The sequence below is a fragment of the Pteronotus mesoamericanus genome, unplaced genomic scaffold, assembly GCF_021234165.1.
Source record: "Pteronotus mesoamericanus isolate MK-2021 breed Mesoamerican mustached bat unplaced genomic scaffold, CSHL_Meso_final scaffold_21, whole genome shotgun sequence".
NCBI classification, from domain to species: domain Eukaryota; kingdom Metazoa; phylum Chordata; class Mammalia; order Chiroptera; family Mormoopidae; genus Pteronotus; species Pteronotus mesoamericanus.
The window spans coordinates 3,717,296-3,769,512 of NW_026555310.1; the positions used below are offsets into that span (position 1 = coordinate 3,717,296).

Genomic DNA, 52,217 nt, shown 5'->3' on the forward strand with positions numbered 1-52,217 from the left:
CTGTAGAAGGAGGAGACTTGATAAAGGCCAAAGGTGATATCATAGCCTCACGGAGCCAATCCTGTCTCACTTGCTTCCACCGAGCTGCTCCCCACAGCATTTCCTGCTGTTAGGTGCGGGGAGCCCCTGAGGCAACGTGAAAAGCAAAACTCAACACCCAAAAACAACATCTAAAATGGCCCACAAATAAAAATAAGATTGTGAGACGGGAAAAAAATGAAATTCAGAGCAGGGAATTCAGGTATGTCCTGCAGAAATGTTTACTGATGGCAAGAGATTTCAGTCATAAATATGCATAGGTGCTTTCTGGAGAGAAGGACTGAAAGTCTAGGGAGGAAGGAAATGTATCTTTCATTGCATATCTTCTTTAATGCTTGATTTTTCTTAACCATATGCCTATAATTTTTTCAATTAAAGTAAACTTTTTAAAAGTGGCCAGCCACCAGCCGCAGGGTGAGGTCCCGGCCACTAGGCTGTCGTGGTTCATCTTCAGACCTTCCTGAAAAGAGGGCAGGGAGCCGGAACTGACCTTCCTCCTAGGAGCGAACAGCTCAGTGTATGACACATTAGGGGCGGGTCCCACATCCTGTAGACTACATGTGCCTCCAAATTAGGTGGCTAGTAACTCTGAGGAGTCAAAGTCACGATTAAAATCAGTCAGCTGAGGTAAAACTGAATGAGTAATTTGCTTCTGGAAAGTGGTGCACAGAATACAGAATATTGCTGTGCTTCCTTGGGGAACGGGGATGGGGTCAGTGGTCATGACTGTCCTGGGGAAGAACAGAGGCTGTGAATCCAGTCTAGCCTATCACCCTCAGGTCAGGTTGGGTCCTGACTAAGGCTCCAGGGCTGGGTGAGAACCGCATGACCCACGGGAGTCACGGAACAGAGTTTGAGGAAGGGTGGGCAAGAATCGTCGGGCCAGACCTGTAAAGGAGTGTCCAGCCCTCAGAAAGAGAGGAATATGGGGCAGCATCCCACAATCTTCAACAGAGAATGCCCTTATTCTGAGAAAGATAGCGGTTAAGTAAGGCAAGTGACAAGAATGGTGGCAACTGGAACCATGGGAGTCAAAATGAGCCGTAAGCGTCTGTAAAGGGGCTAAAATGGATGATCAAGTAACCACTGTGGAAAGTCTTTCTTTGGGAATTTAAACCCCAGAGCATTTCCAGTGTGAAAGAAAGGGAGCTGGGGGGTGGGCAGTTACTCAGCTACTTGGAGTAAGGGGAGATAGGCGGTCATGCCGAAAGCGGGTGGACACCTCCTTTTCTGCTCCTTTGACAGTGTCCATCTTCCACCATTCCTCTGATCCGGTGCAGCTGGGCAAGCGCTCCACGGTCCACTGGCCTTGTCTCTCCAGCCTCCATCACTGGAAAACCTCTGGCCTCCTGCTGAATAGCTCAATGCTACCGTGGGGTCCCAGATTAGAAAACAAGAGCACTTCTTCATCCAGCTCCTAGTCGGCAAGTGGCTTCCCAGGTCTTATAAACTTAGAAATACAAACTTGTTTAAATATCAAAACAAAAGAAAAACACAAGCAGTGGTTTAAGATCCTACCATAGAAAACTTTCAAATAACCGGGGCTATTTGGAGTTGACTATGACACTTCTCTTGTTACTGAGATAAGGACCCAAAGGCCACATCACAGAATCTTAGAGCTGGACAAGGCCAGTGCACAGTCCTGAAAGGATGATTCAGAGCATGAGTTTAGGAATTGAATTTACCTGGATTCTAATTCCAGCTCTGCCACTACATGTTCAACGGTTCCCCAAATTGAGTGTGCACCAGAATCACCTGGAGGGCTTTGAAAAACGCAAACCTCTGGGCCCCACCCCCAGAGATCTGGATTATTTAGGTCTGGGCTGGGACCCAAGAATCTACATTTCTAACAAATTACCAGATGCTGCCGATGCTGCTGGTCCTGGAAACCACTTTGAGTATCAGTGTAGCTGTGCGATCAGCCGTCTCCCGTGTACTTTCTGGACAATAACTGTAAATTGCCCTTGCTGTTGTATGGAGGGGAGGAGTCACTTGCCCGAGACTACCCCGCCCATGAGAGGCAAACGTGGGACGACGGAGCCCCGGGCTCCTCACCGCCGGGCTGCGTTCTAACCTTCCAGCGCCGCCTCGGGCTCTGAGCGCTCCAGCCGCGCCGCCACCGAGGGTGCGGGGCCCTGCACACGCCGGTCCGCCTCACCGGCCGAGCCGCTAATGCCCGTCGACTTTGGGGTGGGTAGGACTCTCCAATCTTTTTCGGCAGAGACTGCACACGGGGATGGGCTGAGATGTGGAGAAGCTGGGCTCCTAGCGGCGGCCAGCGGGCGGAGGGGAGAATTCGTGGGACTGGGGCCCCCGCCCGGGACCCAGCCTCCCGGAGGCGCTGGAAGCCGCCGGACGGGGCGCGGCCCGCAGCGGCGCACAGGGGCGTCCCGGGTGGCCGCCTGCACCTAGCCGGGGAGGGGCGGGTAGGACGCGCTCCAGTGGCCTTGCAGATCCTGCCCCGGCCCCGCCCTCCAGGACGTCCCGTCAGAAAACCCTTGAGCTGCTCGGCGGCGCGGCTGCGGCTCTGCCTCGGCGCAACAGGTAAGTAGCAGAAGCAGCCCGCGACCCTCACGGGCCCCTGCGACCCTCCCCCTGACTTGGAAGCCAGAGCTGTCCGCCTTCTCGGGACTTCCCTCCAGCCTCTCGCTTCTGCCAAGTCCTTGCTCTCTCCCACCTCCTCCTCCTCTTCCTCCTTACCACACCCCGCAGTAAAATGAAGAGGGTGGGCCAGACGGGTCTAATCTGTCGAGGTGGCCTCTAGTTCCTTCCGCGGTAGGATCCTCCTCCACCTTGGCCCCTTAAAGGAAGAATGCGAGCCACTATGTGGCTCGTAGGGGTGGGGCAGGACAGCGTCCCTCCGTAGCACTCCCTCCAAGGCTTTACACCTCTTCCCTTCAGCCACCCATGCTGCCGCCGCGTTTCTTGTGCGCCCGGTGTCTCCTGATTGGGCCGCCCTATGTGCCCTGCTGCAGAAAGCCTTTCAGAGAGGTTACCTCCCGCCAGTGCCATGTTGCTCCTGAACAAAAGGGGCGAGACAACAGACGCCTCCTGGGGGGCTGGGGGCCATCTCAGATGTCTTCCCTCTGAAGGCTTGCACCTTTTGCAAGTAGGAGCTGTGTGATACTGTGGGGGAGGGAGTCTGATGTATGTTCATGACTGTGACTGTCACCAACTTCCCAATTTCCCGGTCATTTGTTCCAAGCCCCATGCTAACCAAAAGGAGAAACAGTTTGTTACTTGTCCCCAGACGGTGATCTCTGCAGAAGGTAGGACAGAGTTCTGTGTGTGTGTGTGTGTGTGTGTGTGTGTGGATGTGTGGGGGGGAGGGGTCAGTTTGCCACCAAAGTTTAGAACAGACCCCCTCTATCAGCCAACAACCCATTGCAACAGCCCCAGGGAGGGTTTTGCTACTGTGCTCTCAGCACACCCCCAGACCCACAGAGGTTAACAGCTGGGCACACCGAAAAACCTGGGGCTTGTGTTCATTTTACTAGAGATGGGTGTACACCCAGGCCCCATTCTCCTTGTGGACTGATCAGCTGTGTCCCGGCCCATCACAGGAAGGGTAAAAAGGATGAGGCAGGCAAATTCACGTGATGGATAGTACACACTAAGTACTTTGCTTCAAATTGTCCAGCAGAAGTATTTTCGCTGGCACTTCCCTAGCACCTGTTCCTCAAGAATCTCATTCATTTTAGGCACCAAGAGGTAACACTTTAGGGGCACCAGGGCAGAGAACAGAACAGGACTGTCAAAGGGAAGAGGTAGTCTGAAGCTGGCACAACAATGAAGGATACTGGATTGACCAATATGACCTCATCCTCAGTAATCACTGCCCACAGCCGGCAGGACAGCTGACTCCCACCCACAGCAGCATAGAACTCAGGCATGAAAGGGGAGGCCCTCATATATGTCAGATGCCCTCTGAGATCAGAAACACCTTAGCCCAAGTTCAGGTGGGAGAAAACTGGACAGGAACTATGACCGTGGGCTTAGTCCGTGTAGCCACTGCCTAGAACAGAAGTCAAGAACAGGAGGGGCAGTAAACCATAGCGCCGAGGGCCTCTCAATTCAAGAAGCAGAGGGTATAATGGAGGCAGGCAGCTGACTCAGCCCTGTCGTTAATTTAGCTGTCTACCCTTGGCCAAATCACATAAACACTCCCTGGGTGGAGAGCAAATGAGAAGGTATATATGAAAGTGCTTTGGCAAAGCTCCAAGCCCCAGCCAAACACAAGGCAGGGAGGTGTCATGGTGCAGGCAGTGCATGGGCTTTGGAGAGACATGGGCCTGAGTGCAAATCCTGCCTCTGCTACTTCTAGATATGTGACTTTGGTCGAGTTACTTTACCTCGCTGTGCTGCAGTTTCCTGTGTAAAACGGAGAAGATAACTGTTACTTGACTTGAGAATGGTAAGTAGTAATTTTAAAAGTGGTGGCATTGTCCCAAACCTTCTCTGGCTCTCACAGACACGTTCCAGCATCTCCAGCCCTGGAAGTGAAGCTGGGGACCAGAGCAGGTGTCTGGGCACCAGAGGGACCCAGTGAGTCACTGTGCCAAAGATCTGGGTAGACTCAGCTCTTCATACAGCCCCCTCCTCCTCTCTGGAGAGCCCAAAATGTCCACCCTCATTTGATGGGAAAGAAAACGAGGGTTTGAATAAAGGAGAGGTCAAGTGCAGGGCAGTGACTGTCTCTGTGGAGCTCAATGCTGTAATTGTGCTGTGTTAAAGGCTTGCACAGTGAACAAGGATGGGTTCAGTCTGGAGAGAAAAGGGCTGTTAGAAGGCTCCTTTGTGGCACCTAAGAGCCCTGTGGGGTCAGGTTATTCTTCTGTACCCTGCGCAACCTGGTCCTGAGCCCTACGTAGAGATTTGAAGGAAGGAAGAAACCCAATCCTCACTGTCAGCTCTACATCTGACATATAACAGAGCACAAAGGACAGATGAGAGCAGTGGAATAGCATAACCAAATCCCTCAGGGCAGAGGGATGCCACAGGGACTAGAAGGCTAGGTGGGTTGCATTCCAGAGGCAGAAATTGGGGACCAGGATTTAAGGACTGGGAAAGAGAAAAAAAACAAACAAACAAACAGGATCTAGGTAGTTTAGTGTCTAGACCTGCTACTTCTCATAAAATCTAGTGGGGAGCTCTGGCTGGTGTGGCTCAGTGGATTGAGTGCCGACCTGCGAAACAAAGGGTCACGGGTTCAGTTCCCAGTGAGGCTGCATGCCTGGGTTGCCAGCCACGTCCCCAGAGCGGGGTACATGAGAGGCAACCACACATTGATGTTATTCTCCCTTTCTCCCACCCTTCCCCACTTCAGTTCCCCTCTCTCTAAAAATAAAGAAAATCATTTTTTTTTTAAAGTAATCTAGTGGGGAAGTCCCACGTGGGGAAACATGGGTAGTGAAACTTGGAAACAAATACACCTTGATATTGAGGGCAGTGAGATACTACACCATAGTCTAAGAAGGCGTCTTGGAGGAGGGGAGTTTGGAACCAGAATGTGAAAGAGAAAAGAAGCATGGCTTGCTTAGCAAGCACATAAGGGAAAGGCTTGGAAGAGGAAAGACAGCCAGAGAGGGTGCGTGGCAGGCGGGAAGCAGACTGCTCAGCCATGTGGAAACGTGCAATCCAATGATGCTAAAGGAATATGGATATGGCCGTTCTGGTTGTGAAAGGGAGAGGGAGGCCTGAGGCAAAGGACGCTGGCAGGCCAGGCGGCTTCTGCTTATCCTCCAGATGTTGGGTGATAAGGGCACATTCTCAGGTGACGGCTTTGAGAGGAAGAGGAGGATCCAGGAGGCAGGGAATGAATCAGCAGAATGTGGCACTGGGTGGGGCGAACCTGATACTGAGAAGGGACTCAAAACTACACACCCAGCAGTGGGGTAGGGGTGGAGGTTGTTTCTAGGATTTCGGTGCTACTGGCTGCAGTGGGGAAATTGGGAATACTGACTAGGTTAGGGGGTAGGACACAGACCCTGAGTCTAGGGGGTAGCATTATGAGTGTCTGGTGGCCCTGAGTAGAAGGCCTACAGCCAGCAGTAAACTGAGGGGTGAGGAGAGAAGGAAAACTTCAGTTCTGCCCCCATCCCAGCCCCACCCCAATCTGGAGAGCAGTCCAAGCCTTTAGGGATACCTTTCCCTTTAAGCCCCCTTTTATCTTCCCTCCCACCTCCCCCCCCCCCCCCCGCCCCACAGATAAGACTCAATTCAAGTTTTGTTGGTGGTTTTTTTTTTTTCTTTCTCTCAAACCCAGCCTGTCACCAGGGTTCAGGAAGTCCCACCTCCTGCCCACCTGAAGGCTCCTCCTTCACCCCAGATTCCTGGGAGCCAGCTATCTCAGCTTGAGCTCAGTTGCACATTCCTGCTCCGCCTGTCAGGGCCTGCAAGTAACTCCTGTGAGAACCTGTGATCTAGCTGTTGAACTTCCTTTTTGGTTACATATTATTTTGATTTTGAGGGACTTTTACAAAATTGTAATAAATCAACAAATATTTACTGAGTGCCTACTATGCATGTGCCAAGCACTGTTCTCGGTATACAGTATGAGCAGAGTTGGGCAGGTTATTTCAGTTGAAAATCTGTGTTTGGGTTACTTAAGCTTAAAATGTTACATGAACATAAAATGAACCTAGATGTGCTAGGGAAAGAGCTTAACAGACTAGCTACAGAAATAACTTACACTGTGTCTTTCTGGGCAAATAAGCCACAGTAGCTGAAGTGTCTTAAAGATGTAATTATGGAGAAAAGTGAAAACCTCTCAGCATTCTGTAATCAGAAGGGTCAGAGTTGGGAGGAGGGGTTTGAAGGAGATTGTTTGCTACTTTGTTCTCAGCATGGCCACAGAGGAAGTGAAATGAGTGCTGTGTGTTATGGCCAGAAAGGGATGATGTTTGGCCAAAGCAGCCTCTTGGCCTCCTCCCCCACCAGTAGCTTGAAATGGACTTGTTCCCTCCCCAATGTGATGTCCAGCTCCATACGCCTGCACCCTGGGTGAGAGTGGCGACAGTCACCTCTTTCCAAGAAACCTGTAATGGAGCCTTAGTGTGACTAACTTGAACAAACATCCCTGTGGTGGTGGCTTACTTCCTGGCTGCCACGTCTCCGGAGGTGAGGGACTCAGTTGATAAACAGAAAGAAACCTTATTACAAAGAGGCCACCTGGCCAGCAAGGGTGTGTTCTGTGTGGTTTACCCTGGCTTTCATAAAAGCTGAACCTTGGCTTGGGACTTCAGGTTTTGGCATCTTTCAAGCACTTGGAGTCTTGATTGGGCTTTGGGATGGGGGTGGGGTCTGAGAGTGAGGTTGGGACACTCAGGAAGAAGGCTCTGCCCCAGGCTCAGGAGACCCCAACCTAGTCCCCAAACCCCCAAGGGGACCTCCAAGGGGTACGTAAGATGTGGGGACAGAGCAGTGGCCTGGGAGTTTAGAGACCACCATCTGCTTCTAGGAGCCACAGCTGTGGGACAATATAGAAGTCACCTAACCACTCTAGCCTTACCTGTAAAACAAGGGTGCTGGACTGATAGGCAGACCTAGTCAAAGTAGCACCCTAATGCGTAACAACAGAACAGCATGTAACTCAGTGCTTGTTGGAATAAGTGCATTCAGAACATCACTTGGTGAAGCCAGTGCTTATCCTCGTAGCTTTAACCAGGCTGTCCTCACCCCATTTAACAAGAGTTTATAGAATACTTCCTACGTACTAACCTTGTGCTAGACTTTGCAAGTGATAAAGAGGTGAAAGCGCCCTGGCCTGTCCGGTGCAGGAGCTCACAGAGGTGTGAGAGGGAACAGCCTGCTCCCGCACCCGGAAGGCTGTGGTGGGGCAGGGAGGGGAGGTATCAGCCGTGGGCCAAGGGACACGTCGTCGGGAGAGGTGAATTCTGCTAGAGATCTAAGAAGGCTTCTTGGGGGATGGGCGCCAGGATGTAAAATGGAGGGACTGGACTGTGTCATTGATTAGTTTTCAAATCTCTATGACTGGACCAAAGTAAGAAAGATATTTTACAACAAAATTTCATACCCACTTAATGTGCAACAGGGTATCCCAGAAGACTAAGGGCTGTTTTACACTTTTATCACATCAGAGGTGTGAATTCTACAAACTAGCAAAAAACACAATTTGAAAATGTAATAATTTACATTTTTTACCTTTATGAATTTTGAATAACAAATTTTCTATTTAAGTTTGTATCAGGAAATGTTTATCATCAATAGATTGAGATACACATTAAAATAAAAATTTATTATTCAAAATTCATAAAACTCAATGAGGTAAAACATTTTAAAAAAACTTTCAAATGATGTTCTTTGAAAGTCTGTAGTGTTTCTGTTTCTGAAGTTATTAAAGCTTAAAACTTCACTAAGACTTTTGGAACACTGCGTATTTATGTATAATAACTGCAACGAAATTTTAACAAAACAATGCGTATTTTATATGTGACCTACTTTGATATTTTCTTTTTTGCTCTTTTCATGCTGATTTGCAACAGTTTAAATTTGTGTCACAATCCTATAGTGTGATGCAGTGGGTAGTTTGTTAAGACCCTGAGCTGGGTGAAGGCTCAGTTCCCTTAAACCAGTGAAAGAAGGTGAATTTGTGTTCTGGCATCATCTCGCAAGATGTTCTGCACCATAATCTGGCAAGATGGTCCAACGTGTTGGAATCCCAAGGTCGCTGGAGGAAAAGGAACTGGGAATGAACCCTCAGCAGCAGCAGGAGGGGGAGGGGTGGGTGAAGGCTGTGGGGCACTTGCCGGTGTACCTGGTGGCCATGCTGCGGGAACCCGAAGGTGAGGGAGCGACACAAGACACTGGAGGGGAGAGCTGGTGAAGCCCTGCACTTGACAAAGTACCACGTAGAAGAGGGGCGATTCCTTCACCAAGACCGGTGGAAGGGTGACCTCCCCAAGCCTATTAACCGCACTTCTGGGAATCACCCATACAGAGAGGGGGAATCCTTAATCCCAGTCTTCTGGTTTCTGTTGGATTATGTGTCTCTTCTAAGTGACTCTTTTCTTATGGTCTGTGTGCTAAGCAAACAAACTAGAGAACAAGTCCCTTACTGCCAAGACTAATCACAGGTGTCTCATTTCAGGATGTGGTTAGTACCTGGAAGAATCGTAGGCTCCAGAGAGAAAGTCTTGACCCCCAGGTTGGATTGAGAAAACATATGCCAAGGAAAGGCTCAATTTAATCCTGGGTCTCTTTCTTCAGGGGAAATAAAAGGAATAAAGGCCAACCCCACTTTGAGGGGCTATGACATAATGCCAGGAAGAGGGAGTTGAAGTGACCTGCGTGATTCTGAGTGAGCTGGTCAGGGAGGCCTTCCTGGAGGAGGTGAGTCTTGAACACTTGGCAGCAGCTGGTAAATAAGCTGTTAACACACTTTTGTTTCTTTTGGAGACGGTTAAATTCTTCATTTTATTTTCCTTTTTTCTTTTGCAATCTCTACCCACCGAGCCGACCCTCCCCCAGCTGTCAGCCTGCTCTCTATGAGCCTGTCTCCATTTCAGGGAAGTGTGGCCTGCAGGGCAGTTTGACACCTCCGTGGCAGACACTTCCCCATTCTTTGGGGATCCGTTTGTGCTCAGCTGGGCGGGTTCCAGGGCTTCTGAGGTGTCCAGCTCCCGCAGAACTCCTTGTGCTTGCCCGGTGGAGCTCAGCCCCTGGTGCAGAAAACTCCTTGTACACCGAATCCCCATTTCTTCCTGGAAGCCTTCCTCGAGCCCATGGGGAACTCTGCCTTTTTCAACTTGGCACTTACTGTCTGTGCTAATGTTTTAATTTGATTCTTTTCGAATAGGTACTATAGTCGGGTTCAAAGTACGGAAGAATAGTCAGTGAAAGATCTGCTCCATTCCCCTCCCTGGACAGGTGCTCCCTAGACCTACCAGTTTTCGTTCTCCCACTAGATTCTGAAATCCCATGGGGAAAGCAATTCCCTCACACCTCTGCACCCCCAGCTGAAGTGAACTGTCCCACCCGTCACCCAAGGGAGTTTTTCTAGCACCACATTCTCCCTCCCCCGTCAGCGCTGCTGCTGTCTTGGGTGACATCCCAAGCCCCTCTTAAGTGGCCACCCAGCTGCCAAGCAGGCCCGTCTCCTAGGTGCCCTCCACCAGCGATCATGTGGTTCTTCCTGGAGTGCTAAGTTCCCGCTAGTCCCGTATTGCTCCTCACACTTCAGGTCAGTGGCAACCCCTTGGCATGATGACTTGGTGGCAGCCACCTCTCCAAGCCCATCCTCTACTACTTCCGTCAGACTTCATACTCCCACAATCCCAATCTACTTGCTGTTCTCTGATTGGCTATGCTGTCTCCTGCCTCTAGGCCTCTGTGTGTGCTCACTTCGTCTGGCCAGCTCCTACTTGTGGGTCAGTGCTCAGCCCAGCCTCCCTCCGCTGCGGGACCTCTTCCCAGATGTCGCCCTCCCCATCTCTCTCAGTTTCTTGTACCCTCTCTCTGTCAGCCCCCGAGGGTGCCTCGCTTATGTCTTCTTCTCACTGAGTGATCTCTACTTAAAATCTGACTCCCCTAGTTGACTGTATGCTCCTTGAAGGCTGGGCTTGCTCATCTCTGTATCTCCGCCATCCGGCAGAGAACCTGGCCTATAGCAGGTGCCCCGTCAGGACTGGTAGAATGAGCAATCTCCTCGCCCATCTCCTAGACAATGTCTAATACAAAACAGATGCTCAAAGAGACTTCATTTTATTTGATGTTTGATGCTGCTGCTGAGTCTGTTATAAAGGAAAACCACCTGGCTCCCCCCCGCCCAGGGTGACCTGTGCTCCCCCTTGAGATCATATTGCCCAGGTCCGAGTGATTCCGGATAGCAGGCTGCTCCACGGACAGGAGCTTTCGTGTTTAAGTAACACAATTAAGTAGATCGAATGAAGTTACTTTTAAGCAAGACATGCCACAGGGTAATGAGTGTGGCTTTGGCCAAGGACCAGGTGCTTGAGGAAAATTGCTGGAAAGTTGAGCAGGGATTTAGTAATTATAATAATAGAAATGGATACCATCCACTGAGGGATTAGTATGTGCTAGGCACTCTGCTGAGGATTTTACGTACCTTAGCTCTGATTTAATCCTCACCGGGCCTTGTGAGTTAGGTGTTGGTTATCCCCACTTTGTGGATGAGGAAATTGAGGCTTAGAGAGATTAAGTAATTTGTCCAAGGGTTGCACAGCCACTAATGATGAAAACTAATCCTTTTTCACCCTGGCTGGTTTGGCTCAGTGGATTGAGTGCCAGCCTGCGAACCAAAGGGTCGCTGGTTTGATTCTGAGTCGGGGCACGTGCCTGGATTGCGGGCCAGGTCCTCAGTAAGGGACATGCGAGAGGCGCCCACACCTCTCTTTCTCCTTCCCTTCCGCTCTGTCCAAAAATAAAATAAATAAAATCTTTAAAAAGAAACTAATCCTTTTTCAGAATTTACTGTGTACAGAGACAACTAAGCTTTTTCCATGATTGTTTGTTTCATTGAATTTACTAACCCCAGAAGGTAGGTGCTGTTATTACTAGAAGGGGCAGAACTGGGACTTGTGCGCAGGTCTTTTGGCATTAACATCTGGTGCTTAACAAGCGAGACTTGTGTCTCCAGAGCTGTCCACAGAAAATTTTGCAAACGTTCATCCTCTGAGCCACGGGATCACGTATGTGCTTGGGGCGGAAGCTGATGAACACCAAAGCTCAGTCCTGCCTGGGAGGTGTTGTCATAGGATCTAGATATCTATTTCTTATTAAATATGAGTAGATACAGAAGAATAGTTATAAAATATGTTTAGGGTATAAGGAATAACAGTGGTACCAGTAGTGGCCACCATCCACTTTAAGAAAAAACACTTTACTTTGAAGTTCCGGTGTGCCTCTATTCCCATATCTTGCCTCCCTCTTCAGAAACTCTGGTTTCACTGTTCCTTTATAGCGTGACCACATATTTATTTTTGTATTCATGAACAATATTTTGTGTTCATTTTTGTTTTCATAAACAATATATTGTTTAGTTTTACATTTTATAATTTTCTGTAAATGGAACCATGCTATGTGTATCCTTCTGCAACTTGCTTTTTTCTCTCAACATTACATCCACAATGTTGCATGTAGAAGTGGTTCAATCTTTGTCACTGCCGTAGAGTACCCCATAATATGGATATATTTCACACTCTATTTATTCATTCTAATGCTGATGGACATTTGTGTGGTTGCTGTCTTTGCCATTTTAGTCAGCGCTGCTCGAAATGCTCTGGTGCCTGCCTCCTGGCTCACCCAGCACTGGAGTCTGTCTGGAATATAAAACTAGAAGTGAAATTGCCACATTGTTTCCTAGTATGGTTATGTCAGTTAAATCTCTGCATTAAGAGTTTCAGTGTTCTGGTTATTGTATATCCATTAATGTCAGAATCTTAGGGCAGGAAAGAAACACTGATTCCAGTCTCCTCATTGAGTGGATAGAAGAAATTTAGGTGCAGGAAAGTTAAGTCATTGGATAAGATGATGTTGCCATTCAGCAGCAGAGCCTGGCCTTGAACCCCAAACCCCCTAACTCCCTCTCCACCCCTGCCTTGGCTTATTTCGCTCCTTCATCCCCTCCCTTCTCAGGCTCAGGCTCCAAAGGAGTGGCTACCACGACATACCAAGTTATTTCCAGGGTTGGGCCCAGCACTAGCACTGACTCAGCCGGGGTCCCCACTGGTTCCCAAGGATGAGACTGCTCCGCAGACGCCACTTGTCCCTGCGCCTGGCCGTGGTGGGCAGTGCCTTTGTGCTCTTCCTCTTCATCCTGCAGAGGGATGTAAGCAGTAGGGAACAGGCCACAGAGAAACCATGGCTGAAGTCCTTGGTGAGCCAGAAGGACCACGTCCTGGACCTCATGCTGGGAGCCGTGAACAACCTTAAGGATTCGATGCCCAAGCTCCAGATCAGGGCTCCGGAGCCTCAGGAGGCACTGGTCTCCACAAACAAGTCCTGCCTCCCTGGGTTCTATACCCCAGCTGAACTGAAGCCCTTCTGGGAACGGCCACCACAGGACCCAAACAGCCCTGGGGCGGACGGGAAAGCATTTCAGAAGGACAAGTGGACCCCCCTGGAGACCCAGGAAAAGGAAGAAGGCTATAAGAAGCACTGCTTCAACGCCTTTGCCAGCGACCGGATCTCCCTGCAGAGGGCCCTGGGGCCAGACACTCGACCCCCCGAGTAAGTAGCACCTAGAGTCACGGGCTGAGGCCAGGGCTCCGCAGAAAGTGTGGCTTGTATGGCCATGGGCATGCGCCAAATGCCAAGTAAAGAGCCAGTAGGGATTTTAAAATATAGGCAAGGATTTCCTCTATATCCTCCCTCCTTTTCCTTACCAGTTGCCCTTACCCCAGGGATTGGGGTTCAGGAGCGCTCCAGTCAGGCCTGAGGGATAGGGAGACCTGTGAGAGTGAAACACAATTATGAAGGTGACAGGACACAGACAGAGAACTCAGAGCTAGGGACCAGGACCTGGCACAGGGGTGACTGAGAGGGACTGGTTCCAGGCCATGGATTCGGTGGCCCGCCCTCTGCTGGGGCTCTGCCGCCCAGCTGTTGGGGAAGGGACGTGTCCTAACAGCAGCCTTATGCACACAGCTCCTGATTTTTGCCCCCCAGTGGAGGTGCCCAGGACCATGCATTCATTCCAGCCTTGATTTGAAGCTGTTTATACTTCCAGTCCCGGCAACGAATCAGCACGAGATCTCTGAGCTGTGGGCCACCTCACTCTAACGTGGCCGTGGCTGTGGTCACACTGTCCTCAAGTCTTTCTCGTTTAGACTTGTGTTTCCCAAGTCAAGAATACCCTTGTTGGCATTTTGTTACATGACGGCCTCCATCCCCAAATTCATGATTCTTTAGGGATGTGAACCTAGGGTTCCTCAGAATTTGACCAAGGATTATAGTCCCAGAAGTTGGAGCCACTTGGAATTGTCACGAGCTCCTCAGCAGGGAAGGGGACTGGGCCATGAGGGCAGCCAGAGGCAGCTCCATGAGAAATCTTTCTGACTAGCAGAGGGGATAATAAGAAAGGGGGTTAGACCGCATGTTCCCTTGAGATGCAGATTCACACATTCACAGCCCCCTGCGAGGGAGTGTCAGGAGGGTAACAGCAAAGCCAAGTGCTACCGGATGGTTGAAGTGGGTGGGGCTAGAGAAAAGGTCACAGGAAATTGATTGTGATAGTGGCCTCAGGTCTCAGGGAGTGAAGGAGGAAATGCATTAGAGAACTGCAAAGCATGATGAGAATATGAAAATTGTAGTCACTTTTCTCAGATGTCAAATGTGCCTTTTATTACTTCCCCTCTGGGACCTCTGGATCAGATTACTATTTACTCAGTACACATCTCACTGAGGAAGGGTGACAGCCCCAGGAACTCCTCGAGCCGATCAGAGAGGCCAGGGCCGGTGGCCGGGGAGGCAGGCGGGGCGGGGGGGGGGGGCGGCGGGGGGGCGGGGGGGGGCGCGGGGAGCAGGGAGGAGCCTTCGGCAGCGGCGGGGGCACCGAGCCAGCTCTGGCGGAAATGGGTTTGGAGTAGGTTGGCTAGCACCTGTGCAGAGGCTCAGAGTAGGTGGCAAATACAGCGTGAGGTGGGAGCAGGGAGCGACCGTTCTCAACGCAACGAGGAGTGCAGGTCGGCTGTCCCGGGAGCAGACGGTGGTTACGAGTGTCTGTGCCCAGAGTGCTCCCGACCCCCGACTCTGAGGGACTTGGAGAGCTGTGTCTACCCTGTCCTCCTTCCAGGTGTGTCGACCAGAAGTTTCGGCGCTGCCCGCCACTGCCCACCACCAGTGTCATCATTGTGTTTCACAACGAGGCCTGGTCCACACTGCTGCGAACCGTGTACAGTGTCCTGCATGCCACCCCTGCCATCCTGCTGAAGGAGATCATACTGGTGGATGATGCTAGCACTGAGGGTGAGGCCGGGGTGGCCCCAAGAGGCGGCGGGGGTCCCCCTGGTTTTCTGGGACGGAGGGCAGGTTCTCTCAAGGGAGCGGGCGCTGTCACTGCCTGCTGCCAGGAATCACAGCTTATCTGCAGCTTCCGGGATAGGCCAGGGGCAAGGAGAAGGCGGGTGAGCAACAAGAAGGTGTGGGGAAGGAGGCAGGGCAACCTAGAGCCTCGCCCTCCGTCCCACTTCACCCGTAGAGCTCCAAGAGCTTCGGAGTTCTTGCTTTTAAGACTCGCTTAGAGCTGCCAAGCCCCAGCCCAAGTCCGAGATGCTGAGAGAGGTCAGGGCAGAGTGTGGGGATGGGCCTTCCCTCTGTTTCCTTCCTGCTACACCACTCTCCTGCTGCTGAAAGATCCCACCTCAAAAGCCCTCTTTGTTACAGTGGCTAATAGGCAGGTGACATGGCTCACCAAACTTCCTTTTAAATTACCTTTTAAAGCAATTCCACAAACATCTACAGAGTATTCTGTGGCTGACACTCACCTAGGCAAAGAGGATACCACGACAAATAACAAATGAGACAGATCTTGCCCTATAAAAGCTAACAACAGTCATAAATCAGATGGCCCCCCACAACATCAACCACACAGTATGGACCATAACACACCCCTAACAGACGTGAAAGGGCATGAACTTGGGAGGCCAACATCCAGGAATTCAAACCCCAGTTCTGCCTCTTCTTAACTCTGTGGCCTTGGACAAGATACTTAGCCTCTCTGAATCTCAGTTTCTTCTTCTAAAAATGAAGACAGTAGACTCTCTCACGTGATGGACAAGGGATCAGAAATAGGTGATAAATAATTCATGGGACACAGAGTACTTAGCATGGAGTAAGAGCTCCACAAGCACCAGTTTCAGTTTAGTCTTTGTATGGGAACAATGCGTAGCCGGGAGACGTTATTTCTACGTGGCCTGGCTGGGGCAGTCCACAGTGGAGACCAGGCTGGAGCTGGCCCTGAAAGCCTGAGTGTCTAGGGAGAGAAGAGGCATTGAAGGGTATTCCCAGAAGAGAGATTGGCACAGACATAGTCCTAGAGACAGGTGTATTTGTGAAAATTTGAGAGGTTTGATGTGGCTGAAGCTTAGGTTTGTTTTAGAAAATGATACTAAAAAGATGTTGAATTGAAATGTGTGCCATGCTGAAAGTATTTATTTAGGAAAAAAGCTCTGGCTGGTGTGGCTCAGTGGATTGAGTGCTGGCCTGCTAACCAAAGGGTCGCCGGTTCAATTCCCAGTCAGGACATGTGCCTGGGTTGTGGGCCAAGTCCCCAGTAGGGGGCGCGCAAGAGGCAACCACACACTGATGTTTCTCTCCCTCTCTTCCCTTCTGTCTAAAAATAAATAAATAAAATCTTTAAAAAAGAAAAAAAAAAATTAGGAGTCATTGATGGTATTTAAAGTGGAGAGTGACCTTGCCTTAGAAGGGTGGCAGTTTGAGGGCAGGGTAATTGTCAGGAAGACAGGCAGAGGGCCGCAAATCTGGAGAGGAAGTTCTTCCAATCCCCTGAGAGTTGGATGACAGGGCCAGAACTAGGAAAGGGGCTGAGGGACTGAGGTATCATTATTAGGCTGGGAGTCTCCAGGAGCTGAGCCCTCCCCTGAGTGGCTCACGGGGTCCCGGGCTCTCCGAGTTGGCCCCCTGTGCTCATGCTCCCATTGCCACCCAGAAGCTGACACCTCACGTCCCGGTGTGTGCCCCGGCCACTCAAGTAGAGCTGCTGCTTTTCCTGACCTTCCCCCAGTCTTCCTCCTGCCTTCTAGACTAGGGGCCATGCTAAAAAATGGAATCAGACTCAGGGAGGCAGTGGAAGGGGAAGCTGAGTTGTGAGTACTGGTGAGTCCATTTCTTTGGGGAGTTCGCGTTTCCCCAGCAGACACCTAGCGGCACTTACAAAGCAAAGGCAAACGTGCAGTAAGAGTCTGGTAGGCAAGGTGCATAAGATTAGTCTTCCGGAAAAGGAAGGGCAAAGAGTTTGGCAGAGATGGGAGGGGCTTTAGAGTGGCCCCTTAGTAGCAATTGAGTGGTTGTATGGAATGGGGAACAAGCATTTCAGCTGCCCCTCCTCTCACACTGGCCCTCTGGTAACCCCTCTCCCCCAAACCTGTGCTACCCACCCCTCAGGTGCTCCACTTGAATCACATGGGGTGGAAATTCTAACCAGGGCCATCCAACCTGCAGCCCACAGGCTGCACGCAGGCCGGGATGGCTGTCAACCTGGCCCAACACAAAACCATACATGTACTTAAAACATTATGAGACTGTTTTGTGACTACGTGTTGCAATGTATTTAATGTATGGCCCAAGACAACTCTTCTTTTTCCAGTGTGGTGCAGAGATGCCAAAAGGTTGGACGCCTCTGTGTCTAAACTGTTTCTACTTGTCACCTAGAATTTTTTTGAGTTTATAAGGTACAATGCCCAGTTGGGCAACTCCTCTGACCAGACAAATGATATAAAGCCAGGCTGGCACAGGCAGCATCTAAAGGGCACAGCAGCCTGTGCCTTGTGGGATGGACTTTGTAGTAGCCCCTAGAGCCCCTCCAAAGTGCCTGCCCCAGCAGGCATTCTCTCTGGCTGTCTCCTGGGCCCTCTCTTAGGGCCAGTTTCAGCATCTTGGAGTTACCTGCCTGAAAATCCTACCCCTATCATTCTTAGTTTTCTAGGCCCTGGCCTCCTTTGAGAATCTGCTAAAAGCCCCGCCCCCCCCCCTCCCCAGAATAGTGCAGAATTGCTACAGCAATGTGCACACATCCACATTTCTGCATTGTAATTCCAGGAACTTTGTGGGCCCCAGGATAAACAACCCCACCATGCGGGCTTTCGGACGCTTGCAGTGCTTTCAGCCGTGTTCACTTCAGTGGGGAAAAGGACAAAACTCAGATCTGTGGTCAGAAGTCTCTGCAGTCCACAGCAGGATAAAATTTTCCACACATTTGACCATTTGATCAGATTAACTGGCTCTGATTACACACACACAGAGAAGAGCTGTGTCGCTGCTGAAATACAATGCCCATGCTCTCTGTCCTCCTACCCAGGGACTTGGCAGCGCTCTAAGACCGCGAGTATACAGAGGCCAGGTGCTGGGGCCGGGGAGAGGCCCAGTGGCAGGCTGGGCAACTTTTTCTAACCTACCTCAGAGCTGGAACCCTGGGCACAGGTTTTACTCCTGTGCAGCCAGGTCAGATGCCAGGTTTGCTCTTGGCCAAGCACACTCCACAGGCTTATGAAAACTGGCCCCCAGGCCCAGTGGTCTATTGTGCTCCAAAAAGGGCACCCCCATATAAAGAGCCCTACCCTGCCCCTGGGGGAGACTGAGCTCAGGCCTCCCTCCGGTGGGAATTTGCTAGATGGATGGGAGGAAATCAGACACATGCCCAGAATCTGGAGAGTTGAGAAGTGAACAGGACCCTCAGTGAGTAAGTTCCTGATGGAGTGAGGAGGAGTGGGGAGGCAGGGCTGGCCAGGAAGGGCGCTGTAGGAAGGGAAGGCAGAGGGATTGGCAGGCGGAGGAAAGGAGAGAAGTGGCGGCCTTGTCAGGGAACGCGATGTGTGAACCCCAGGGGAGGAGGCGTTTGGGGAGCATTTTCGATTAGCTCAGTGTTTAATTGTTCATATAAACCGAATTTGTTTATCCATTCATCTGTATCCATGGACATTGGGGCTGTTTCCACATTTTGGCTATTGTGAATAATGCTGCCGTGAACATCAGTGTACACATATTCCCTTTTTTGGGGTGCACACCCAGAAGTAGAATTGCTGGACCATGTGCTAATTCTATGTTTAATATTTTTTCTTTTAAAATAATAGGTTTTATTACATCTGAAGTCACAGATATTCAGTTATGTTTAATTTTTTGAGGAATTACAATACTGTTTGGATTTTTTTTTTTATGGATTTGTTTTTAAGTGCAACTTTAAGATTTTACTTATTTATTTTTAGAGAACAGGAGAGGGAGGGAGAAAGAGAAGGAGAGAAACATCAATGTGTGAGAGAAACATCGATCAGTTGCCTCTTGCGTGCCCCTAACTGGGGAACCTGGCCTGCAACCCAGGCACGTGCCCTGACTGGAATCAACCTTTTGGTTTGTGGAACGACACCCAACTCACTGAGCCACACCAGTCAGGGGAAGTGCAACTTTAAACCACTGTGGTGACATGATCTATTTATTTTTTTAATTTATTAATTTGAGAGAGAGAGAGAAACATGGATTTATTGCTCCACTATTTGAGGCATTCATTGGTTTCTTCTTGTCTGTGCCCTGACTGGAGATCGAACCCACAATCTTAGTGCATCGAGATGATGCTCCAACCAACCAAACTGCCCAGCCAGGGCCTTATTTAGTTTTACGAGATAACTCTGCTGCTATGTCAAGAATGGCAAGGATAGATTGGGAAGAGTCGTATAGAATCGAGGCCAGGAGACCAGTTAAGACATTAATGCTGGGGTGACAGTGGGGACCAAGAGGGAGAGCTGGCAGTACTTGCTAATGGACTAATTGTAAAGGATGAGGAAAGGGGAGACTCCAGCACGACCAATAGGTTAGAGCAGCTGGAGGGACGCAGGTACCGTATACTGACACGGGGGGGTCGGGGTGCAACTTGGCGGGAAATCTGGAGTTCCGTTCTGGGCACGTTTGGTTTGTGGTCCTGTTAGACATCCAAGTAAAGATGGCAAGGCCTGGAAAGGAGACCCAGGAGCCATCGGCATATTGATGAGACTGCGTAAGATGTGTGTGTTGGAGGCCACAGGAGTCTTATAGACCCCAGGCATGGGGAGTGCAGCGGGGCTCGTGTGGTGGGGTGTTGAGCTTAAATAAGGAGGCTATCGTCTAGGGGACATAAGGGTACAGATAGGTTCTCTGTGTCTCTGTGCTCAGCTCTGCTATGCATAGCTCTGGAGCATATGTCCAGTGGGCCCAGGGTATGACAGGAAGACTGATACAGGGACATACCTTTGGGGGGTTGTCTCACTCCCCGAGAAGGGCCTGCACTCATGCTCAGAAGCCCCAGGTGCAGCCTACCCACCTGAGCCTGGAGGAAGGTACGGGAGAAAGGCCTTGCAGAGCTCAGGCCCCGAGTAGCGCTTTGCAGCCTCTCACCGCAAAACCCACTTCCTACGATGTTTTGCCTTTGAGTTGTCTCCATCATCATGAATTTCCTGTGAGCACAGTTAAGCGAGTTCTCTGGGGAAACATCAGCCACACTGAGAAGATGAGGCTCTTATTTAGGGCTCTTCCCTCCTTTAGAGCCAACACTTGGGGGATATAATTGGATTATGAGTCTTGGAGCTCCTTCAAGGCAGGACGCAGACCAGGCCTCTCCCTGCACAGGGTAGTTTCTGGTACCCGGGCAGTGAGTGAGCAGGTGTGTGCTAAGCAAGTGCTGGGCTGGAGCTGCCCAATGAGGCTTATTTTGACTCATAAACACTGGGGACAATACTCCCAATTTCATGGTGTTTTAATTTGCATAGAGAACATTAAATAAGAAAGGCAGCATGAAAGCACCTCGTTCAATGACTGGCACATAGTAGGTGCTCAAGTATCAATATTTGGGCTGTGTGTGTGTGTGTGTGTGTAAGAGAGAGAGAGAGAGAGAAATCATCCCCACCTCAAATTGATTTCAGGCCCCACAGTTTGTATAGGACTGTGTTCAGAGCAAGGTCCGAGCACTGGGCTGATCCACAGCTCGAAAGAGAAAGGACACAATCATATGTCACACCTGCCCTCCACCTCCACTCATGAAACTACAGGCAACTCCATTCTGCACAATTAGGGACAGAACAGTGGCACGGATAAACCAAAATCGCAGCTAATAAAACATAAGATTTGGAATGTGTCTCAAGATGGATTGCTTCAGAATATAGCTATTTATAATGCTCTGAGGATTTCAGACTGAATAACAGGGTTATGAAGTGAGCCCCTACTCAGAAGGAGCTGAAGATCTCAGCAGAGATACCCTTCCCTTCTCAAAGTTTTTCCCACCCCCAGATTCAGGGTGGCTTCCCCCCTGCAGGCTCTCTGAGCCCTGCACTACCTCTGGCAGGTCACTGTCACCTGTTCCCTGGGTGACTGGGCTTACCACTGCCTGGCCAATGGCAGGCACTTCGTACATGTTCTTAATTTAATTAAAAAGCTGCTTGGCATCTTTTCATTTCTTAAAGAATTGTACATGCAGAGGAGGTAATAAGGAAGATTAGAATAAGACTTCTTGCTGCTGATCCAGCAAGTAAGAAATCAAAGCAAGTAAGAAATTGGTGTCTTCTACCTGGCAAGTTTATTTTGAGGAGCCTGGGAGATAGCCAATCAGACACTGAGGGACCACGGCCACAACAGCGGGGTGCGGAAAGGAGAGGAGGCTGGAGTCACGGCTCCGAAAGATGGTGTCTGAAAGGTGCAGCGACAAAGAGAGGCATCAGAGAGCCTTTGTCAGGAATTTATACTCGATTTAGACCAAAGAAACACAACTCTGAGGCCCTGTCTCAGATATTAGAGAAGGTGCCTAGGTAAACAGCACAGATCGACCCTGCACAGCCAGTGTCCTGGTGAGGTGGGCTTGGGACGGCAGGGTGTGCTTGGCCCCACGCAGGACTTCCTCCTCCCACCCGCTTCCCCACCATCTGCTTCCCGGGAATTGCTTAGTGCAGTGGATGTAGGAGAGTTAAAAATTCAGGCCTACCGGAGGCCTGAGAGGGCCAGGGCTTGGTGCCCACAGGGGATTAGGTTTGCAACAAAGTGGTGAGCTGACCCCAATGACTCTCTCTTCCAGAGTATTTAAAGGAGCAACTGGAGCAGTACGTGAAGCAGCTGCAGATCGTGAGGGTGGTGCGGCAGGAGGAGAGGAAGGGGCTGATCACAGCCCGGCTGCTGGGAGCCAGCGTGGCACAGGCCGAGGTGCTCACCTTCCTGGATGCCCACTGTGAGTGAGAGTGCCGGCCTGGGTGTGCTGTGTCCCCCCTCGCCCTGGCAGAAGGAAGAGCTGTGGCCAAGGCTCCTTCTTGCTTTGTTCCAGGAGTTAAGGAGGCTTGGGACTCGCCCCAGCTCTTTCTAACCCTTTCTCACCCCATTCCCAAGGATGTGTGATCAGACACACAACCCTAAAATGAGTGGTCACCCCGCAATTGCTGGGAGTGTGCTCTGGAACCCCGGACAGTCCTCTCTCCCTGATCTGCACCTTGTTCTGAACTTAGCCCTGCAGAGGCCTCCTGTTACCACTGGAACTGATTTGTATGGGGCTTTTCCTGTAGGGCCACCTGGAGCCAAGAAGGCTGCCCTCTTCCCCAAACCGAAAACCTCCCACCCTTGTTAGCAAAACATAACTTCCCTAAAAGCAGTGATCTGTATTGGGGAAAGCCCTAGACTTGGGAGTCAGAAGACCTGGGTTTATGTTAGGGCTCTGCCACTAGCAAAGCTTCAGTTTCCTCATTTGTAAGATGGGGAGAGGATACTCACCTTACTCACCAACAAAATTATTACTCTGAGGGCCAAATTAAGTCATATATATATATTTCATTGACAATCTCAGAGGGCTAGCAAATGAAAGGGACTGTTATGCTACAACTGGGGCCGGAGCCTTAGATGCAGAGATTCCCGGGCAAGAGGACAGCTGCTTCTGCGATCCACACTCGGGCAGGGAGGGCTGATTCAGTGGACAGGCTGGGAGCCCGAAGATTCCCATCCAGGGCCCTCTCTGTGCTTTGGGATCATTTGAGTTGATCGTGTTACTCCTCTGGGACCTCCATTCTCCCCCACCCCCAAAAGCTGCCTGCATCTTTAGGCGGTGGGGAGGGGAAGGTAGGAGATTCTCAGATCTCTGTGGGCTCTGTATAGCTGCGGAGCCTACCAGTGCTTCTCTGCCTGTAGCTAGGAAATGGGTGGAGAGTTCCCATGTCCTCCTGGGTCTCCCTGCCGGCCCAGTGCATGGGCTTAGCTGTAATCAGGGCCCTGACAGCCTTCTCCTGGTCTGCGCCTGCAGGTGAGTGCTTCCATGGCTGGTTGGAGCCCCTCCTAGCTCGCATCACCGAGGATGAGACAGCGGTGGTGAGCCCAGACATCGTCACCATTGACCTTAACACTTTTGAGTTCTCTAAACCTGTCCAGAAGGGCAGAGTCCATAGCCGTGGCAACTTTGACTGGAGCCTGACTTTCGGCTGGGAGACTTTACCTACACATGAAAGGCAGAGGCGCAAGGATGAGACCTACCCAATCAAGTAAGGACCACAGCCTGGTGAGCCCGCGACCTGACCTCCATGGTCCCAGACCCACCCAGTTCTAGGGACTGGGGCCATGTCAGGTCAACATTTATTAGGTGCCCTATCAGGCACTTGACATGTTTTATTTAATCTTCATCCACTATGATTAGCTTATTGTACAGGTGAGAATATTAAGATTCCCAATGATAAATGATAAACAATTGGCCTCAGGTCATGCAGCTAACAAAGGATGGAGCAGGGATCCCGCCCCTGGCCTGTCTGACCCAACACCTGTGCTCCTAACCATGGCTAGACTGCTTGCTTTTATCTGCCACTTACTGTGTGCCAGGCACTGGACTAAGGACTTTATACACTTTATGTCGTCTAGTCCTCCCTACGCGTAGAAGGCCATGACTATGACTGGTGCTTGCAGACGTGCTGAGACATAGTGGGTAGTGGCCGTCCTTGCATAGCCATTATAATATGAGGGGTGGCATGTGCTCCCAGCTCACTCTCTTTGAAAAGACTGAAAACATTCAAAGAATACAGACAAGTGTTCTGCAGTTTACGGTTTGTTGCAGTTGCCCTGAACTTTTTTGGTAAAGGGCCAAATAGTAAACATTTCAGGTTTGCCAGCTACATACAGTCTATTCCATAATAGTCCTTGTTTGTGTTTCTTTTAAACAGTCCTTTAAAAAATGTAAAAACCGTTCTTTCCCCAGAGCCTCATATAAAGCTAGGCCAGATGTGGCTCCTGGGCCATAGTTCACCGACCGCGGAGCAATGGGGTGGAGGCATGAAGGCTCACCCACTGTTTAATGCCCGCCCGGGTTCACCTCTCCCTCATACGCCTACCCTGCCCTCCCCTCTCCGATTGCCTGCCGGCCTTGTTAGAGGCCATAAGTTTAATTTGACACATGTCTTGGCCACACTGAGTCAGAGAGTGACTTTTAGCATATCCTGTGATTATCTGCCACTGTTTTTCTATACTGGCCAGAAAACTTTGGGGTCAAATGAATATATGTCTGGGGTGGAAGGAAGCAGAAGTAGGGGATACAGTGAACATAAATAAGAGGGGAGGCCTGAAAAAAAGAGAGCTTTGGAGTTCTTCCCCTTCCACATGCCCCGATCCTAAGGAAATGCTACCCAGAATCTCGGTGGAGAGGGCTCAGGTGGGTGCCACAGGCAGTAATTCCATGAATCCCGAACAGCCCACTGCTCTGTCTCCATTAAGAGGAGGAGAAGCAGCAACAGAAAGGGGAGAGGGGAAAAGAGAAGGCAGGAAAGAGAAAAGAAATTAGAACTATTGGCCATCTTCCTGTTCCACAGATGTCTTTTGTTTGGTGTTTATGGCAACAAGCCCCGCCTCGCTCAAGCTGGGAGCCAGGCACACAGTGGCACAGTCAGGGACAGGGCACCTGGCCACCACCCATCACTGGCATCTCTGACTCCAGTGTCCAAGGACCACACAGCTGAAAGATAAAGCTCCAGTGTTAGAGGAATGGATTTGCTCCCTGGTGGCATGCACGGCTCGCCCTTGGCACTAGGCACAGGGCCCCACCGGAAGGCCTGCAGGCAGTACCCTCCCATCCTCCACTCCGAAGGCCAACAGGAGACTGAGTGGAGGGGTCAAGGACCCAGAGGGTCCTGAGAAGTAGGCCAGGAAATACAGGGTGTTGCCTGGGGTTGTGGGTCTGAAGTGAGGTTCTCTGTGGCCTCGGAGGTAATTTGTCCGTGGCTTCTGGGTCAGATAGACCTCTCTAAGCCAAGGGACAGGCCCAAGTCAAGGAGGCCCTCAAGAAGATGTAGGTTAGGTCCAAAGTCCTCATCTGGCATCCCAGGACTCTCTGAGCCCTCCTGGGCCTTACTTGGGCTGGCTTAGAAAACCTCTGGGTCAGAACCAGCGACAGAAAGCCTGCGTGAGCATGAGGGTTTCCCAATTGAAGTTTCTTCCAGAAAGCAGCTGCAGGAGCCAACTTCAGGGCAACAAGGGCAGCCACAAGGTTAACAACAAGGTCAGGCTTCTGTGTAGTCATCCTGACAGATCCGTCCAGTGAACACTGATTGAGCCCCTGCTGTGTGTAAAGCACCTGCATCGCTTCTGGGCTGTGTTACAGAGATTCTTTCTGCCTATTTGTACTATATGAAGAGCAACAGAAGGGGGCAGCAAAGCCCCATCCAAGCGAGCCTGGTCAGGCACAGCTGCCAACAGCTACTGATTGACAGAGGGCTCCAGGCTCCGCCGGCCCCTACCCACACCTTCAACCCTTAGCCCAAGAACACCCCCCACCCCACCATGAGCGACATGGTATCTAAATTCTAGAAATGAGATGTTTTTGTCCATTTATCTTCATATGGGTCTGTGCGTCCCTGCTTTTGTCTGAAAGCCAGAATCTTTTTGTAACCTCCAAATGCTTCCTTTAGGACAAGTTGAGCTTGATGTCATCTCATTTCCTATTCTGTTACCAGGAGTTTCCTCTGTTCAAAGCAGCTGGCAGATTTTCCCCAAAGCTCATTCAGTATTAAGCACCAGGGCTGGGCTCCTATTAAAACTTGGCTTTCCAGGGTCCCAAAGGGCCAGAGACCCCGAAAGAGAATGGGATCAGTACAGCTCATAATATTCATTCATTCATGGTTCGAGTCCTATTTCCAAAAACAATTTCACACAGCTTCTCATAACCAAATATCTGTAGGAACTTTGCTGCCAAAAGGTGAACAAACCATGGTAGCCTTACTCTCTGCCCATAAGACTGAGCTCTCAGAGAACGGGATCTGTCTCTCTTAGCTCTGCATGCCTAGCACAGGCCCCGGCGGCTGGTAGTTAATACGTCCTTGGTTGAACGAATGAATGGGTACCTCTTAGAAGAGAATAATGATGAATTACATCATCCTTGACGTGATTCCTAGAAGGTAAAGGAGACATAATGAAAGCTCAGTAAACAATTGCTAAATGAACAAGTTTGTGGAAGGGGGCTGCACGCCCGGGGAAGGGGCTGGGCACAGGTCAGGGGCGTCAGCGGTGAGTCCACACCTTTCCACACCGGGCTCCCACTCCTCTTCCCCCAGAAGATGCACATGCTTCTCCCTCTGTCTCTCCAGATCCCCGACGTTTGCTGGTGGCCTCTTCTCCATCTCCAAGTCCTACTTTGAGCACATCGGTACCTATGATAATCAGATGGAGATCTGGGGAGGGGAGAACGTGGAAATGTCCTTCCGGGTGAGAGTGAAGAGGGCTTCGAGGGGGGAACCACAACACTCCAGGGAACAGCCCGAGAACCTCTTAGGCAGCAGAGATACCACATCTGGAACTGAACTTATAAGGTGGCTGTTTCCTGCCGGGACTCCGCTTTTCCTCTACCCCCCTCCCTGTCTCTGGCAGTAGGGCTTTGGGGAGTCAGATTGGACAGCTTGAGACGAGTTTCTGGGCTGAACTACTCAGAGAGAAGGGATAAAAGCGATCATGGGAACTGGACACCTGGGGACTGGTGACATCTTTCATGGTGTCTATGGAAACGGATTAGACCCTGATCGAGGGCTTAATGGTAGAAGACCCTGGAACAGATGAGGAAGCCGTCACTATCCTTTTACTAGAAAAACCAGGTTCCCCTTTCCAGGTCAGAGGACACGTGCCCTGGTAGTCTCTAGAGTTTCCCTACCCTATGCTCAGAAAGCTCGTCATACTGTAGAAGATGGTGGCCCAAATTCTGGAGGACCCCAGAAGTCTGAGAGATTCCAGGAATCAGGCAAGTCAGGAGGAGGTCAGGAAGAGAGGACTGCCTCTCATGACATCTCTACTGGTTCCCATGCTGGTGGAGGAGTGATTAGTAAGTAAATGAGCTTGTTTATGAAATCACCTCTCACAGTGCCTGGCACATACTAAGCACATCTTTAATACTTGCTGTTACTATGATAATGAATTTCTGTTGCTACTATACTAAAATAAACAACATACCTCCTAATATAAAACCTAAAACCAGAAGACACAGGCAGGAGGGCTTAAAAAGAAAGCTCACCAGCTCAGTCACCATAACTCCCAGGGTTCTGATTACAGGCTCAGCCATGGGCCTCTGCCCTCTCTGTCCAGTCTCTCTCCTCGGAAGCTAGTGTGCTAAAGGTGGCACCTCAGGCCTCCTGGCAGTTGACTGTGCTTGCTATGACTGATGCACTAATGCTTGAGTTTTCAGTAACACCTCGGGGAGCTGATAAAATCACACTTTGAGGTCAAAAAGCCAAGCGACCAGGGCTCAAAGTAGGTATATAGACACAAAGTTAGCCAAACCGTCTTTTCTCTGAACTGAGCCCTGGTAACCCTGTGGACCCTGCAAATTTCTGTTTGCTTAAATCAGAGTGAACCAACATCAGAGAGCCAGGGAGTGTGTAGTCATGGCCTAGGGAGAAGCCTGGTCCCTGTCCTTTTTTCCAGGAGAGAGAGCAACATTTCCTTGAGTCCTTGGACCTGGGGTCTGGTGCTCTGGGAAGAGAACAGAGCTACCTGGGGGGAGATTACTGCAAACAGCCCCCTGATGGCCCCCTTTTGCGTCCTCCTGTGGCAGGTGTGGCAGTGTGGGGGCCAGCTGGAGATCATCCCCTGCTCTGTGGTAGGCCACGTGTTCCGTACCAAGAGCCCCCACACCTTCCCCAAGGGCACCAATGTCATTGCTCGCAACCAAGTGCGCCTGGCTGAGGTCTGGATGGACGACTACAAGGAGCTTTTCTATCGGAGAAACATACAGGCAGCAAAAATGGCCCAAGAGGTGAGAGGAAATGGTGCTCAGGAGGGGTCTGGATGAAGAGAAGTGCCGAATCCCAGACCCTGGTCGAGGGCTGAATGGTAGAGGCCCACCCATCACTGCCATCTGAGGCTTCCCTTTACAAGCCTTAGACCCTGTGAGCTAGAGCCCAGGGAAGCTAGCGAAGGAGGAGAGGACCCTTTGTCGTCCCTGCCTAGAGAGCCCCAGTATCTTTTATGGGGGGAGGGCAAAAAGTATGGGAGAAAACCTCTTCCAGGAAGACTGGCTTTGCTCCGAGAGGCTCAGAGCAGGGCTGGGAGAAAACCGACTGGGACGTGAGGGGGGATGAGGGAGAAGGGGGCTGGGACGGAGGTCCCAAAGCCAAGAGGGGGTTGGGGATTGGACGTGAGGCTGGGTCAGTAGCTCCAACAGGCCCTGAGCAGGAATGAGCCTGGGACCATTCTGGGACAAAGTGACCCCAGGAACTCTGGACCACTTCAACCCAGACAAGAAGGTTGAGGGCCAGTGAAGCTGACCTTTGCGGGGCTGGCTTTGTTGACAGAAATCCTTCGGTGACATTTCTGAACGACTGCAGCTAAGGGAACAACTACACTGTCGTAACTTTTCCTGGTACCTGCACAATGTCTACCCAGAGATGTTTGTTCCTGACCTGAAGCCCATCTTCTACGGAGCTGTGAGTCTTGAGAACCATCCTCACAGAATCCCCTAGAGAAGCTCAGGACCGCTTACCCCACAGGGATGACAAAAGAGAGTTGAATTTTACTCTCCACGTGGCTTTGTCCAGAAGGAGGACTCTGGGGCTTCCAGAGATAGCTAGAATCCTTATAGCAGAAAAACAACCCAGAAGCAGTGGTTCTCACCCACCTGCATCATAATCGTCAGGAAAGGGTGCTCAACCACAGACCGCTGATTCAGTAGGACTGAGTGGGAGCATGAACATCTGCATTTCTAATAAGTTTCTAGGTGATGCTGATGGTCTGGGGAATCCACACTTTGAGAGCCAGCACGCACAAGGAAATTCCTACGTGCTGAGGGCTCCTCCCAGGGACCTGGCAGCCTGGGAGGTTGCCCAGCCGGCTCGGACCCGGCCTCTGGGCTGTGCATCTTACTTTGCTATTAACTCCAGGCATCTAGGTTAGTGAGCAGAGGAGAGATCTAGTCATGCAAATTTATTCCAGCTGGGCCTGATACCATGTACTGAAACACTCCTCACTGCTATCCTGTTCACCTCTCTGCTCACCCTCCTGCAGATAAGGAACCTTGGCATCAGTCAGTGCCTGGATGTGGGGGAGAACAACCGTGGAGGGAAGCCCCTCATCATGTACCCCTGCCATGGCCTTGGTGGCAACCAGGTATGTAGCCTAACCCTCCTGGGGCTATCCCAAGAGAAGCCTGTCTCTGGGCATCTCCTCCCTTAACAGGCCCCCTTTCTCCGCTCAAAATAGTCCTTTCCCAAGGACTAGGGTGGGGGAGATCCAGAGAGAGGAGGAGGTGCCATCCCTGCCCTCTGGAAGCTCCCAGTCTGAGGAAGAATGCATGACACAGAGACAAGATCTGAATTTGGAATTAGGGCCGCCTAGGGAGTACTGGGCATCAGAGCTGGGTGCCAGAGAGGGATGGACGGGGGAAGCGTTCCCCAGAGAAGGCTTGCTGGCGGGTGCCAGCTGCTGAGTGATGTTTTAGGGTAAGCGTGTTATGTTTTTGAGCACTCACCCTCACCTCCACACGACTTCTCTCTTCAGTGCCTCCTCGGCCCAGAAAGTACCAGTCCTGTCCTACTACCTAAAAATGACCCCAAACAACCACCTCCTGACACCTCAGTTGCCTGGCATCCTGAAAGTCTACTCCATGACCTACAAGGCCCCAGCTCTTCCTGGGGAGTAACTAGTAACCTCCCTGACCCCAGTCTCTCAATCTACCCTGAATGCCCAGCATTTAGTAAGGAAGAAGCACTTGAACCACAACTGAAGCAAAGATATATATATCTCTCTCCTCACTGTAAGTGTGTGTGTGTGTGTGTGAGAGAGAGAGAGAGAGAGAGAGATTCTAAAGCAACTCCCTGCACCACTATCCTGCACAATGATTTTAGGTGATACATTGGCAAACCTTTTCATTTTACTAATAAACTATTAGCAAAACAACAACAAAAAAAAACCAAAATGAATATATCAAACACATGACTTCATAGATAATGCTGAAAAGGAAACTAAGTTAAAATTTTAACTAAGTAAAAAATATTAAGTAACTATTATTCCAGTATAACCCAGATATGGCTACAAAAAAATCCAGAAGGTGACACATGAATTACTGAAATCTTGTCACCCACTCAGGTGCCTCGCCAGGAGGCTCTCGGGGGTTGGCATCTTAGAGCAGATGGCCTTGGAAGGTGGTGGGCAAACTCTGCCTGTCCCTCAGACCTCCTCTTGCCTTGACTTCCAGTACTTTGAGTACACAACCCAGAGGGACCTTCGCCACAACATTGCAAAGCAACTGTGTCTACACGCCAGCGCCGGCACTGTGGGCCTCAGGGGCTGCCACTTCACTGGCAAAAACAGCCAAGTCCCTACAGATGAGGAATGGGTATTGACCCAGGTAAGTCAGCCCCAGAAGATCAGGATCAAGGGCCTAAGGCCACCGCTGACCCCCTCCTTATTTTCGGTATCTTATGCCTGAGATACCATGGGATGGGTCAGGAGAGTGTAGAAGGTATGGAGAGCGTGACCTTGGTCACAGGCAGGGTTCTTTGGGCCTAAGAAATATTTGGTGATCGCTGGTTCTGGCTGATCTAAAGATAGGACGGGGGGTTATGGTCTGTGGCCAGCTATGTTGTAGTTCAAGTATTTTGAGACCGAACCTAAGTAGATAACAAGTGAACAGTCACTCATGGTTCCTGCCTGCCCTATGTGAGCCAGGCACAAAGCTATGCACTCTCATACATTGGCTCATAATATTTCAGAGGCTCTTCCCAAGTAGGTGGTGTCCCATTTCTGTAGATAAGCCAGCTGAAGCTCAGCAAGTTTGTGACAGACCCAGGGCCCATAACTAATAAATGGCAGGCCTGAGATTCAAACCCAGATAAGTCTGACTGGAAAGCACGGGTCCTCTCCATTACATCACACTGCCGCGGGATGTTAGTGTAACTTCTGCAGTACTGAGCCCAGCCTAGCACCCCCAGTGAACCTCTACACCATACCCTACCCCAATCACCAGTTGCTGGCTTGGGGGAAGAGGAGCCTAACCTTGGGGCTACAGGAAAGGGAGGAGTCTAAATAGGATACAAGGCAGAAAGTGGAGGTAGGCGGCAGTGGCCCAGGTGTTTAAGACCGGCCCTGTAGAGGAGGCAAGTCCTGAAAGCATTTTTCAGTTCCTTCCTCTATTCCAGCCATTCAGGCTAAAGCTGGGGCTGGATAGTTGGCACCAGACACAGCGGAAACTCAGGAGGCATCCCGTCGGAGTTAGCAGAGGCTTGATCTAGTTAGCACTGTTACAGGACTGGGGCCCAGGTTGACCTTTGCTGTGTCATCTTCTAGGACCAGCTCATCAGGAATTTAGGATCTGGTACCTGCCTGACGTCCAAGGACAAAAAGCCAGTCATGGCCTCCTGCGATCCCAGTGACCCCCACCAGCACTGGCTCTTCATCTAGACTGCAGATCATCCCCTGTGGGAGTTCCCACAAGCCTCTCAGGAAACAGTGCTTTGGGGACCCTGGTGTTTGGGAACCCAATCACCAGCTTCTCTGTAGGCCTTAAAGATGGAGTTCTAAACCTAATTTTGGATGTCAAGGCAGGACCTTCCTACTTCTTACAACAACGTTTGGCCCGTTTTCTTTACATTGATGGAAGAGACTGTAAGAACACATAACACTTGGCCTAGAGCTTTCCTTCTGTCCTGGACATGGAGACTTCCAAAGCAGAGAAAGCTCCAGGGATGGGGCCCAAGGCAGCAATGCTGAATTCAAGAAGAGGACTTCTGCAGCCATGTGCTGTGTCCCTGGTCATGTAGAGCGCCCGCGGAATCCAGTGATGTAGTTTATGCTAACAGAGTTCCCTCTGTTAGGGGTCTTAAGAGTGTTTCCTTTGCTTATAGTACCCCAAGTCTGTAGAGCCGTTTACCAAAAATGCCCTAACAGGAATCCTTTCTCTTCATCTGCACAATAACTGTGTGAGAAAGGCGGGGCAGGAACGGCACACCCACTTTACAGACAAGAAAGCTGAGGCTGAGAGGGGTAAAGGATGTTCTCTAGTCCCACAACTGGTGGATGGCTGGAGCCAAAACTGAGGCTTGATTTTGAGCACTCAACCACGGCGCCTTCCACCGCACCACAAGAACACTAGACAACTAGCCACTGGCCTGCCCCTTCTCTCTTTGCTCCTTTCTCATCATTTCCAGCTGACCGGTCTCCATAAAGCTTAGAACAGTGGAGCCAGGTAGCCATGAAGGAGAGAGACTATAAAGGTCATGGAGCCAGTGACTCTCAGGTTTAGGCCCCAGAGCCCTTTTTTCTATGCCCCGTGTATAATGTAATAAAAGGCAAAGTAGCCATGGGTGAAATTGAGGGCGGACAAGGGCAATGCCCCTGAACTTCTAACATTCTGTAAGACAATTTGAAAACTGTCATCTCGGTGCAGGCTTATCATTTTCCTATTATGAAACTGAGGGCAAATAAGTGAAGTAATTTGCCCAAGGCCACACAGCCAGTCATTGGCAACCCTGAGGCAAGGACCCAGATAAGGCCCACAGGAGCCTTGGGAAGTGTGAGGGATCAGGGACAGCGTATACTCAAACACGACTGCACGGACTGGCCTTGTCTGCTGTACTCACGTGAAGTCCCACACAGAACGGTCCTGACAGTACGTGTCAGCTCTTTTCCAAGCAAGTTGGACTCCACACACATGGACACACAAGTCCTTCCAGAAGGTCTTCTCACTTTCAGTAGCAAGTTGTCATCTAAGGCATCACCACGTGAGGGTGCCATGGGACCATAGCTGCCTCTCCTTCCCAGCAGCTCTTTCCCGCAGGAGGGCTCCTAGCTCCCTGAAGAGCCTTCAGGACCCTGTAGAGGGAACACTCTGAAGTAGCCCAGCCAAAGGGAGAAGGCAGAGCATAGCCTCTCCCAGGATGTGGCCTGGAGTGGGGAAGGGGAAAGGTCTTTTCCTGAAAGAGAAGAGAATTGGGCGTGAGATCCACAGGGAAATAAAGGTTTTATGATGTTGGTAAAGGAAGTCTGCATTGGATTCTTCTTTGCCCTTTATTGGTCCTTAGCTGATCCTTTTGGAGAATCAACTGGTTTAGGCTGTGAAGAACTACACACATCTGGAAAGTTCTGTCACAGCCACTGGCTCTTGTTCCCAAACATCCCCTGGCCCCCAGTTTAGCCTCCATACTGTGTGTCAAGGCCGTGTAGACTTGAGGAGTTTTAAAATGAGGCTCTTCCCCTGTGGAACTCACACTCTAGCTGGGGAAACAGAGTTGCCAGCAAGTCATGGAGTGTTCAGAGGTGTGCTAGCTGAATTAGAACAATTCCTTCCACTTAGGGGAAAGGGAAGGCCTTACAAAGATGGTGACACTTGACTTTAGACCTCAAAGGATAAGTTCTCAGGTGGGAAGGACTCAATAAGCAAAGACCTCATACGAGAAACAATCTAGCCTGAGAAGAGCCACACAGGGACAAAGGTACAAGTGGATCTGGGAAACCAAGAGGACATCAGGGTGAGGGAGCAGTGGACGTAGAAGCCAGAAGATCAGGACCACAGTATGACTTCCATGGGCACTTGTGCCTTCATAAAATACATTTAAAATTATGATATAATTGCATTGGTATAAAGATGAATATAATCCCAGGTGATGGTATTCATTTTATTTCTTCTGATTTTAAAAGAAACTAAAACATTTTTGTGGGCCCTAGGCACTGTGCCCGCTGTGCCTACTGCGTAAGTTAGCCCTATACAACAGGGGCTCCGGGCCCAATTGAAAAGGCTTTGAATGTCATGCTAATAAGTCAGCTAAACCATAGGGAGCCATAGTCCCTAACTCTAATCCTAGCCCTACTCTTGGTTGCATTAAACATCCTATCATTTATCAGGCATTATTTGCTATTTATCCCAACATCCCTCATACAGTCTATAACATCACCCAACAGCTCTCCGGCCCAATCTTACAATATATGCCCAACCAAGGTGCCCCTGTGTGATTCCTCACCTCTACCCCAAAACAGCATAGGCTCTCTCAGGGGCAGTCAGCTAAGAGTAACTCACAGGAAGTGCGAGATGCAGCAGAAGAGAGAAAAGACCATGTGACAGGCCTACAGAGTAGGCCCAGGTTTGGGGTGAGGAGAGGACTAGGAAAGGGAGGAAGTTAAGACGAGCGAGGGAGCACTGGCAGGTGGTGGAGAGGCTCAAGGAACCCGCTTCATTGCCTCTTTTTAGCCAACGTGGGTCTTGCCCCCACCTGGCATCTGCACTCTTCCTTAATATTCACCCCTCTGAGCATTCTCAGAGCTAACCTAAAACCTTAAAACTTTGTTGCTAGCCCTGTGCTACTATCTCCTGGCTCGAGAAGCCTCTTATCTTTCTCAGCACTAAATGGCTGGTCCTTTGGGGATCTATGTCCCACTGAAGAGTATTGGTGCCATTGCCAAAAATAGCTTAACTGTCCCAGAACTTATTATTTACTTATTTTTAATTACAAAGTAATTCTGTAGAGAAGTAATACAGAAAAATATGAGTTTAAATAGTGAAATTTGTCCTCACAATGCTGTCATACCTATCGATTCATTCTCTAGATGTAGTGACTTTACAGCTTGGTAGAAACACTTCCATACTGTTTTTCAATGAATCTACAAATAGACATGTACATAATATCATATTGTTTGCAACTTGTTTTCTTTTTTTAAAGATTTTTATTTATTTATTTTTAGAGAGAGGGAAGGGAGGAAGAAAGGGAAAGAAACATCAATATGAAAGAGAAACATCGATTGGCTGCCTCTCGTACACACCCCAACTGAGGACCAAACCCACAACCCAGGCATGTGCCCCGGTTGGGGATCAAACTGGAGACCTTTTGCTTTGTGGGATCATGCCCAACCAACCGTCCTTAATATTTAATTTATCGAGGACATCTTTTGAAGTCAGCTTATTTAAATCTAACTCATTCTTTTTAAAAGCTGCATAGTGTTCCATAATATGGTTAAATCCAATATCTTTAACCTTTCTCTATTGATGAACGCTTAAATTTTCCACAATTTTGCATCAAAGTTTTGTGACAAACTATAACCCACATTCTTGTACATTTATTTGTGTGCTTGTGTTTATTTCAAAAGGACACATCCCTAGAATTAGAATTGCTTCGTCAGAAGAAATGGCGTCCCTTGAAAGTTAAGCCAGACTTCTGGTCAAGACAGTGGCGTAGGTAAATGCTGTGCTCACCTCCCTGCATGACCACATAAATTACAACTAAATTATGGAGCAACCACCTGAATCACCTGAAGACTAGCTGAACAGAGCTCCTATAACTAAAAATATAAAGAAGAAGAAGCTGCTTGGAGACTAGCAGGAGGGGTGGAGACACAGCCCCACACCCACCTGTGGCGGTTAAAAATTGGCAGCGATAACCTGTTGTGGAGGTCCCCCCGCTGAGGACCTCCACAGCCCAGCCCAGATCACCAGTGCTGGAAAGAGGAGTCCTCACAACTGCTGGCTGTGAAAACCAGCAGGGACTCAGTCCTGGGGAAATGCAGGGCTGCTATAGACCCAGGAGCCCTCGTAAAAGTCAAACTACCAAATGCTGAGTTGAAAACGCTGGCTACAATGATACTTGATGAACTTAGGTGAAGAACAAATTCTCTCAGTAAGAACTTCAACAAACTGGTAATTACAAAGAGATAACAAAGAAAGATAGTAAAAATAAAAAGGAGATTAAAAAAACATAAAAAAGAACCACTCACAAATGAAGAATACATTAGATAGAATTATCGTCAGATCAGATGAAGCAGAGGATTGAATCAGCAATTTAGAAAACAATGTAGCTGAAAATACCCCATGAGAACAACAAAAAGAAAAAAAGAATAAAAAAGAAATAAGGGCCCTGGCTGGTGTGACTCAATGGATTAAGTGTCAGCCTGTGAACCAAAGAGTCACTGGTTCAATTCCCAGTCAGGGCGCATGCCTGGGTTGTGGGCCAGGTCCCCAGTAGGGGCGCACAAGAGGCAACCACACATGGATGTTTCTCTCCCTCTTTTTCTCCCTCACTTTCCCTATCTCTAAAAATAAGTAAAATAATTAAAAAATGAATAAATAAAACAGAAGTAATATTAAAAGATATCACTAAAAATACTTTTAAAAACAGAAAAAAATTCTCACTGACAAAGACAAACCTATAATAAGAGCAGTGGATCAACCAACACTAAGCTCGTACAAAGGTTAAAAGGAAAATGCTGGAAGGTCACATGTAATTGCAGCAGTAAATTAAGGAATACATGCAAACTAAAAAAAAAGTTAAAAAAATATGACAAAAATATAAACATGCAGGGGTTGAGTAAAAATGGCAGTGATTTTAGAATGTATTCAAATTCAAGTGACCATCATCTTAAAATATACTACTATAAACATAGCTTGGTGTATATATAAAAAGCACATGGCAGCCACACACACACACACAAAAAAAAAACTACAAGAGATATACAAGAAATAAAGAGAAAGGAATCCAAACACAACACTACAGAAAGTCATCAATGAATAAGAAAGGAATAAAAAAGAATTACAAAAACTGTCAGAAAACAATTAATAAAATGGCAGTAACTACATACCTATCGATAATTACTTTCAATGTAAACCCATTATATGCTCTAATCAAAAGAAGAATGGATTAAGAAGTGGTACATGCATACAATGGAGTGTTACCTGGCCATATAAAGGAATGAAGTCCTACCATTTGTGAGAACATGAGTGGACCTGGGGGGTACTATGCTAAATGAAATAAATCAGACTGGGAAAGGTAACACCATATGATTTCACTTATATGTGTAATCTAAAAAAAAAAAAAAAATGAACAAATAAAACAGAAATAAACTGATGGATACAGAGAACAAATGGATGGATGCCGGATCGGACTGGGATAGGGGGGCTGGGTGAAAATGGTGAGGGCATTAAGAAGTACAAATTGGCAATTACAAAATAGTCATGGGGATGTCAAGTACGGCTTAGGGAATATAGTCATTAATATTGTAATAACTATGTATGGTGTCAGGTGGGTACAAGATTTATCTGGGGGAATCACTTTTTTTTTTTAAATCCTCATCCAATGACATGCTTATTGATTTTAAAGAGAAGGAAGAGAGAGAAAGGGAGAGAAGCATCGATGAGAGAGAGAAACCTTGATCAGTCGCCTCTCCTGTGCACCCAGACAGGCGACCAAACCTGCAACTTAGGCATGTGCTCTGACCAGGAAACCTGTAACCTTTCAGGTTACAGGACGATGCTCCAATCAACAGAGCCGCCGGGTTGGGGGATCACTTCTTAAGTTACATAAATGTTGAACTACTGTGCTGTATACCTGAAACTAATATAACATTGAATGTCAACAGTAATGTTTTAAAATTTTTTTAAGTTTTAAACTTAAGCCAAAGCCACTGTGCCTACCCCTAACAGTAAGAATAAAAAGCGTGAGAGAGAATGTGAAGTATGTAGGGACTGATTGTAAGGGTCTTAAATGCAGTCCTAAAAAATTTGGTTTTTAAATAAATACAGATTGGACTCCTCTGGGCTGGGCCACGGGTACAGAGATGGATGTGATCTTGGCCCTCCCCTTAAAGGTTCACTTTGGAGTGTGTGATGTTGAGGGGTAACCTTTTGGAGGCCCTGACTTACAGGGGTGTCCAATCCAGGATGGCTGTGAATGTGGCCCAATGCAAAATCGTAAATGTACTTAAAACATTACGAGATTTTTTTTTTTTTTTTTGTGATTACGTGTTACAGTGTCTTTAATGTGTGGCCCAAGACAACTCTTCCTCTTCCAGTGTGGCTCTGAGATGCCGAAAGGTGGGCACCCCTGCTGAAAGCCTCCTCTTAATCTCCTCATCCTGGGAGCTGCCTCCTTACTCTCCAAAGGAGGCAGGAATGTGGGAGGGGAATCACAAAGAGGTCCTGGTTCTCCAGCCCAGCCCAGCCCTCCACCCCAAGCTCTACTTTGTTAGAATGCTGGGGGTTGGACTGGAGGGGGAGCCCCCAGGTCACCAGAGCATCACAGTGCAATTCCTCTTAATAGTGCAAGGACCTGAAAAGGCCACTGTTTGTACAGAACTCCTTATAACAGCTTTTCCCAGGCCTCCCCTGCACCTGCAGGCAGGAAACCTTGAATTCTGGAGTTCTAGGGACCTGGTGACTTTGCTGCTTCCCTCTAGGCTTCCAAGCTTCCTGGCTTCCTTCCGCCAAAATCACCACTCCACTCAGTTCTCTGCTCTGGGGCCTCCCTACCCAAAGTCCTCTCCTACCTCAAGACATGAGCATCACCCCTTCCCTCTTCTACTGACTTGGATGGACAAAGCCTTTCATTTCCTGCAAGATGTGCCCGCTTCTCTCCTCAGCTCCCCCTGCCCTCTACCGTTATAATCCTCAAATTATCTCCCTTTCCTGAGAGCTTCCTCTTCTAACCCTCCCCACATTCTTCTCTGGGAGCTCTCTTTTTGGCTCTCCACCTGAGTCTCCCAGAACCTGTTTCTTAGTACCCTCTTCCACAAGAGTTCTCTCCACCGCACCTACTTTGCTTTTGTCTCCCTGCATTTACACCTATGCCTGCTTACAGGCGTCTGTACATGCCCCACCTCCCTCTTTGCACAGGGAGATGATGCTGTCTCTTCCTTCCACTTGCTAATCACTCTTCCCTCCTGCAGTCCCCCTTGCCCCCACCTCCTAGTGCACAGGATGTCTCTGTGCTTGTAGTGCCACTGAAGAGAGTGGGACAGTGACAGACTATGAGGGGAGCACCCAGAGGGAAAAACCAGTCCCAATTCTCCATCTTATTTCTGAAAAAAATGTTTGTTGAAGCCCTGACTGGTGTGGCTCAGTTGGTTGGGTTTCATGCTGCAAATCAAAAGGTTGCTGGATCAATTCTCAGTCAGGGCACAGGCTTGGGTCCCTAGTTGGCGGCGTGTAAGAGGCACCCAATTGATGTTTCATACATCGAAGTTTCTCTCCTTCTCTTTCTTCCTCCCTTCCCCTCTCTCTAAAAATAAACAAATGCAATCTTTTTTTACAAAAGAGTTTATTGGATGCTTTTCAACTAAAAGCAGGTGATTAATTCAGCCCTGACCTTGTTCTGTCTTTGAATAACAGATAAATTAGTTTACCTGAAAAGAAATCTTTTCATTTGTATTTCCATGTCACCTGTGATTTTCCCTGCCCTCCACCCGCAGCCCTGCCAGCGGGCAGGAGGAAGGTCAGCAAAGCTGCTGATAAGAGGAATATAAAGAGGGCTTGGTTCTTGGTAAGCAAGGGGCGGTGGTCTACTCCACAGGCAACATGCTGAGCTTTCTGGTCTTCGCTACCCTGGTCCTTTATGGTGAGTGGGTCATGTGGCCTGAGTTCTAGGGAGGGGGATTTGAGCAGGAGGGGCAGAAAGCTCTCCCTAGGCCCAGGCCTGCTCTCTACTCCAGGGCGGGCAGGACACGCTGCCTGTCAGTCTAGCAAAAACTTTGCTCTCCTGGGGCCCATGATAGAAAAGGGTGGGGCCGCTCTCCATGCAGCCCCCTCATGAAGCAGAGGGAAGGCTCTTCCAGGGGCCTGGGCTCTCCTCCCGCCCGTGGACAGGAAGACATCCTCAGCAGGGCCTGGCTGGGCTGAGCGCTGCTGGCCCTGGCCCTCGCCCTGGAGAATCCTGCCAAGCACTGTGTTGAGGGAGGGGAGTCAGGGAAATGGGCAGGTTCAAGCTGAGGTTCATCCCCTCAGGCCAAGGGATGGCCCTGATCAAGGCTGGGACCACAAGAAGCCTGGTGGTTTGAAGTAAATCCTTCACAGCATGCCAGAGTTCTGGGGACACCCAGGGCAAGCAGAAGGCACGCAGACTCCCCTGCTTTGAAAAAGGGCTCAGAGAACCCACAGCTGGGACCCTCATTGGCTCGGGAGGAACTGTGAATTGGCTGACAACTGCTTCCCTCCGCCCCCACCTCGGGCTGACCCTATGCTTAGTCACCACTGGCTCTTCTTCTGCCCCACAAAGGACACAGCACCCAGGATTTCCCGGACACCAACGCCCGGGTAGTTGGAGGAACTGAGGCCCGGAGGAATTCCTGGCCCTCTCAGGTGGGTGTTTCTTCACAGCCCCCGACTTCCAATAAAATAAGAGTGGCCCGGACACTGATACACAGTATTACATGCGTTTGTGCATATCCTTATCAACAGGATGCCCTCCAACTGCCTGGATTCTAGATTTGAAAGATGAATGGGACCAGGCTCAGCTGGTTTTTCTAAACACAAAAGACTTGAAGAAGGGAATTTAGACACCAACCACACTCCCTCTCCCAGGCACATACCTAAATACTCATCACATTTACATTCCCAGCAATATCACTGTGCCACATTAACAGGACTGTGCGGCAGACGCACACTTCAGACTCCACATACCCTGACACACTCTCACACGCTCGCTCTCTCTCTCTCTCACATATACACATACACATTCTCTCACCCCACCACATAGCATGTGTCACACATTTAAGTGCACATATTCCCCCAAGTAGAGCATGTTGTTTTTCAGGCTGTTTAAAGAGTTTCCACTTTCATAACAGGCCAGCCAAGCTCTGATTTAAGCAATTCTAAATGTGCAAGTTGAGAGGAATCACTGCAATTAGAATTAAATTCAATTTACAAAAGTTTGAGCCCCAATTTTCAGGAGTAAAGCTGTTGTGTAATGTGAGATGCTGAAGGAAAAGACATGAACTGATAAAAATGAACATTCCAGTGGTCTTTCTAAATATTCCCTGAGGTAGAAGGACAGGGCATACCTTGAAAACGGTGGAGGGGAAGCTCGGAGACCTAAGCTCGTGGGACTTAGTTAATGAAGTAAGTCCATAACTACATTCCCTTCCCAAGAGGAAATGGAAGCAGGAGGACCTGGGTTCTCAGCCCTTTGCAGCAACTTAGAGTCGGAAGGCCAAACACACTCTGCGTGCATGCCTTTACCTCCCCCCACTCCACACACGTACACAGCAAACATCACCAAACAATGGAGCACTCTTTTGCGCTGATCTCAGATCATCTAAACACCCTTTCTCACCACCCCACCAAGGGGCCACTACCAACCGATCCATAGCAACTGACGGGTCAAATGAAACCTATTTGCCACCTCTAGCCCAGAAAGTTAGAGAATGTTTTGAGGGATGGCAGGAATTTAAGGGGGTGACATGTATTTTGGGGCAAAGCCTTTGAAGAAGTACCACTTATTCTTCCTTTCTTCCTTCCCCATCTAGATTTCCCTCCAGTACCGGTCCGGAGGTAACTGGTACCACACCTGCGGAGGGACCCTCGTCAGGAGGAACTGGGTGATGACAGCTGCTCACTGCGTGGACAGGTGAGAAAAACGGAGACCGGTGTTTCTGAGCCCCTGGGAGGGGAAGAGGCCAGCCTTTCTGGAGGAATATGTATCTTTGACCACTTAGGGCTAGACTTTAAGGGGTTGTTTGGGGACCTGTGGGACGGTAGTAGAATGTAATGAAAAGTACAAATTTTGGCATCAGGAAAGCTCAGGTTCAAATCCCATTCCACCTTCTTCCGGCTGTGTGACCTGAAATGACTTACTTAACTTCTCTAAGTCCTCATTCTCTCATCTCTAAAGTGGAGTAATAATACCTACTTTGCAGAGTTATTGTGAGGGTTCGGTAGGTAAATATTTACGTGTCTAGTCAATGCCTCGCTGGGAACAATTTTTTCATACGGAGCAGTGGTTCTCATTTAAGCATGGATCAGAGCCGCCTGGAAGGCAGAGATTGCTGGGCCCCATCCAGCAGCTTCTGATTTGGTAGGTCCAGGTCGAGGCCTGGTAATCTGCATGTGTAACAGTTTCCAGGTTATGCTGATGCTGCTAGCCCAGGGACGAGGCTTTAAGAATGACTGGCCTGGAAGTTTATACTTTCCTCAAAATCCCTCTGTGGGCCAAGAGTCGTTATATCATTTGTGCTCACCATACCTCCCAGGTTCTGAGAAATTCAGCTTACGATGTTTAGTTTAATAAATTGGGAAAATGAAGTGGATGGTAGTTTCTGTCACTCCCACAAGTTAGCAAATTAGGAAATGAGAGAGCTTGTTACTTTCTCATCCTCCAGAGATTTTCATCCTTCCTCTGCCTGGGTCAGATAAGATGGGTTCTCGTCCTGTAAGCTGGCTTCCTCACTTTTCCCTGAAGGGGAAAGAGAAGGCTTAAGCACCCTGGATCACTCAGGGCTTCTTCCTTCTCTCACTCCAGACAAATGACGTTCCGCGTGGTGGTCGGAGACCACAACCTGAGCCAGAACGACGGTACCGAGCAGTACATGAATGTGCAGCAGATCGTGGTGCATCCGTACTGGAACAGCAATAATGTGGCTGCCGGGTAAGGGCAAGGCTGGGCCGGCCGTGGGCTGGGAGGTGGAGGGCTGACTAGCTAGCAACAGGGTTTTGGCTTCTTTCACATTCAGCCAGGAGGACTTCAAGAATTTAGATTGTGAAGAGCTTGAGAATTTTTGAAGGTTTTTGGTGTTTATTTGATTTGGCTGATTTGCATGATTGGATCACCTGAAGCTCCTTCTCCGCAGAGTTTAATGTTTCCATTTTGATTGTTATTATTATTCATTTTATGGAATAGACTCCTTCAGCAAAAGTAAATTTCTTAAAATGAAGCTTCCATGAGAAAACTCCTCCAAGACTGAGCTGTACACTTTTGGAAAAGAAGTAGTTAAAATGGTGGTCAGTTCTATGGAATGTGGGGGTTGGGATTGGTCCAAGTCATTGGGATATTTCTGCAGCACTTTCAGCACCACACAGATTTTTTTACACCTTTCTTCCTTGAGAACTCTTCTCTGCTACCATGTGCACACCGCTCTGCTCCTTCCTGACTCCCCGCCTATAATGAAAGGTACAAACTACACTCCCCAGTGTTGCAGAAATCAGAGCTAGACTACAACACAGAGACCTCACCAGCAGGTGCTGCTGTTAAATATATAATGTCCTGACAATCCAAGTGTATAATGCATCAAGTTTGAAACTTAGCAAGTCAGTCCCTTTCTTCTTCAAAATCACTGGTTTCTAATTTTGTGGGACACAAAGGCTCAGTGAGGGCCTGCCCATCTGCTGACCTGAAGAAAGGCCTGACCCCACAAGTGAATAGTCTCTTTTCCTCCCACAGTTATGACATCGCCCTGCTGCGCCTGGCCCAGAGTGTCACCCTCAACAGCTACGTCCAGCTGGGTGTGTTGCCACAGGAAGGGACCATCCTGGCTAACAACAGTCCCTGCTACATCACAGGCTGGGGCAGGACCAGAAGTAAGTTACCTACATGGACACCATCCATGGGGCACAATTTTCTGTGGTCCTAGATATTCATAGCCAGAGACCGGAAACCAAAGGAACCAGAGATAAAAATAACTGAGACATGAAATCAAACTAAGAACAGGCCATGGAATCAAGTCAGAGATTTGTAGACTCATAACTAAAACAAACAAGCAAATACACACACACAACGTACCTCAGAGAGTAGTATATACCACCCTTTATTTTGTACATGAGGAAACTGAGGCCCAAAGGAATTAAAGACCTTGTACAAGTATACATGACTACTCAGCCTGGGGCCAGAACCCAGGCATCCGAGCTCCCACTTTGGTGGTCATGACACCATTGTGCCTTCTCCGTAGACAGTCATTGGGCTCAGGGCTGGAATGAATGAACCAGGAGTAGCTATAAGTTTAGAAAAGTCAAGGCAGAGGAAGCCTCAGCCCTCTCCTGGTCATCACGGGAAGATTTCTGGTAGGGAATGTCACTCAGATAACATGGAAAAGTGGGAGAGACGACAAGCAGAGAAAGTTAAGAAGGGCAGAGACGTCAGGCCTGACGTCACCAGGCAGTACTTGAGTTCTGGAAGAGAGCAAGGCCTTGCTATGAGAAAATCTGGAGCTGAGAGACATACTTCTCATCCACCTCTGTTCTCAGTTCACTTAATGTCATTGTGATTCAATTTCATGGTCTTTAATATGAAAGGTTTGTAAGGAGCCAAGGAAATAATTAATGTGAAAAGGCTTTGAAAAGTTAAGGAGCCAGATAAAGAAAAGCTGCACTGAGTTCTTAAGAAATGGAAACAAAGGTGCACAGTCCCAGTTCTGCTTCATGTGGTTAACAGCGTAAGGAGAAAGCAGGGCAGGCAGATAAGTTATCAATAAATAATTCTAGTTACTTAACTAAGGTATCCATGAGTTAAAAAAGAAAAAAAAAAAGCAGAAGTGGAATTGGTTGTTTAGAGCCAGGGAACAGTAATCAAAGATGACTCCCTGAAGGAAGGGGCCTGCAGATTCCACATAAAAAGAGAAAAAAGGAGAATCCATGACATGCAATGGGCAGAGAGAAGGAGTTTGCCCTGAGTTCAGCACTCGTTAGAGCTTGGGAAGATGTGGGAGGATGCGGAAGGTTTTTCCCATGGACAGCATCTGGGGCTGATCAATGCTGTGTGTCCTGTTCAGCCAATGGACAGCTGGCCCAGACCCTGCAGCAGGCTTACCTGCCCAGCGTGGACTATGCCACCTGCTCCAGCTCCTCCTTCTGGGGCTCCACTGTGAAGAACACCATGGTGTGCGCTGGCGGAGATGGGGCTCGCTCTGGATGCCAGGTGACCTGTAGGGAGTGTCAGGAGTCCCACCCCAGGTCCTTCCCCTCTCTGCCTCCCATCCCCTACCCTTCCCTTACCCCCTGTTCCACACCTACTCGCACCCCATATACAGACTCAACTCTCTACTCTGGTTTCTGAATGGGAATGATTCTGTGATAGTAACTCTATACTCACAAGATCTCAAGGTTGAAAGGAACTTTAAAATGCATCTTGCCTAGTACCCCCATCTCAGAAACTCATATGTGGCCCGATATTTTTGTGAGTATATGCATGTGTTCTTTAGAATGTGTTCGTGATCTAGATTTTTTTATGAATGCAGCGGGGCTGGGCCTAGAGTAATGGCTGCCATTTTGAATATGGTAGCTCCCCTCCCATCAATCCCAATTATTCGTGTTGCTCCTATACTACCACCCTTTCACCCCACTAGTATTTACAGCCATGCAGACAGGTGAATATAGTCGGAGAAAGTGCACGAAATGGTTTTATAACAGTTCATACACACACACACACACACACACACGATCTATTTTATATATATGTATGATTTTATTTATATATATGATTTTATATGTGTGTGTGTGTGTGTGTATAAATAGATCAATCAGCAATATACCAGCTTACGGATTTCTTCATGCAATTTAACAAATGTTCTTGATTATCTACAAAATAAAATGCCCAGCACTGTGCTAAGCACTAGGGATATGAAGATAAATCAAACACAATGGAAGAATGGGAAGAACAGATAGAAGATAGAATACTGTAATACAATATGGTTAAATATTTTAATAAAGATATGCATCAGGTGATATGGGCATACAAAAAATAGGTACTTACCTCTATCTGTTAGGGTCAGAAGATACTTGCCTTCCCTGAGAAAGTGCAGTCTGTAGTGAGTGCTGAAAATTAAGTAGGAGAGACAAGGAAAGGTATTCAGAGAGAAGGAATAGCATGAAGAAGAGCATGGCCCAAGAACCTAGGTGAGACACATAGAGAATCATAAGGTGTTCCCTATGACTAGCTCACAGAGGTCAAAGCCCACAGCCTCCAAATCCAGCCTGCTTCCTGTTGTTGTTTGGCCCATGAGCTAAGGATGGCTTTTATGTTTTGAAATAGTTGGGGGGAAAAATAAAATAATAATACATCATGACACATGAAAAATATAAAATTTCGATGTTCATAGAAAATATTTTATTGGAACACAGCCATAGTTGTTTATTACATGTTATTTATGGCTGCTTTCTCAGAACTGAGTAGTTGTGACAGAGACTGTATGGGCTGCAAAGCCCAAAGTATTTATTATTTGGCTTATTACAGAATGTTTGCTGACCCGTTGGGCTAGACCATAAACTATTACTGTACTAGGGAATGTCAGGAGATGACACTAGGGGTGAATGGGAGCCACATGACTTAGGGCTTCAAATGCCATGCTGAGGGCATGAACTTTATCACTCAGATATTAGGAAATTATTGAAGAGTTTTAAATAGGAGGACAGCATGATCAGATTTGCCTGTTAGAAGCACTGTCTGATGACAAGATAATCATGAAGAGGTCAAGATTGGCAAGGAGACTGGTTAGGAGACTGTTGTAATTATCCAGGCAAGAAATTTGAGGGCCTGAATTAAGGCAGTGGAGAAGAGGAAAGAAAGAAGATATGAAGTAAATTATAGGTATTTGGTTTAAGTGATTTAGGAGGAGGGTTTGCTTCCTCAGATGAGACAAGATTTACCCTGACCGGTGTCACTCAGTTGGTTGGGTGTCGTCACACAAAGTGAAAGGTCGCTGGTTCTATTCCTGGTCAGGGCTCATGCCTGGGTTGCAGGTTTGGTCCCCTGCAGGGGCACGTACAAGAGGCAACTGACCAATGTCTTCCTCCTTCTCATCCCCTCTCTCTAAAAATAAATAAAACCATAAACCTTTTTTAAAAGGGGGCAAGATTTATAGGATTTTGGAGGAAAGGCGATGAGTTTGGTTCTGGATAAGTTGAGTCTGAGAGCCCTATGGGATATTCAAGTGTAATTAATTAGCTATAATTAGATATGAAGACAGTTGAACCTTGGGAGGGAGAGCTGGGCTAGAGATACCCTTAGCAGCAAATGAGATCCCCTTCTCCCCCCAAACGCCCCAAAAGAAAAGAGCAGTGAATTAGAAGAACTGTGATAACAAATACTTGAGTGTTTCAGGGACATAGGTGAAAGACGAAGAACCCATACAGATCTAAGAGCGATTAGAGGCAAAAGAAAAATAAGGGTTTTATAAAACCTCAGAAAACACTGATAGGTCATCAGCCAGGAGCCACAGTAGATAACTGAACGTGACAACTTGGCAATGGGTGAGTCACTGGCGACTGGGGCAGGAACAGTTCCAGTGGAGTAGTGATGGCAGAGGCTGAAGGGTAAGGAAGAAGCAGCAATAAAAAAACATAACAAGGAAATGTAGGCTACTCCCCCAAGAATCTTGGGTGAGAGAGAGGAACAAAAAAAGTCTGGTAGCTCTAAGAGGGATGACAAGTCAAGAAGTGGGTGAATCTTTTATGAAGGAAGAATATTGAGTGTGCTTAATAGGCAGAGAGGAAGGGATCCTATAGAGTCAAAGAGAGGAAATAAATGGATGGCACAAGATCCCAGAGGTGACAAAAAAGAGTGAACCAAGAGGACAGGTGGAGCTGGCTTTGAACAGGGAAAAGGGTGCCAATGTGCATAAACGTGAAAGAGTGTACATGCTGGGTAGGTGAAGCTGGCAGGTGTTCTGCATTATTGCTTCTATTCATTTATGAACTAAGAGTCAGACTGGATGCTGAAAGTGAAGAGGAAAGAGTTGTATGGGTCTGTATTAATTAAAGTGAATGGGAGAAGGATTGGCCTCCAAAATATTATTGATACGCTGTTAGAGATCACTTAATAGCTGTTCATTTTACTCAAAGGCCCAGTTGTAGAGAATGGATTAATCCAGAACTAGGATTTTCTGCTTCACTGGGCGAAAGGACAAGCTTGTCGATCAAATGCAGAGTCCAAGCTAGATGGGAGAGGAAGACAAGCCAGCAGGAAGCTGGTAGGCTGGCTGCAATAGCAGAAGCAAAAGATTAAAGGTTTTTTTGTGAGCACTCAGCACTATGGAAACTGACCAAATCATCCTAGTATTCCCAGAAGCTTCCCAATGTGAAAACTTAAGAGTCCTGTATCCTAGGAATCCAACATACAACAAGGGGCAAAAAAAAGTAACCAAGGCATAAATAAAGCAACTTCTTTCAAGTCCTCACTAGCCATCTTAACCCATAACTTTATAAGGTTTAACCTTTTTGAGTTAATTCACTTCCCTCTGCTCTCTTTCAGGGTTTTTTTGTGTTGTTTTTTTTTTTAAATAATAGAAATCTCTCTTTAGTCTCCTGTATTGTCCCTTTTATTTTATTTTACTTTATTTTTTGTTTTTCATGATGTTGACATTTTTGAAGAGTCCAGTTGTCCATCCCCAGCTTCAAAGAAAGGTAGCCAAGGGAGCCATCCAGCCTGAGGGCTCAGCAGCCAAAACATAACTTAGATTAGGATGTTATCTTTAGCCACTTAAGTCTTGTGGCCTTTAGTCAAAACCCAGTTATTGTCTTCTGCTGCTTCAGGGGTCAACAATCACCAAGATGAGAAACTAAATTTAGGTCAGTTCTGGAGGCTGGGTGTCCGATCAAGGTGTCAGCAGGTTTGGTTTTTTTCTTGGGTCTTTCTCCTGGACTTTCAGAAGGTTACCTTCTTGCTGTGTCTTCACGTGGCCTTTTCTCTGTGCATCCTGGTGTTCTCCACGTATCTGAATTTCTTTTTCTCTTCCAGGGTCTTGAATTCTGAAACACTTGAGTAGTTCCCTTCTGGCTGCCACTCCAAACTGACAATTCTCTGAGACAATTGTGTCTCTGGGTGCCTTCCCACTGGAGTTTTCCAAATAGTGTGTTCCTCTAGGTTCTCAGCCTTCTGTGTCCCCAGCCCCTTTCCTGAGAGTGAATTCACTAAACTCCGCTTACCTCAATTCCTGTACTCCCACTGAGCTCTTGTCCATCTCTTCCTTTCATCCTAAAATCCTCAGCCTTACCCTCCAGCTCGCCAGCGCCTTTTTCTTTTCAGGTCAATTAGTATAAGATAATAGTATTACATAAAATTCAGTTACCTTCCTATCCTATAGCCCCGAAAAATTCTCAAATCCCTATTAGAATTTGGGTAGAAGAGGTTTAGATTGTTTTGTTCATTTTGAGTACAATAATCTAAAGCAAATATCTTCTTGGCCTAAGCAGTAGTTCAGGAGGGGTACAGCTAGCTCCTTTTTAAAATAAATTGCCAGTTTGAATTTTGGTCTCTTTCTTTGGTTCTTTTTTTTTTTTTTTTAAGCTTTAATTTTTCATTGAAGCTATAGATAGTACATGGCTTAAGGTGGCAAATAAAACTATGAGGCTTAATAATGGAAAAGACTCCTTGTACCCCTTGAGTTCTTGTTCCCTGGAAGGGACCATTTTCAACTCTTTCCAGTTGACTTTGGTTTCTACCTCCATACGTCTCTAAAAATAATACATAGTCATGTTGCTACTTAATTTTTCAGTTCAGGCATTATGGGAATTGTGGGTTTCTCTTCTTTTTACACATGTATACTTGCTGCCTGAGCATGAACTTTTCCCATCACCACCTCAACTTCCAAAAATAATTTTTATTAGAGTAACATTTAGTGTTTATTATGTTATGTAAAATGTTATTCACAACCAAACCATGTATTCTAGGATTACTTTCCACTTCCTGCATAGTTTTGTTTTCCCTACAAAATAGTTGTCTTTTTTATTTGCATAACATATACTCAACTTATTGCTAATTCAACCCCACATTCTCCACTAACTAGTAAGTGACCAATTTTGTCTTCTCTCGTCCCTAGTGTTATGTGTCTTGGTATGGGTCTATTCTCATTCATCATGAGGGACACTGCCCAGGTTTTTTTCATTCTGGAAACCCTAGAGTTTTGTTTCTAAAACTATTTGTTGGTGATTCCCTCCCCTCCATTTTTATTTTCTCTTTCTGAAATTTGTTATTCACATATTTACCTCCTAAACTGGTTCTCTTATTTTCTCTATATTTTGTTTGTTTGTTCTACTTTATCTCCCAACACTTCTACTATCACACTCATAATTTCCAAAGGCTGTTTTTGTTTTTTGAATGTTCTGTTTAATAGCATACTGTTCTTATATCATGGATGCAATATTAATCCTAATTTTATTTCTTATTTTCTTCTCCCTGCATAATCTTGGTTGCCTGCATTTTTTTTTTGTTTATTTCTTTATCTCTTTCTTTTACTTTTATATTAGAGAATTTCTTCAAGTGTTTGGTAATCCTTGAACATCCACTGTTACTTCAGAGTGCAGTAGTAAAAAGCTGATAGGAACCTCTGAACCTTAGGTGGAGTTCATCTATAGTGAACTGCTTTGTAAGTGACCTGGCTAGGCCATTTCATTGGAGGACTTCCAGTGTCAGTATCTTTAGGTCTTCCTTCTCATGCTGGCCAGATTGTCCCAAGAAATATCTTCCAATTTTATGCCTGGAGTTATAGAACTAGCATTCTGGGAACTGAGTAAGAAGACTATCAAGGTCATATCCTATAAACCCAGATTCCTCTGATTCTTAGCCTGAGTATGTAACCACTATCCAATACATCACTTTCTCTCCTCTTCACCCCAGTTTAGTTTAACATGCTTTCACTACCTATCCTACATGTAAAAGCTAAGTCTAATTAGACACATTTGTCTAAATGTATAGGATAAAGAAATCGTTAGAACACCCTACTTCTCCCACACCAGGTTCAATTTAAGTAAAAAAAAATCTATTCAGCTTTAGATGTTCAAAGTTCTATGTTAGCATTATGGAAATGAAAAATATGAACAAGACATAGCTCTTGTCTCAAGCTCTTAGATGTACGTGGGAAGTAGAAACAAATTGTAAAACCAAAATATGAAGCAGAACATGACATAAATAATGCAAAATAAAGGAAAAAGTACTGTGGTTGTTGAGAAAGGAAAAAGAGATTCATCTTGATTGTGGAGATATGAAGCAAGTGGTGATTTGAATGTGAGTTTTAAAAAACTGTACAGGATTTTACAAACAGAGGTGGGGGTGGACAAGTCATAAGCAAAAATGAAGGCCAAAAGATCAAGATATCTGGAATTTTAGAATTCTGATTTTATTCCTGACAGGGTGATTCTGGCGGCCCCCTCCACTGCTTGGTGAATGGCCAGTATGTTGTCCATGGAGTGACCAGCTTTGTGTCCAGCCAGGGCTGTAACGTTGCCCGGAAGCCCACAGTCTTCACCCGGGTCTCTGCTTACATCTCTTGGATGAATAATGTGAGTCCTCTCAAATAATGGTTGAAGTAGGGTCACCTGGAGACCTGCACACTGGCTGGGTTGGGGAGCAAAAGTTGGGCAGAGAAAGCCATCCTTTTCCGCATTGCGTTTATATGTTTTACTCCTTCCCCTTCCTTCCATACTGCCCCTTCCCGCAATAATGCCACCACCCTGAGTTCCCCTTCACACACCCACTAAGCAGCCCTCACCATCCTGTTTACTGCTCAGGGTAAGATGGTGGTAACAACAGATCTGAACCAGGTGCATATCACTGCTGCCCTAAGTTAAAGCCAAAGGAAAAACAGCTTCAGAAGGCCTGCATGGTCCTGGGCAAGGGGAGAGGCACTAACATCCTCTCCCATTATGAGAATTTGCTCTGCTCTTTAGAAAGAGGTTTTACCACTTTAAACAATGTTTGAGGGTTAGGTGAGACCTATACTGACCTAGTGGGAGAACCTCACAGTCATCCACCTGCACCCTCAACCTTGCACACACTCTGGAGTCTTGTGGCATGAACACCAACTCACAGCCATTTCAAAGTCTGTCCTTGCCACTGAGTCCTGGGTACAGGCCTATAACATTGAATTGTCCTGACACAGATGAAACCTACTTCCTGCCCCACGACCTCGTAACTCCCCATAAACCCAGTATAAGGCCATACTCAGCTAGGAACCCTGAAGCAAAAAGAAAGGAGGTGGACAGAAGTAACTGACTGTGGCTATAAATGGCTTTTCCTTCAGATCATTGGCAGAAACTGAACATCTTCCTGAGTACAAAAGGCATCCCAAGATGATTCTTCAATTCACAGCAGAACTTGAGGGCATGAAGAAAAAAACATTCAAGGAGTCTATTGAACCAGATACAGAAAAGCAAATAAAACTGCATATACATTATCAGCTTGTGTCTTTTTATTTGTAATTAAGCTCTTTAGGATGCAGTTATAGGACCCAAGTTGTATTATACCACATTTCTGGGCTGATTCTTCCACTTGCTGCCTCCTCAACCAGTTCACAAACTAAGCCAAGTGGGAGTGGTCTTATATTATCCTTTTTGAATTACCTTG

The 52,217-nt window shown here is 48.0% G+C and overlaps 2 protein-coding genes across 2 annotated transcripts; both read left to right on the forward strand.

The window, feature by feature from the left end:
* Positions 1-2,517: 2,517 nt before the first annotated feature.
* GALNT6 (polypeptide N-acetylgalactosaminyltransferase 6) lies at positions 2,518-33,171 on the forward strand. Its single transcript, XM_054591089.1, has 13 exons — positions 2,518-2,583; positions 4,364-4,453; positions 9,268-9,390; positions 12,655-13,248; positions 14,813-14,985; positions 21,785-21,934; positions 22,991-23,225; positions 26,307-26,424; positions 27,761-27,961; positions 28,500-28,631; positions 29,209-29,310; positions 30,398-30,550; positions 31,489-33,171. Exons 4-13 carry the CDS (start codon positions 12,758-12,760, stop codon positions 31,600-31,602), a joined length of 1,869 nt encoding a protein of 622 aa, XP_054447064.1. The 5' UTR covers positions 2,518-2,583; positions 4,364-4,453; positions 9,268-9,390; positions 12,655-12,757; the 3' UTR covers positions 31,603-33,171.
* Positions 33,172-39,433: 6,262 nt separating this feature from the next.
* CELA1 (chymotrypsin like elastase 1) lies at positions 39,434-51,976 on the forward strand. The gene is made up of 8 exons (XM_054590841.1): positions 39,434-39,512; positions 40,170-40,252; positions 41,419-41,519; positions 42,411-42,536; positions 43,329-43,465; positions 44,653-44,798; positions 51,005-51,154; positions 51,895-51,976. The coding sequence occupies exons 1-8, from the start codon at positions 39,473-39,475 to the stop codon at positions 51,910-51,912; spliced, it is 801 nt and encodes a 266-aa protein (XP_054446816.1). The 5' UTR covers positions 39,434-39,472; the 3' UTR covers positions 51,913-51,976.
* The last annotated feature ends 241 nt before the right edge of the window (positions 51,977-52,217 follow it).

What these genes read in the sequence shown, in the direction of transcription:
- CELA1 (XM_054590841.1), top strand. Translation starts at nt 39,473, where the DNA reads ATGCTGAGCTTTCTGGTCTTCGCTACCCTGGTCCTTTATG. An exon ending in CGCTACCCTGGTCCTTTATG is followed by an intron (nt 39,513 to 40,169) that starts GTGAGTGGGTCA and finishes TGCCCCACAAAG; the next exon opens with GACACAGCACCCAGGATTTC. An exon ending in AGGCTGGGGCAGGACCAGAA is followed by an intron (nt 43,466 to 44,652) that starts GTAAGTTACCTA and finishes TGTCCTGTTCAG; the next exon opens with CCAATGGACAGCTGGCCCAG.
- GALNT6 (XM_054591089.1), top strand. Translation starts at nt 12,758, where the DNA reads ATGAGACTGCTCCGCAGACGCCACTTGTCCCTGCGCCTGGCCGTGGTG. An exon ending in CAGCAAAAATGGCCCAAGAG is followed by an intron (nt 27,962 to 28,499) that starts GTGAGAGGAAAT and finishes CTTTGTTGACAG; the next exon opens with AAATCCTTCGGTGACATTTC. An exon ending in AGCCCATCTTCTACGGAGCT is followed by an intron (nt 28,632 to 29,208) that starts GTGAGTCTTGAG and finishes ACCCTCCTGCAG; the next exon opens with ATAAGGAACCTTGGCATCAG.